The sequence below is a fragment of the Biomphalaria glabrata genome, chromosome 10 (assembly GCF_947242115.1).
Source record: "Biomphalaria glabrata chromosome 10, xgBioGlab47.1, whole genome shotgun sequence".
NCBI lineage: Eukaryota > Metazoa > Mollusca > Gastropoda > Planorbidae > Biomphalaria > Biomphalaria glabrata.
This window is the reverse complement of record NC_074720.1, coordinates 1,488,463-1,560,551: the sequence shown is the minus strand read 5'-3', so window position 1 is coordinate 1,560,551 and position 72,089 is coordinate 1,488,463. Positions and strand designations below refer to the sequence as shown.

The 72,089-nt window shown below is 36.6% G+C and overlaps 3 protein-coding genes across 3 annotated transcripts in view; 1 reads left to right on the top strand and 2 right to left on the bottom strand.

The window, feature by feature from the left end:
* LOC106062283 (uncharacterized) overlaps positions 1-22,858 on the bottom strand; it is a 28,195-nt gene extending 5,337 nt beyond the window's left edge. The window contains exons 1-7 of the mRNA XM_056044454.1: positions 22,569-22,858; positions 8,876-8,928; positions 6,174-6,291; positions 4,107-5,131; positions 3,104-3,257; positions 971-1,084; positions 1-64 (exon numbers count right to left, since the gene is read on the bottom strand). The exon at positions 1-64 is cut by the window's left edge and continues 77 nt beyond it. Coding sequence (XP_055900429.1) covers positions 1-64; positions 971-1,084; positions 3,104-3,257; positions 4,107-5,131; positions 6,174-6,291; positions 8,876-8,928; positions 22,569-22,641 — 1,601 coding nt within the window. The 5' untranslated portion in view covers positions 22,642-22,858. The remainder of the gene's footprint in view (positions 65-970; positions 1,085-3,103; positions 3,258-4,106; positions 5,132-6,173; positions 6,292-8,875; positions 8,929-22,568) is intronic.
* Positions 22,859-29,691: 6,833 nt separating this feature from the next.
* On the top strand, positions 29,692-54,198 carry LOC106050264 (activating signal cointegrator 1 complex subunit 2-like). The gene is made up of 17 exons (XM_056044374.1): positions 29,692-29,902; positions 37,211-37,372; positions 37,484-37,542; positions 39,079-39,190; positions 39,570-39,767; positions 42,135-42,361; positions 42,996-43,070; positions 43,745-43,855; positions 44,342-44,488; positions 44,951-45,161; positions 46,854-46,958; positions 48,242-48,345; positions 48,659-48,802; positions 51,448-51,639; positions 52,190-52,289; positions 52,465-52,609; positions 54,027-54,198. The coding sequence occupies exons 1-17, from the start codon at positions 29,840-29,842 to the stop codon at positions 54,134-54,136; spliced, it is 2,265 nt and encodes a 754-aa protein (XP_055900349.1). The 5' UTR covers positions 29,692-29,839; the 3' UTR covers positions 54,137-54,198.
* Positions 54,199-56,325: 2,127 nt separating this feature from the next.
* On the bottom strand, positions 56,326-63,617 carry LOC106079693 (uncharacterized). The gene is made up of 4 exons (XM_056044375.1): positions 63,545-63,617; positions 61,138-61,305; positions 58,071-58,291; positions 56,326-56,572 (listed from the first exon to the last, which is right to left on the bottom strand). The coding sequence occupies exons 2-4, from the start codon at positions 61,297-61,299 to the stop codon at positions 56,530-56,532; spliced, it is 426 nt and encodes a 141-aa protein (XP_055900350.1). The 5' UTR covers positions 61,300-61,305; positions 63,545-63,617; the 3' UTR covers positions 56,326-56,529.
* Between the last annotated feature and the right edge of the window lie 8,472 nt (positions 63,618-72,089).

The following is a 72,089-nucleotide window of genomic DNA, read 5'->3' as shown; positions in this document are numbered from 1 at the left end:
GGATTCTGTCGAACACTGTCACACCGCCCTACTGCATCGCCGTACTCACAACCAGCTGGGGCATCTATCAAACATTAGGCAACTATTTAAACAAAGCAAAAATTTATTCCATACAAACTTAAAAAGACATAGCAAATACAACAACACATGAAATGAAGAGCTATTCAAGTTGGACCTTGTATTAGAACTTCTAAGATGAGATAATTTTATTCGTGCAAATAAACAGAAGTTCGGTTTGATTACAATTGTCCACTTCAGCACTGCTACTATTCAGGGCCGGTTTTAAGTTTTACGAGAGGGCAGGCGGGGCTACTGCCACGGGGCCTGCACAAAAGAGAGGGCATCCAAAAAAGAGATTTTAAAAAAATATCTGAATTTCGACGGGTCAGAAATTTAGATTTTTTTTTAATTTTTTTTTTTCGTATTTTTAGCGCTTACACTTAAAATCTTACATCGGCTGGCGACACTGTCAGGTTGAAGAAGTTTCCTTTTGTAGCATACTCGGAATATGTAAATGCAGCTCCGAATGTACTGCAGTGTGTCTATCAACGGTCTTCCCTCCACAAACTCAAAAATATGCATTTTTTAAAAATCTTAAATATGCATATTAAATATTTTTTTAAAAAGGAAAATGAAATAAAACTTGCTCTTTATTGTAAAATCTGGCATGCTTTTAGCTATAAGTATTATTAATAAGTGTATTTTTATTAAGGTGTTCAAAATATGTGTAGGGGCCTCAACATACTTAAATTCGGCACTGCTACTATAATAATAACAAAATAGATGCAAACACTAACGGTAGTGGCCAAAGTATTTGTTTACATTACAACACATAATAGTAAAACAAGCAATCAATTTAAGGTTATTAAATAGAAAAACGTTATAGGGCCGATCTTTCAAATGATTAATAACTGATCTTAAGAGCGCTTAGGTGTGGACAGACGTTGAGACAGGTAGAAAAAAAACTCACTTTGTTTCTTGAAGCGTTCGCATGTCGCACAACAAGAATGTCTGTTTCTCAAATCGTAACAGTCAGATGGCGTTAAGATTTTACAGTTGTCTACATGGTCCCCATATTCACAGCCTGGACAATAAGTACAGACAGTCTTAAGTGTCTCGAGAGCATACAGCAAGACATACAGTATATAGACATGTATATTTTTTTTATTGCAGCCAGTAAGTCTGAGTCTAGAGACTTAGATGTTTATAATTACAGCCAGTTGGTAATCTTAGCCTAAAAGGACTTAAAGACTTAGATGTTGGTAATGGTAGCCAGAAGGGCATGTAAGAATTAAATGTATGTTATGGTAGCCAGTGGCGCAGTAGGGCATATAAGACTTTGGTGATTGTAATACTAGCCAGTACAATATTTAGATTTAGATGTTGGTATGATCCATAAATGTTGTAAAAATAGCAAGACCGGTTTTTTTTTTTACCGTTTTTCTCCATTTCTTTCTGTTTTTTGCCTTGAGCCTCATTCAATTATAGGTTCGTCCATTCTGTAATTTGAATTGCTATCTATGTCTGCCTCTTTTTCTTTTTCCTGGTACTGTTTCATGAAGAAAGGTCTTTGCGATAAGGTCAAACAGTTTTAGTTTGCGTTTTTGTTTTGGACAATGGTCAGCAGGTCATAGTGTGTCCCCAATGCCATTGTGATCCTGTTTCGAATTTACTCATTGATGTTGAGGACATCTCTTCATAACTCAACAATGAATAAGTTACACAAGTCTGTTTTCGTTTAGTGAATTACGTGTGTTTCGCAACATGACGGAATCAAAAGTATAAAATAATTCCCCAAATTTATTCTTGTGAGTGTTATTTTAAAAGTTTAGATTATTGAATACAAGAGTTTAAAATGTTGCCATTAATTGGCAAATCTGATAACATTATATTATTATATTTTATTTATAACATTGTGTCCTGGCTCGGTTTTTGTGTGTTGTCTGGTAATAGTAAATACTTCACTTATTCTAACGCGAGTCCGAACTTATCCAAGGGGCACAACAATGGACCTCATTCACCAATCGTAAACAAACAACATTTAGTCACGTGATCTTATTGATAAAACAGTGGGAAAAAAAACTGTCACGTGACAACCATCATGAATTAAACATGAGATCGTAAATTATATAGAAGTGATAAAGCACCACGTGGCTAAATGTTGTTTGTTTACGATTGGTGAATGAGGTCCATTAACTATCATATACTTGATAAAACTTGTGAAGACTTTCACCTGATGTTTATTTACAGATGGGGATGATCGTCTTGTCTCTCTATCCGTCGTTTTATTTAGCAGTCTATTTAATATCCATCTTTCTACAAGTCCTAGCCATATTCTCCTCCTATCATGTACCCGTATTCTGCAACGTCATTCGACTGTCTGACTACGTCACCACTTTTACCGTCGCTAAAAACAACGCACAATATTGTTGGCCTCCTTCAGTCGTAGAACGACTATGGTTCATCTCGCACACTTCCTCATGTGGCTGTGGAGCTCTATTCTGGAGAGACACTCCCGTCCACAAATATCGCAGGATAATTCGGCTTTTGCTTCGGTGGTAGAGGGGTTGGCCATTTTTCGTATTGTACGTTTTTCTTCCTGAGTTGAGACCCATGACGCGAAAGGACGTAACCATCTTCTTTTTTTTTTTTGTAGTAACGTCTGTATTATATAAGATAAGAAGATGTTCTTTCACTGTCCATAGCTTTCTTGGTCACTGTCTCTCTCCATCTGGTGCTGTCTAGAGCTATGTCCTTCCTAACACAACAAACCTAACATAATCTCTAAACTAGGTCACTACAATTGGCATTACTTTAGTTGGAACACTTTCATAAATAATTCACAACATTCTCTATGATTGAATGTTTTGAAACATCGGCTAGAGCAGGGGTTCTCAACCTGTGGGTCGCGACCCACTTGGGGGTCAATTGACGATTTGCCAGGGGTCGCCTAAGACCATCACAAATAAGGATTGTTACTGTCTATTCTTCTATTGCTGTATGTGTGTGTATGGGGGGGGGGGGTCGCGCAGAGTGAGATATTGTAAAAAAGGGGTCGCCGAGCTTAAAAGGTTGAGAACCGCTGGGCTAGAGAGTCACTTACCTACATTTGAAGGCTGTTTTACTTCTTTGCATGTTTCACAACACAGTTTCGATGTCAACTCGTGACTGTAGCACAAGTAAGTGCCAAAGGTTCGAATGGCATTTCGACAGTCAAGGCCGTTGATACGCATCTCTAGCCCCAGATCTGGACAGTCCTTTAAAAAATATTCTTTAGTCAACATCGACAGTAATTTTGTTCGGAAAAAAAGTTCATTACAATACATGTAACTGAATTTACATCTAACTTCTGACAGAATGGTAAAATAAAAAAAAAATAAAAAAAAAAAATACTTCAAAAAAAAGAAAAAAAAAAGCTTATACGAAGTGTAATTGTATCAATTAGTTTGGTTTGGTCATATAGGCTTAGTTAAATTTGTAATAGATCAAGACCAACATCAATAAATCTGTGCGATTAATAATGTATTTATATTTTTTTTTGTTTATCGCTATTTCATACTTTTAGCTTTCTCAATACGCTACAACCCTATCACTAGTCTGGATCAGTTGGAAAAATGGGAGGGGGGGGGGAGGGGGAATATCTGAGTGGATTTTACCGTAATTATTTTTTTTTAAAGGGGTGGGGTCAGGGACCTGAATTCGAACTCGTGGCTTACAGCTCCTCAGGCCGACGTGCTAACCACTCTGCTATTGAGGTACTTATGGCTAGAGAAGATTGTATAATTATATATTATTTTTTTTTACAATTAAGAGCGGCAACCTATAAAGGGGACTAATTCAGCTTATACCACAACTTCAGTCAAGTAAAACTTCTTTCCCTTGTTCGAGATACCAAACAAAAAAATTAATTAGCAATAGTTAATTTACTAATTGGTTATTTTTTAACTTCATTCTTGTGTACTCGGGTAAAAGAAATAATTGTGCAAAATTACAACATGATCCGATATTGGGTGACGGAGAAATAGCGTGTACAAACTTTTTACCAGACAGACAGACAGAGTGAGTTGAAATAAGCTTTGTAAAAGTATATTTATCTACTGGCTTACCGATGAGTCTTCCTGATCGTAGTTGCTTTGACCGTAGTCATACTGCGTTCTGTATCCAGTGTTGGCGAACCCTTGACCACTCACGACTACTCTTGGATCTCCATAGCGATATCCAGTTTGTTGATCCCAACCTTGCGCTGACCCAGAGGGGTACGTGTATTGATTTCCTGGTAGGTATGTGGTCCTTGAGCCCTGGCTCTGAGTCCACGTGACGGGTGGGCTAGGAGACGTCACGTTGGAGCCTTGCCTCCAGCGCCATTGAAGTCTCCTCTGTTGTTCGTAATCCCTTCTCTTGGACTCTTCTAAATTACGTCTTCTAGCTTCTTCTGCTTCTAAATTGCGTCTTCTAACCTCTTCTGCTTCTAAATTGCGTCTTCTAACCTCTTCTGCTTCCAAATTACGTCTTCTAGCTTCTTCTGCTTCTAAATTGCGTCTTCTAGCCTCCATAGCTCTCCGCAATGAATCTGGGGTCTCAACACCAGGTTCTCTTATTACTCTTTTCTCCTCTTCTCTTCTCCTTTCCTCTTCCCTCCTCCTTTCTTCCTCTCTTCTTCTCACTTCTTCCCTCCGTCTCCTCTCTTGTTCTACTAACCGCCTCTTTCTTTCCTCCTCCTCTGTTAACCTTCGTCGCGTCTCATCCTCAGTTCTCCTCCTTTGCTCCTCCACCTCTCTCCTAATGGCCTCTTCCTCTTCTTTTTGTTTCCTCCTTAAAGTTTCGATCTCCTGACGCTTCCGGAGAAGCTCTTCGCGCTGCCGCCTCAGTTCGTCCTGCCTGCTGGTCTCCTCATCGTTCTCCTGTTGGTCGTACCCCCATCCAGACTGCGTGCTGGGCAGTGGTCTCCTTGCATCAGATTGGCTTGATGGACTGTCCACCACCACGACTGTCTGTCCTCTCCTGGAGTTTCTTCTCCCGCTGACCGATCCTTCGTCTGAATTCCTGCTTTTATTCTGAGGATTAACATAGACATACTTTGTTCTTTCTTTTCCAAAGGGATAATTGTAAGTCTTGCTTGGACGGCTTGGACCTACGTTCAGAAAAAAAAATACATTCACTTCTCTTATTTGGATCTTACCTTTAAGCTTATCTTATAAATTATAGACATTCCTTAAAATACAAACAAATTGATATGTACGTCCTACGCGTATAAGTGAGTTAATTTTAGTCATCCGTGTTACAGTTTTAAACTCTTCTAAGTCATTGTTGTTGTTTTTTATGGCTGACTCAGGCTACTCCTTCCATACTATAATGACACTAGGTTACAAGGAGACATGTACCAATTAGTTCTAGCATCCAAATAAGTAATGCGCACGATCCTATGAATTTTTTGTTTTGGTTGATTCGGGTTAAAGCATGCCATAAGTCAGTGTGACTGTCGTAGTTTTAAATGGGTTAACATTGCTGAAGCATTGGCATATCGGACAAAATATGTATTGGATTTAATCTATTTTAATATAGAAACTTACAGTGGTAGTTGCTAAATTAGTCATTTTTATACTTGTATTGATAACTAATAGTTAATCCTTCCAGAGGTAAAGCGCTTAGCCTTTGTACTGAGAGGTCTCGGGTTTGAATCCCAGTGAAGAGTGTGATTTTGAATTTCGGGATTTTAAGGGCACCTCCGAGTCCACACAACTCTAATTGGTACCTAAGGTGGAAACGTAAAGGCAGTTGATCGTTGTGCTGGCCACATGACACATTTGTTCATCGTGGGCCACAGAAATAGATGACATTTACAGCATCTGCCTTATATATCTTAAAATCTGAAATTTTATAACATTAAGTATTGTTATAGCACTGGCCTGCACACCGCTATCCAAGTTAGTGCATTAGCGTGTGCACTCTTTGAAACCAGACTTATAAAGAATGTTGACATTGGGGAAATAACGGAGTCAATGAGCTTAGAAGAAGGATCTATGTTAGAGTTATTACAGTATATTAAATTCGCATTTAAACAGAATAAAATTATATGTTCTTAAAAATCAATATTATATTTCCTTAATTCAATATACAGTATTTATTATTTATTTGGACTAAGGAAAAAAAATAGCCCAAGATTATATATTTACCCGTATAGTTAGTTATAGTTATTCGGGCTGTTCCTCTTGAACTTTCAGCCCCTGGCTGACTGTAATAGAATTTTTCTTGAAATCCTGGGTTATTAATTTGTTGGTCTATGCCTCTGCTCTGAAGATAGAATAAAACAATAGTGCTTTAAATAAGAGGTGAAGTGAGGGGTGGGATAGCAATATCAACGCAATATTAAGGCAGAAATTGGGTAATACAATGTAGACCAGCGGTTCTCAACCTTTTATGCTCGGCGACCCCTTTTTACAATCCCCCACTCTGCCTCGACCACCCCCCCCCACACACACACAAACATACAGCAATAGAAGAATAGACAATAAAGATCCATATTTTCGATGGTCTTAGGCGACCCCAGGCAAATCGTCTATCGACCCCCAAGGGGGTCGCTGAACCACAGTTTGAGAACCCCTGATGTAGACTATGTGATACCCAGGGGAGGACTGGCTATGTAGGCGTTTGGACACATTTTTAAGGCGTCGTCGAAATGGCCGCCTTGGATTGTATTATGGCTCTAAATAATAATAAGGCTTGTCTTCGAGTCCGAAGATTAGTGAGGAATACAGAATTTCCCGTGGCTGCGCAGCCCCAGCTGTGACCTACATATTTTGCCTCATCCAAGGTAAGCATAACCATTGTCCGCAGGTGGACGATTTAGATTTTCTTTTCGCCATCTGCGTCCGTCCTCGGCAGCGGATTTTCTTATGGTCTTAAATGTGTATCCCGCGGCCTTTGTAAGTGACCTCCAGCTGTCTCGTTCTGAGGCCGCATGCAGCCAGGTGCTCTCTTCTAAGTCAGCTAAGGCAAGTTGGCGCTTAAGCTGATCTTTGGCTTCTACGACTCTAAATAGTAATATATTAAAAGATTTATAAGATGTTCTCTTATAAAATGGGCCCACGGAACATCGCGCCAGTCTCTAGAATAGCGGTTCACAACCTTTTAAGCTCGGCGACCCCTTTTTACAATCCACCACTCTGACGCGACCCCCCTCCCACACACACACACATACAGCAATAGAAGAATAGACAATAATAATCCATATTTTCGATGGTCTTAGGCGACCCCTGGCAAATCGTCAATCGACCCAAGGGGGTCGCGACCCACAGGTTGAGAACCCCTGCTCTAGAATAACGGTATTGCTAGAACTCTATAAACACTGGCCAAAATGAAATAGCTAACTCAAGAAGCTGACAACTCGGGTTCCAATCGGCTAGACACTTTAATGGCTTTACTAAATAAACAATTAAGAAAAATAAAAACTTTACAATTGGTAGCACGAAAGGCCTGACTTATAGCTGTGCTTCACTTGCACTGGAATATCTGTCTCGACTTAAACTCTCGGCTGTCCTCAATTTCCCGGGCCTGACCTGACCCTGACACACTTTCTTTTCTTCCGTCTCCTGGCTTTCTAATGAACACACAAGTCTTTTTTTTATTTTAGATCGACCAGTAACAATATTAAGTTTGATTTACACGAAAAGTGTGTTCACCAGTCCTTTGGAAGTACACTGGCCTGTGTAACAAGTGTCAGCTGATAACCGACAAAGCTACGCAGATCGGCGTCACTAAACGATCCTTTGTAGTCATTATTCATTATTCTGTCATACTTATTACTTTGCACCTAAACAGTACTTATTCCTCAATAATGTAAGCCTATTAGCTTATATCTGTACACCTTGCTTCTTGTAGGCGTAGGCCTACGCTTCATTCCTTTATCGAGAAGAAGTCAAACTCATAAACGCGCTGGTTGTGAATGTGTATCTGTTTCGTGAGTGAATGATGTTCGAATTTTAAAACAAAAATATTGTTTTTTTGTACAGTAGTTTCGCTGAGTTTGTCAATTGAAGTCTAACTGAATTTCCATTAGATTGGATTAATAAAAAAATATCTTATCTTATCTTATCTTTATGCATAGAATATAGTAGCAGCGATGTCTTCGATTCCCAAGTTTAAGGATAAGTGCAATGTTTCAAATAGCTACGTAAGCCCAGTTGTGACCTACATATTTTTCTATACCTGATGCAGAGAAAGCCCTTGTCTGCCGGGGGTCTGTTTTAAGTTTTCTTAACGTATTCTGCCCTGTCTTCTATACGGGCTCTCCTCTTCTGCCATCTACTTTCCTCTGTGCCAGTGAGGGCGAAATGGCGTGGATCTTTACAGAGCTTACCGGAGGGGGGCACTTTTTTTTTAACATAGAATCTATTTGGATTTATCAAGTGATTAAATAATGAAAAAAATATGAAAAATGGGAAGTGGAAGAATAAAACGTGACAAAACCTAATAAGGGGGATAAATCTATATTTGTATCTGCATCTCTCATTAAGTAGCACTTATTCCCCTTAGTTTAATATAAAACAAAATAATTACTAATAGGGGCCTAATAGGCCTATTTATACATTGATTGACTAACTGATTAATTGTTTTAATTGATTGTGTTGTTGATTGAAGTTGCGTTAGCTGCAATGCATAATTCTGAAAGTTTCAACTTGATCCGAGAATGGGAAGTGGGAGAAAAGTCATGTTCAAACTTTTTACCAGACAGAGTGAGTTTATATAAGATTTGTAAATAGCGAGGTACTCATACGAGTGTATATAAAGATGAGGCTAAATAATTGTAGGCCTATAGGCCTTGTGTTAAACTACATTTGACTTATCTTATCTTCTTATCTTATATAAGGTTACTAACCTTACTGTCCTCGTCACGTTTTCTCATCCATCGACGTAAAGAACTCAGTTTATCTGTAATAAAAGAGGTTAGGGAAATGTGTATGTTCATTTTACATAACATAAATGATTTTCGTTTAAATAATGTATTTAACAACAAGGGTGGGTTTTTTTTTCATGTTAAATTGTTGTTTTCTTTTTCCTTAGGATCAGATCATCGTAAATACACCAAGAAACTCTGCAAAGTTATTTACTAGATATAGATCTAGGCTTACTGGATGCAGGGCCGGCCTCAGATGATTGGAGGCCTTAGGCGAAATGAATTAAGCGGCCCCAAATGAAATAGAAAAAATAAATAAATAGTGAAAACAAATGGAATTAATCATTTTTTTAAAACCTATTATATTTCAACAATCGGAGCCTCTTGGGTGTTGCCTAGTTTGCATATGCCTAGGCTCCATGACTACAGGGCCGGCCTCATATGATTGGTGGCCTTAGGCGAAATGAATTTAGTGGCCCCAAATGAAATAGAAAAAAAAATTGTGAAAACAAAATTGAATTAATCTTTTTTTTAAAACCTATTATATTTCAACAATCGGAGCCTCTTGGGTGTTGCCTCGTTTGCATATGCCTAGGTCCGGACCACGTAGATGGCGCTTGATACGCAGCAGTTACAGGATATTGCAGAGTATAGAGATATTGACAGTACAATAAAGCAACAATAGTTTATTTTGTTCAGGGTCAACTTGTCACCGAGAGTGCTAATATCTACGACAGTGGTTCCCAAACCTTTTTCCCTAACGGAACACTTCTTACATTCTGGGTAAATAGCGGAACATTTACTTATTTTTGTAGAGAGATCAATTCAGGTAGTGGTCTACTTGTTAATTATTCCAGTAGTTTATGGAACACCTGTTTAGACCTCGCGGATCACAGTTTGGGAACCACTGAACTACGAGCTCTACTTTCATAGAATGAAAGGCTTTGGATTAGGAATACAATCAGGAGGCTAGTGTTCCAAATGTCAAGATAAGACTTGCTATTTATAACATTTAGGGCTCATCAATTCCAAATTCTCCTTTACATAAATGACCTTCACAAAAGTAATATTCCAAGGCCGTAGAAAAAAAAAAGCAGAAGGCATCCGTTCAGGGGCGGACTGGGAGTCGAAATCGGCCCGGGTATTTCTACACAATCCGGCCCATAACTTGTATATCATATGATGGGCACCCAATTCTAGGTCTACCTGTCCTCAAAGTCAGTATGTTAAGTTTGATAATGTATCGATATGCATACATACAGTGAACTCTTTATAAATCTTTATAGAAATATAGGCCTTATGTTGACTTTTAATCGCTAAATGTGTAGGCCCTAAAAGAATGAAGTCTTACTAGTAGCACTATCTACGGATGTATGCCATCACAATATTAGGAAAATGTGTTACATTAAAATCGTATTACAGTGTAACGTCTGTGAAAGTTTTGTTCTTTTTAAACACAACGCTCACAGGGCCTTTTTATAAGGTTTTTCTAAAAACTTTAACAATTTGATGCGTGGCATCCATGCGGCCCTTTCGTGGCCCTACCAGCCCATTTTGGGTACCGGCCCACCGGGCATTTGCCCGAATGCCCATATAGCCAGTCCGCCCCTGCATCCGTTCATTGTATCTTTAAATTTATTGGAAAGAACTTATTGCTAGTAATAATGGACCTCATTCACCAAACGTAAACAAACAAACATTTTGCCACGTGGTTCTCTATTATTATCTTCTATACAAATTACGCAATCCATAAAGGCTGTCACGTGATGCGTAATTTTCATTGTTTTATCAATATTATCACGTGGCTAAATTTTGTTTGTTTACGACTGGTGAATGAGGTCCATTGAGAAGGAGATTTAGCATATTTGTTGTCACGTGTCAAGGTCAAGGTTGTTATAACATGGATAAACAATATGTTTACATCTAGAAAAACAACAGCATTTTCCAATAGAACTAAATAGAGCAAAGGAGGTTCAATAAAAGAAATGGATTAGTTCATTCAAGAGAGGGTATATATATATATGTATATGAATGAAAGTAAATGGTAGAGTAAAATACTGGGTATCATATTGTTACGAATCTCCACTATTCCAGGCTCTCTTCAAACTGCACCACACGACACAACGAGCTTAATTAACCTCACAACTCAGGGCTCCAAAGTATCAGTCGGTTTAATTTCAAATACATCGCAATGGACCTTCTTATCTTATCTTATATAATACAGACGTTACTTCAAAAAAGAAGATGATTACGTCCTACGCGTCATGCATTTAGTCATGCATATTAACCAATGACCTAAATTCTGCCAAGTCACTGGTTTTCCTGGCTAGCTCAGGCAACCCATTCCATGCTCTAATAGCACTAGGGAAGAAGGAGTATTTGTACAAATTTGTCCTAGCATATGGGATGAGGAATGAGTCAGTGCGGAGCAGAGACGAGGTTTTTGTAATGACAATGTTAATGTTGTTGCCAAAGGACCTCATTCACCAATCGTAAGCAAACAACATTTAGCCACGTGATTCTATATATCTTCTATGCAAATTATGTAATCCTTAGTGGTTGTCACGTGATACGTATTTTTCATTGTTTTATCAATATTATGACGTGGCTAAATGTGTTTATTTACGATTGGTGAATGAGGTCTATTGGCAACAACATTAACATTGTCTTTACAAAAACCTCGTCTCTGCTCCGGCTGACTTCACACACTGTGCTGGTTCTCGCCTCGTACTGTTAACATTGCGAGGTAACGTGAAGTGAAGTCTTGAGTCTTAACACCCTGGCTCTTTTATAGGGTCTCTACTGGCCTTCTAGAAACGCATGGAACGTCGCTTGACCACTCAGCTTGATTACATTCGCCGTGACTTGCGTGCGTGATATTTCCAGCACAGGTCTTTGCCGAACTGGCGTGTACTGTCACTGGTCTCGGTTGACCGCTCGTCCTGCGCTGGACAGTGGCGATTTGGGTAGGCTAAAAACACACAGCACTACCCCCATCTGTGTCACCACCAGGGTTATAACATATATATATGAAAGTAAATGGTACAGTAAAACACTGAGTATCAGATACCAGGGAAAGAAGACAAGCGGATTTGTACTGTTACAAGTCAACACTCCAGCTGGCAAAATGGAATATAATTTTTATACTATGAAGAGACGAAGCCTGAGTTGGTTCGGTCATATTCTAAGAAATGACTCGCTGTCAAATATCATACTTTATGGTACAGTAGAGGAGGCAAACAGAAAGGGTCTTCCAAAGAAAAGCTGGAAAATGTAAAAGAATGTACAGGCATTTGTCATGCTAAGAACAGCTGCTGGCCAGAAAAAGTGAAGGGATTTGTCACTCTCGCCATACCGCCCCCCTGACCAGGGCCGGTCCTAACAGTTGCGGGCCCTATGCGAAACTGATTGCGCGGGGCCTAGTCTGGGTGGGAATAAGGGTAATACGTGAAAATGAATATTTTGTATTAGAAAAAAAAATCGACTTTGAATTTTATTTATTCTTTACAAAGTACAAAATTGCGATCAAATTAACTTTAATTTACGAACCTTGCACCTATGGCATATTTATATGTCAGTGACTATAAAAGTAAATAAAGAATTGTAACTTCCGATTAAGGTGAAAATTCGCCCGATTATTACATTTTATTACATGAAATCTGACAATGTCTTTTTTTCTTTTATCGTGAGTAGGATTGGCGTTGTACGCAATGAATGACACCCACAAATGACAATTTTGACTATTTTTCAGGAGAGTTTTATGAGTTTTCAGAAGATTTTAATAAATTCAAGAGATTTCCATGACTTTTTTCGTATACATTCTGCAATCTAATAATTACATCTAGAATTAGAGCGGGCCTGACAAGCACCTCTACAACAAAAGTCAAGGACAGATCTGATGAGCTATTGATTGTATTTTAAAGTCCTATTTTTTAAATACACTCCTTGCTTAAAAAACTGTGTTGATTCTTCTCACATATTATAAGAGAGTGAAAACCCCGTTTTACACCTTGTCGGTGAGCCAAATGGAACCAAAAAATAAATAAATTGCTTGCACTGAGTCCTCCGTCTATCTCGCCTTCCCATCTCGCTGAAATTTCCACCGTTACAAATTGAGAATATATCTAGGTCAGTGTCTTGCAGTACAAACCATAGGTTACACTACATCTCACACTGCTAATATCGATGTCAAATTAACTTATCACTTATCGGGATTGGCAGACGACTTCGACATGGGTCAGGCAGAATATTGGGTAAGACCCAATGGACCCCATTCAACAATCGTAAACAAACAACATTTTCCCACGTGGTTCTCTATCTCTTCTATACATAAAACTTTTTCTTTTTAACAGGAAAGTCTGTCATTTCTAAGAAAGCGCTTCTAGTGTTTTAGGTCGACATGTGAGGGACAGAAGTAAACATGGTGTCCATACGTCAGTCTATTTCTAAGACATTTTTCTAAGTTTAAGTCTTTATAAAAAAAGTTGTTCAAAAATATATTCAGATGCAAACATTCTTTGAGAATGAAATATTAGATCTCTAATTTTAGAAAATTTAAAATAATTATCTTATCAATTACCGACGTTCATTCAATAGAGAAGATAATTACGTCCAACATATATCCATCGTGCATGTTAACCAGAGACTAAAACTCTGCCAAGTCGCTGGTTTTTCAGGCTGATTCACGCAGCCCATTCCATGCTCAAATATTACTAGGGAAAAAGCAGTACTTGTGCACATTTCTCCTAGCATATGAATTAAATAATGTGCTTTCATCTTTGAGTATTTCTAAGTATTATAATAGGTTGTGTTTGTATTTGTAAGTTGTGTTTCAGTGTTTTATGTAGTATTGTTACTTCACTCTTTAAGTCCACTGTTCTGGTGTGTCTTTAAATGTGAATATTGATGAAACTACAAAAAAATCAAACAAAGCATTAGGATTTATTAAAAGAAATTTCTATAAATTAAATAAGAACATAAAACTAAAATGTTATTTAACCTTGGTTAGGCCAATAATAGAATATGCATCCTCCGTTCGGGACCCCTTAACTCAAGAAAACATTAAGAAACTGGAACAGACACAAAATAGAGCAGTGAGATTCATAACAAACGAATATTCACATTTGACTAGAGTAACACCTTTAGTAAAATCACTAAATTTAGAAAGCCTTCAGGACAGAAGACTCAAAAGTAAAGTAGCAATTATACATAAAACACTGTACCATAATCTTCAAATACAAAAACAAAATTTAATAAAATACTCTGAAAGACACAAAGATAAAGGCACATTCCTCGTCCCATATGCTAGGACAAATTTGTACAAATACTCCTTCTTCCCTAGCGCTATTAGAGCATGGAATGGGTTGCCTGAGCTAGCCAGGAAAACCAGTGACTTGGCAGAATTTAAGTCATTGGTTAATATACATGACTAAATGCATGACGCGTAGGACGTAATCATCTTCTTTTTTGAAGTAACGTCTGTATTATATAAGATAAGATAGTCACGACCCTATTTGGCATGTGTTCTACTTCTTTTTGTTGCCTTCAGGCAGTGTTTCCCAAACTTTTGACTCAAGTGTACCCTTTTAGAATTGTTGTAACTCTGAGTACCCCTCGCCTTGCATCTATAAGAAGAATGAACATTATAAATGGGTATTTAAAAGTAAAATCAGCATAGTTAACTGAGGTGCAACGCGTACCCACTCCAAAGTCTTCTCGTACCCCTAAGGGTACGCGTACCCCACTTTGGGAAACACTGCCTTAAGAGATCAAAAAAAAAAAAAAAGACACATATTCTACTATTGTTTTACCCAGGGAATTGAACCTATTCGTTCTACATTTAAATTAATTCTTCATTAAAAAAACAAAACAAAAAAAAACAATATACTAATCCTAACAAAAGATTTTTTTGTTCAAAAACCTAAACTACGGTGTGCTTGTTTGCTTGTTTGTAGGACGTAATCATCTTCTTTTTTTGAAGTAACGTCTGTATTATATAAGATAAGAAGAAGATAAGATTGCCTTGGAGTGTAACTGAGTTGTTTACTGTGTGTCTCCAGCGTGTCAGAAGATTATGTCCAGTGTGTGTGCTCTCAGTACTTAAACAATGTCATGTGAGACGTATTTGTGCTCGTTCAATGTGTACTGTAATCTTGTTGAATAAAACCATGATATTGATATTTTAGTTGACTTATTTCATTACATGTTTATAAAAAAAACAAAACACAACATATAGACCTATCCTGTATCCTGAAAAAAAAAAGTTGCCTAGGGAGTCAATTGGCACTGTGTAATGGAAGTCATCAACCAATCGTAAACAATCCACATTTAGCCACGTGATAATATTGATAAAACAATGAAAATTACGTATCACGTGACAGCCTTTATGGATTGCGTAATTTCTATAGTAGATATAAAGAAGCTTTTATCAACTCACCCATCTGTCTGTCTGTCTGTCTGGTAAAAGAGTTTTCCCACACCCATTCTCAGATCAAGTTGACGCTTTGCACAACTATTCACTGGCATAGACAAGCATCAATCAATAAAAAAAATATATACAAATAGTCAATCTATTACTGTTAATTAATTATCTTTATTGATGCTAACAAGGGAAATTAATCTTCCAGTGTTCACAGATATGTAGGGTATCGTCCCTTAGATAATTGAACATTCTCGGATCAAGTTGAAACTTTCAACATTTTTTTTACCCAACAAAAACATGAATCAATTACAAAATTAACCATTAAGTCAATTAAATTATTGGTAATTAAGTATTTGATATCGAATAAGGGGAACAAATTCTACATTATTGAGAGATATAGTGCGGAGATCGTTTCTTTAGATAAGCTTTGTTTTGTTTTTTCAAAGGATTTTTTTTTTACTTTGCTTGTTTTTAAATTAGATCTAGACTACAATCGTCAACAAAATATCTTTTAATGATTCTGACGTCTGTTAATCTTGCCGTAAACTGAAAGAAAGTTTTAAGGAATTCCCGATTGTGCGGGGGCGTTTAGCTGTCGGTACGAAGATGTCAAGTTAACCTGCTCCATGTTAAGTCGACCAAACGTTTTAATTAGTTTTCAAACTCAAAGCAAAATCTATTTTTCTTTCTACTTAAAGAGAGCAGTGGAGTTTTTGACATTCGGCGCGTGTCTAGGCCAAAACTAATTCAGCTTGACTAGTACACACTTTTATTCATTGTCTGCCTTTTTAACTTGCTATTCACTATTGACTATTCTCGCATCTTGGTGGGAAGCGTGGTCGTGCGCTTGAACTTGGCTTGGCTACCTAGAAGGGGGCTCGAGGTTCGACACCCGACTCGGGCAGAGTTGTGTTTACTGAGCGCCTATAGGCAGCACGGAAAACCAACTCCTAGATACCCCCTCCCCCCCACTGGTCCACAAATGAGATTGGACCGAAAGCGCTCTGAGCATGCTATAAGCATGAAAGTAGCGCTATATAAAAGCTATAATAAAAATCTTCAAAGACTAAATCTATAACGACCAATTCAAAAGTATTGATTTTAAATATATTTTTTTTCAAGAAAGGAGTGCTAAAACCAATGGTACACTTTTAATTTTTCAAACATATGCATGGAACATACAAATGATATACACATATATTGGGAACCTTGTGGACCAAAGTAAAAACACAGAACGGATGGGCCACAACAGTTGCTCCCCCTAGCAGCAGTAAATATCTACACACATGCAGTATGTGTGCCTAAGATTTAACTTACAAATAAAAATCAAAGTAATTACTTTTTGTTTTTGAATGTGATTCCTGAGTGAGGGCCTACCTTTTACAAAGCTTATATCAACTCACATAGTTTGTCTCTCTGGTTAAAGGTTTGTACACGTTTTTTCTCCCCCCACTTTATTTCGGATAAAGCGTAAATTTCGCAAAATATTTCTTTTACCTGACAAAACAAGAATCAATTTAAAGAAAAAAAAAACATTAACTTAATTAACTATTGATAATTAAGTATTTTGTTGGGTATCGAACTACGGAAAGAAATTGTACTTGACAGATGTGGTGGTAAAAGTTAATTAAGTCCCCTTTATACTTTGCTTTAAAGTTTGAAACTAACAATAGATAACTATTAAGCCTTTATATTCATAAGCACGTCACTGGTACAGTGGTTATTGTGTTGGCTTAAGGAGGCTTGAGCCCTCGAGTTTGAACCCTGGTCGCTCAGACTTTTTTTTTTATAAATGCATTTAAAAAGCTATCTCGGTAATATTCATCCAGATACCCACTTCTTTATCCCTTCCCTTTCCCAATTTGTCCAGACATGTGATTGGGTCATGGCGTGTTCAGAAAGCTAAAAGCATGCAATTGCGCTAAACACAAAACTATCGGTAAAATATTTCAGGGTTAGGGTGTAGAACTATTACAAATTTAATTACATGACTGATCCAAATTCATTGATACAATTGCATTTCATATAAGCTTTATTTTTTTAAAGTATTTTATATTATTTTTTTGTGTAGTCTTTGAGTTCACTATCTATGACCCCGTGACTTTGTTATCGGTTCGCTTCCCTCTTATGTTATGCCCAAATGTAACTGTCCAGCGGTCTAATGGGTTAGCGTTAATGTGTCCGTGTATGTCAGGGGTTCTCATCCTGTGGGTCGCGACCCCCTTGGGGGGTCGATTGACGATTTGCCAGGGATCGCCAAAGACCATCGAAAAAATGGATTGTTATTGTCTATGCATCTATTGCTGTATTTGTGTGTGTGGGGGGGGGGGGTCGCGGCAGAGTGGTGGATTGTAAAAAGGGGTCGCCGAGAATAAAAGGTTGAGAACCGCTGGTGTATGTGGAAGGAGGGGTCATGGGGGGATGTCTAAGATTGAGTAAACGCTTCCATCGCAAAACTGAATTTATGGCAAAATAGAGTTGGTAATGGGGAAGTAGACCTGTTTCCCTCTCTACGTGAGTTTGTCGCATTCAAACAAGAGCATGACGCGTAGGACGTAATCATCTTCTTTTTTGAAGTAACGTCTCTATTATATAAGATGAGATAGTACACGATTATTTTGGCTAGAAATGTGGATAGGCAAATATGGCCTGTGTTGGGTTATCTTGGGTGAGCGATTCGCTTTTTTAAAACTCTCATTTAGGGTGAGGGCAGGCCGAAAGAGAGGCCTGACAACCCACTCCAGCAAGTCAGCTACGCCGCCCACAAGGTCGCCGCCCACAAGGTCGCCGTCCATATGATCGCCGTCATCAAAGACCTGTGACTGGAGTGGCGGCCCTTACACGGCTTCGTGGCAGTTACTGAATAGGACTATGAAGAAATTACCCGTGGTTAGCGCGGTCTTCGGCCGCTTGTAGCAAGTGGGCCCAAGACCGAAGTTTGCACGCTACGTATGTGACAAGACCCAATTGTAATAATGGTCGCTGTCATTGTGGAACCTTAAGACAGGACTTGACGTGAAGAGATGCGGATCCACGCCTGACCTTAGGAGAAATCTTTTCTAACGATCAAATGAATAATGGACCGTATTGAAAGCTCTCCTATGCGGTTTTAACAGAAAAAGTTCTGAAATACATTTAGCCTTTTCCAACTTCATATTATTTATGTGAAGTTGGTTTTTTCAGCATATGTGAAGTTGGTTTTTCAGCATATGTGAAGTTGGTTTTTCAGCATATGTGAAGTTGGTTTTTCAGCATATGTGAAGTTGGTTTTTCAGCATATGTGAAGTTGGTTTTTCAGCATATGTGAAGTTGGTTTTTCAGCATATGTGAAGTTGGTTTTTCAGTATATGTGAAGTTGGTTTTTCAGCATATGTGAAGTTGGTTTTTCAGCATATGTGAAGTTGGTTTTTCAGCATATGTGAAGTTGGTTTTTCAGCATATGTGAAGTTGGTTTTCAGCATGTGGGAAGTTGGTTTTTCAGCATGTGGGAAGTTGGTTTTTCAGCATATGTGAAGTTGGTTTTTCAGCATATGTGAAGTTGTTTTTTTAGCATATGTGAAGTTGGTTTTTCAGCATATGTGAAGTTGGTTTTTTAGCATATGTGAAGTTGGTTTTTCAGCATATGTGAAGTTGGTTTTCAGCATGTGGGAAGTTGGTTTTTCAGCATGTGGGAAGTTGGTTTTTCAGCATATGTGAAGTTGGTTTTTCAGCATATGTGAAGTTGTTTTTTTAGCATATGTGAAGTTGGTTTTTCAGCATATGTGAAGTTGGTTTTTTAGCATATGTGAAGTTGGTTTTTCAGCATATGTGAAGTTGGTTTTTCAGCATATGTGAAGTTGGTTTTTCAGCATGTGGGAAGTTGTTTTTTTAGCATATGTGAAGTTGGTTTTTCAGCATATGTGAAGTTGGTTTTTTAGCATATGTGAAGTTGGTTTTTCAGCATATGTGAAGTTGGTTTTTTAGCATATGTGAAGTTGGTTTTTCAGCATATGTGAAGTTGGTTTTTTAGCATATGTGAAGTTGGTTTTTTAGCATATGTGAAGTTGGTTTTTCAGCATGTGGGAAGTTGGTTTTTCAGCATATGGGAAGTTGTTTTTTTCAGCATGTGTAGGGGCCTAGACATTAAGTCGAAGAAATAGGAAATCGACAACCATGGAAACAAATTAGGATGATCTGTCATTTCAACACTATCGTTTTATCCTTTCCTTTGATCCAAAAGCTATCGTATTCACAATATTTATTTATATTTTTGTAAACAATTTGTGTTTTTCGTGAATTATTTTTGGTTTATTATCCTTTTAACCTCAGAGAAACGAAAGTTATTGAAGGGATACGCCTATGTTGAGAGTTTGGAAAAACACTGGACTAAGAAATAGATAACGGTGAATGTGATAATAAGTAAACATATTATTAACTTAGTAGTAATACTGTTATAAACCTGGTGGTAGCAAAGATGGGGGTAGTGGTGTGAGTGTAGTCAGCCGACGCAAATCGCCCCACGCCAGCGCTAGACGAGCGGTCAACCGTGACGATTTACCACGGTCAGCCGAGACGAGTGTCAACACGGCGGTTCGGGAAGGATCAACGGCGGTCCGGGAAGGATCGACGTCGTGAACAGAGAGAGTTGTAGTCATCTGACCACTTAGAAACGTCGAGCGGCGTTCTGTCCGATTCGAGAAGGCCAGTAGGGACCCTATATAAGAGCGGAGGTGTCGCAGTCAAGACGGTTCACGGCAGGGGTTCAGAGCCCGGTTTACTACAGTCCGGTCGACTACAGCACAGTTCAGCGGTGTGGTTCTGTACGGAGCATTACGACGGTTCAGTGCGGAGTACTGTAAAGTACAGTTGAGACGACTGGCGTCTTGATCTTGGTCTGTGATCGAGTCCGACACAACGAGCCTAGTGTGTGAAGTCAGTCCTGAACTGTTGAACCCAGTGCAAGCCCGGAACGAGACGGAGAGGCCAGTGCAAGAGTTGATACTGCGGAACGGTGTTATCGGAGAGATATTTGTACAGTGTACGTGTTGCCAATTGTACAGTATTGGCTGTTATTTATTCAACTATTTAAGTGCTACGTTACTTCGGAGCCCTGAGTTGTCAAGTTCTTTAAGTTGGTGGTGTATGGTGCAGTTTGCAGAGAGCCTGGATAGTGAGATTCGTAACAATACTATTAACTCTTTCTCTCCTAATTGATGATACCATCGTTGATTTGATGTCATTAAATTTAATTAATGTTTCATTTTATAAACCTTACGTTGTTATATATATAAATATAATATATATGCATGCAGTTCCCTTTCATTCTATACCAAATAAAACATTTTTGACAGAATATAAATACTTTATTGAGGCTTAAAAAATAGCAGGGTATCGAAATACAAATGAGCAAAATGAAAAATTACGGAGAAATTGAATTTGCCATGTGATGCTATATTTGTATAATTGCAAAAAAAAAAAATACATATTTGTATTATATGACTTATATGATATTAACATAGTTTTTGAAAATCTGAATATGATATTAATATAAGGAATGACTGAAGCAAGATCTGTATATGCTGGTGACTAATGACATCTTTTGAATTACTTCCCTTTAAACTCATTTCCTCATAAATAAATTAACCTATAATGTAAAGAGCTCAATACTTTAATACTTTGTAATATATTTTATTGACAAATTCAGTGGCAAACTTGTAAAGCTATGTGCGGAACAACTGGCTTATATCTTTTGTGCTATATTCAACAAGTCATGGCAAACGCACAAAATAGCTTCCATTTGGAAGACATCTGAAATAATTCCAGTACCCAAAAAGAAGTTCATTGCTTCCAACAACGACCTACGTCCCGTAGCGCCTGGAGAAAATAATTTTAAAACATCTACTGAAAGAAGTCGAAACACGTCTTGACCCGCACCAGTTCGCTTACAAACCGTCAAGAAGTACAGAAGATGCAATACTATCCATGCTGAATTGTCTATACCATCATCTTGATACTCAGAGACACTACGCCAGAGTATTATTCATAGATTTTTCATCTGCATTCAACACCATCCAATCACATCGATTGATACAAAAACTATCTGAATTGAACGTACAAGCTTGGATTCTAAACTTTCTTATCAAACGCCCACAATATGTAAAAGTGAACGGGCATGTGTCCGGCACGAGAGAGCTTAGCACTGGAGCGCCGCAGGGGTGCGTCCTGTCACCAGTATTGTATACCATATACACAAATGACATTCAGAGCCTATCAGATGACACTCCCGTCATAAAATTTGCTGACGACACAGCAATCATTGGCCTTATTGCAGGTGACGAAAATCTGTACCATTCATCAATTAACACCTTTTACCAATGGTGTATAGATAACTTTCTAATTTTAAATGTTCAGAAAACTAAAGAAATGAATATTGATTTTAGGAAACATAAAGGCCATATTGCAGAAATTTAGATAACAATCAAACTATAGAACAAGTACAAGTACTGTCAAAACCTCTCACAAAAATTCACCAGCGACTTTTCTATCTCAGAAAGCTAAGAAAATTTAACATCGACAAAACAATAATTAAACTTTTTTTTTACAGCAACCATCAGCAGTCTAATTAACTTTACCATCAGCTGCTGGTATGGTAATACTTCACTGGCACAAAGACTTAGACTAAATAGACTAATTAAAAAAGCATCGCATATCACTCGAACACAGCTACCATCTCTTGAAGAGCTTTTCATGAAAGATGCCTTTCCAAAACACTCTCGATTCTTAAGGACAACCTGCACCCATTAAACCATTGTTACATAAGATCTGAATGAAGTGGTCGTCTCCTTTCCATTAGAACTAAAACAGAAAGATTTAAAAACTCCTTCATCCCACTTTCGGTCACAGTGTTACAAGATCAGCTGTCGTCATCAAGAAGTACATAGAAGTCAAACTCATAAAGTGCTGGTTGTGAATGTGTATGTGTTTCGTGTGTGAATGTTGTTCGAATTTTTCATCTATACTGTTATTGTACAGTAGTTACGCTGAGGTTGTCAATTGTAGTCAAACTGAATTTCCATTTAATTGGATCAATGCAATTATCTTATCTTATTTTATTTCGTCACTAATATTTAACAGTTTCAACAGTTGCCAACCGCATGCAGTCATAAAGTACTAGCTCTATAACTCAACACTTGCGTAGTTTAGTCGCCTACTTTTCTTAACACTAGTTATCTAAAAATAGAAGTAACTGCTTCTGAAAGTTAATAAATCACCAACCTTTCGTTTTTGAGGTTAGTCCAAGATCTATGTAGACCGCTAACAGAAGGGTGATAATCACCACTGAATTCATTTTCTATATATTACACAGTCTGTTATTTTCTTACAGAGCTTATTGTTTCCGAACTCCTCAAACTGATTTTTAACAAAAATTGAAAATAAGTTCTGAATTATAACGCAAACAAAAACTAGAGAAATGTCAAGTCTGTACTACATCCTCTACACATCACCATGGAAACTACAGACTCACGTGAACAACAATTTAAAAATATTGGATGTTTCTTCGCTCTCTCTCTCTCTCTCTCTCTCTCTCTCTGTCTCTCTTTTCGTTTCCTTCGTTCACGCCCGTACTTTTCTTTTCTACAACTGTTTTTTTTTTTTTTTGCTTGCTTGTACCTTTTTTTTCTTGTTTTTTTTTCCCTTCTTTTCCTTGATGCCATTTTCTTTGGCAGACGATTTCAAGTCGTAATTAACTTATTTCACAGGAGAGTTTCAAGATCACAGATTACACTTAAAGTTTAAAACTGCAACTTTAAAAAGTTTTTTTTTGTTTTAAAGTTAACAAAACAAATTGATTCAACGTGTTCCAAATTCCAATGATTGGATACCATATGAAAACCTAGACTTTATGTTATTTTACAGATTAAAAATCCTAGGTTAAAGAGTTACACCGGCACCTAGTTTGCATTAAATACAGGATTGGATTTTTTTTTTATTGTAAAATTAGTTTACTCATATGAAAAGATGCTTAAAGTCTGTTAGAGCCTAGAGGAGGTATAGATGAAGACATGATAGCCTGGTAATCCTTCTTAAAATAATGAAAATATGATAAATAACATTATTTAATTTCTTCATATATGTATTCCATTCCAATATAAGGCATATCAAAAGAAAAACCCACACCTACAACTAATAACTATAACGATTTCTTACAAATGCAAATACATTACCTAATAAAATACTCAGAATGACACAAAGATAAAGGCGCCTTCTTATTCCATATGCTAGGACAGATTCTTACAAGTGCTCCCTCTTCCCTAGTGCCATTAGAGTATGATTGGAACATAGAATGGGCTGTCTGAATCAGTTTATGTCTCTTTAATACGTGGGTACGTGTATGACGCAACTATCTTCAATTTAGAACTTCCGTAATTTATAAGATAAGATTGCTATTGTTAGATTGTAATGATTTGCCATAGTTATTTTATTCAAATAGAAACTAAAAAGTGAAAATGTCAGTCTCGGATTATATACATTATAAACAATATGCAGAAAAACATTTACATATTTAACTTACAATGAAATCAATCAAATGATTTCTCTCTCTCTCTCTCTCTCTCTCTCTCTCACTCCCTCTTTCTCTCTCTTTCCCTATCTCTCTCTTTCCCTATCTCTTTCTCTCTCCCTCTCTTTCTCTCTTTCCCTATCTCTCTATCTTTCCCTATCTCTCTCTCTCGCCTATCTATCTCTCTCTCTCTCTCTCCTCTCATTTCTATTGATTCAACTCTTTAAAAAAAAACATTTATAAGTCTTTTCTTTTCAGTTACCTCTCATAAATGCTAGTTAATGCGAATCGAAATATTTAGTTGCCTAAAGAAGAGTCACACACACACACACACACGCACGATTGCACACCCACACCTACTCATGCACACCTATCCATTCTAAAAGTGTGTTTTAGTTACCATGGTCTTAGATCATCCTCCCACACACCTGTTAGGTGAGTAGATCTTTCATTAACAAAATCTCAAATACACCATCTGGGGCACAAACGTCAGAAGTCTTCCCAAAGGTAAAATGTTTATTAGTAAACTCCATCATTAGCTCAGCTAATTTAACGTCATTTCATTATCGTCTAGTAGTAAAAGTAAAGCTTCCCATTTCAGACTTTGCTCTGATGTAAAGGGCATCTGTTTCTGTTATCCAAGAATAACGAAAGTGTCATGTTATCCAACCGCCTTCACTTTTCCTCAACTAATGCCAGGTATCCATTAGAGTTGGGTGGACTCGGAGTCGAACTTTAAAAAAATCCCAATCTTCACCCAGGACTTGAACCCAGGACCCTTCGGTTCTGAAGCCTAATGCTTTACCACTGAGCCACCAGAACAACTTTGGTTCATCCGTTTGAACACTTTGTCGTGTGACTGTAGAGACGCTAGAGTCCTGTTCTAGAGAAACAATTTCCTTTCACATATGACGCAGATAAAGGCGGCATTTGCTTTTAATGGTGAAGGAACTAGCCATTTTTTGTCTGAGAGTATTATTTAAAGTTGTCAATACCCTATTAAAGATTTTCAGTATAAAAGCTAATCAAGGTCAAGGACGCAAACTTGCCCTCCATTGTTGCCTGCTATGTAAAAAAAAAAAATGAGCTGAAATTCTAAGTGTACTTTTGCTACGAAATGCACTAGCCTATATTTTAAAATGCACAGATATATCCAGCTGTTGCCCATTTGTTTTAAAATACGTTTTACGTTGCGCCGCTGACATAGGTGAAAGTCGAATGCTTCCTTCATAATTAAATTATTTTGTGCTAAAAACAGAAGTAGAATAGGCCTATATGATTTTGTAGTGCTAAAAAATGCAAAACAAATGTATCATGCATCTTTAAAAAAAAAAAAAATAAGCCTATCAACACGACCTCTATTTTGGACGCCGGATACACCAAAGAGCGAGCTATAGGCCTAGAGTTATTCCGCCATGTATGAACATTTTCAATACATTTAGTTTAACACTCGAGGTCAACAAAGTTACTAAAATATAACTAAATACAAAGTAGATTTATACAAGTGTCTTTCCTGCAATGTAGGCAAAATGGAACAAATTTAGAAAGGAATGTAAAAGGAGTTTAATTGCTGAAACTGAATGGAGAAACAAGAGAAATTAGATATAAGCTTTCTATATATATATTTTTTCCATCTATCACAACTTTTTTTTTTACAAGCTCCCGTGCGCAACGGACCTAATGGTCACTGTCCTCTCAAGTAGATCTATGGTACATTGAGGAATTATTGCAAATTTCTCTAAAATATTGCTGAAAAATGTTGAATAGTCCTTTTATGAAAATATGTGTGAATTATTAGTATTACAAGAACATAAAAAACAACAGAACAATCTGATAGAATTGCTATTAGAGCATGGAATGGGTTGCCTGAGCCAGCCAGGAAAACCTGTGACTTGGCAGAATTTAAGTCATTGGTTAACATGCATGACTAAATGCATGACGCGAAGAACGTAATCATCTTCTTGTTTGAAGTAACGTCTGTATTATATAAGATAAGATAAAAATGTAGATGAGTATGTCTACTTCATATATTTGACTGCAGCACGACTAAACAGGGGCGTAACTAGGGATTTGGGGGCCCGGGGGGATTGACCTCTTTGGGGGCCCCTTGCATTTTGACATTCGACATATGACATGGAATAATGTACGCAAAAATATATAAGCCCCAAATCAAATTGGTTCAGTATATCAGTAAACTTAACAAAAAGTAAGCAAGACTCTTTTAATGAAAAATACCTTTGTTTATTTGTTAAATAATGCACAAGTGACAAATCTCAATTGATATCGCTTCACGTCGTGCATTATGTGCAGCAAAGACATCTATAACATCAACTACATCGATACTTTCTAGTATTTGTGACTTCACTAACATTAAAGCCATGATAAGCCTTTCTTGTGTCATTGTGCTCCTGAGATAGTTTTTGATGAACTTGAGCTTTGAGAATGATCTCTCACATGACGTAATGGAAGTGGCCTGAGTTAGCGGTATTCGGAGGAGGTTGCAAAGTCTGAGCACACGTAATTTTCATATGAAGCCTGTTTCCTCAATATGTCTATTGGTGATTGCATTACTGGTTTGTTGATGAAAAGTGCTCGTGCATCAATGACATCATTGAAAAAGCGATTTTCCATTTATTTCATCATACAAACAGGAAAAGTAGCACAGTTTGTCATAAGCGGGTCTTCATCTAACAGGTGTCTTGGTTCAAGAAGAAACCCAAAGGTATCCATTGCAATCTGCCCTTCATCTCCATATGAAATCTGTCCAGCACTTCTGTCGCAACACGTTTGAATTGCAGTTCTATTGACATTCCAATATTAGAACTCAACTTCCCATCAAGTCTTTTCTTTCTTCTGGTTGTTTTGATTACAGGGAATCCATAGTATTCACTATCTTCTTTTGCTTTTTTGATGGATTGGGTTTTTGTCAGTTTCTCATCATTTTGCAGAAAGCATGAAAGGGTACTAATTTCTTTAGCAGCTTCCAGTATATGCAGTCCAGACTTTTGTAGTTTCTTCTGAACTATATTAATTGTGAGCAAGAGCTTTGACCAGAATTCAAGATAGGCAAAAAATTCTTAATTTTCCACTGCATGAAGAAGATTCTGTCCTAATATTATATGGTATTACGTCATTGTTGGTTGTTTATGTTTTGTGCGCAAGCAAAAGGATTCAGAGCATACAAAAGTGGAAAAGATCCATATCTCGTTATGCTCGAGTATAGAAATACTCCGATAAGCGGATTGCCGTATTCACCATCACAACTGATGACGAGTAGAAGACTCAGGGAATCATTCCAACTGATCCTAAACTATTGAAACCATCGGTAGCTGAAAATGCAGAGACATTACTCAACGAACGACAGATGAAAAGCAAAGTGAAGTACAATGCAAAAGCAAAACTACCTAAAGATTATTCTGTCGGAGAGTTCGTCTAGGTCAAACATGGCAGAAAGCAGTTGTCATAAAAAACATTCAGCACCCAGATCTTACAACATAAAGACAAACGGAAAAACATACAGAAGAAATCAACGCTTTTTGAATAAGAGTTTCGATGAAGACATCTCTGGGTACTATGATACCGATGGAGACAATGAACTGCAAAATGTTGGAACAAACGAAACAAACAGTTATAGACCAACGTCTAGAGAACTTGTTGTGCCAGTCAAGACAACCAGAAGTGGACGAATTGTTAAAGTTCCTAGTAGACAGGGCCGGCCTTAGGCCATTGCAGCCTATGCGGTCGCAGTGGGCCCCGCACTTTCATAGGATGCGCGCTAAGTCTAAGTGTACATTATTAAATTAAACCATTATAACGTATATAAAATAACAGGGTTTTCGCGACCTCCTGATTTTCCAGGGCCTCCAGGAAATCTCATGAAAAGGCAAAATATAAAGTCCTGAACTTTTTTGAATTTATTCAAATCTCCTGAAGAATAGACGAAATTGACATTCTGGGGTGCCTATAAATAAAAAGTGGCATTGCGAGCTTTCATTTGATAAAAATGTATTGCAAAGACGAAAGTAGGCCAATTTCTAATTTTAAAAAAATAATATTGACATTATGCTTATCCCTACCCAGACTAGGCCCCACGCGATCCGTTTCGCATAGAGCCCCGCAAATGCTAGGGCCGGCCCTGCTAGTAGATATCACTCTTAAGAACTTTAAAATGAAGGTTGTGATAATAACTTCAAAAGGAAGGATGTGCTAATATTATATGATATTACGTCATTGTTTTTTGTTTATGTTTTGTGCGAAAGCAAAAGGATTAGATGGAAATAAAAATAGAGTTTCCATTGGATTGAGGAAAGATGAATAGAGGGGTAATAACTCGAGAGTGAAGTTTAATTCTGAAATTATAGACGCCAAACCCGAATAATGGACTATTCTAGCATTATTAAGAATAACTTTTGGATCTGTTATACTCGATTCAGTAAATTTTGCTTCAAGGTTAATTAGTGTAGCCATAAAATACTCGCCATTTAGATCTATTATTAGTAAAGGTAACAAGATACCTGGAATTCGCTGTATATCGTGCAGTTTTATTCGTGGCAACAAAGTTTAAAATGTAAAACTAACTTTAAAAAAAACTTTGATCTCTGTGGGAAAAAATATTTTTAAAATGTCAACAAAGTCAACGTACTGATAGACCTAGATTTAGGTTTAGTCTTTGTGATAAATTTTTAATCCGTAAATGTTGAAAAAAAAAAAGACACCCGTTGACACTATTTGTCAATCAAATATATTAATTTATATATTTACAAATAAATTTCGGACACCCATTTGGGGGCCCCCCCTGGGTGGGGGCCCGGGGGGATTTTAAATTTCTCCCCCCCCTCCCCCCCTTAGTTACGCCACTGCCGACTAAATAAAGGGCCTAGGCCTACTAATTGAATTACGCCTACTAAAACATTGACCATATAAAGATCTAGATCTATGCGGAGAGAATCACTGGCACATATATATCTTAGCTAGCCTTAACTTGGTTCGTTCCTTCTTTTTTTTTCAGGATCTTAATTTTTAATGCTTAGAGCTGTTTCCATCGTTGGAACGGCTAATCTGGGTTAGGGGTTGGGGGGGGGGGGGTGTCTTTAGAACTAGCATCTAGTCGGTACGTTATGACACCGATCAAGTTCTAATTTTGGAAGGTAGATTTCTCAGGGGAGGCCACTTAGTGTGTGTGAAGGCTAATTACGGTCGAAAGAATTTCACTGAAAAAAATGCTTACAGTGTGATTGTTGTCTACGTTCGAAGAGAGAGAGAGAGAGAGAGAGAGCAAAGAGAATATGAGAGAACATCTGGCAGCAGCTGGAGATTCTTTTAATCACGTGTTGATGAATGTAGGCCTACATGCAGTGTTTAATTTTGTTTAAATGTAGAAGTTTAAGAATCTATATTTAGACCTTAAGAATCAATTTCTCATTAAATGAAAACTGAAATGTGAAGCATTACATTTTCAACAAATTATCCACTTTTCTAGAGCGAAAACAAAATGCAGCTTAAATCAGGCAACCTGATCAAATCTGACCTAAACCCCCTCCCCCTAAACAAAAGAAGCAACGTAAAGCCCACAAGTTTAATAGTAATAATAATCTTTATTATTCGTGAGGAAATTATTTTCTTACAATTGTACATTATACATAATACTACGTGCTGAATGGTATAAGTCGTGTATTTCAATAATATCAATCATGAATTAAAACAAAATAGAGGGTAAAAAAAATAAAAATGTTTGGCTGTTTTATTTTTGTTCATCTGAAATCTGGCATTAAGTTTTAAACTGCACACTGCTAGACTGCTAATATATCTTAAAATTGTCAGTGTTTATCTCTTTAGTCTAGACTAGATTATAAGTATAATATGTCGATCTAGATCATACTAGATGACTAGTGAGTGTCTGAGATCTAGACCTCTATATCTTCTTATCTTATAGAGAAAAACTAGATCTTTAGAATAATAGGTCTAGTTCGAATCTAAACATAAAACTATGCCTTTATCATTAGACAAAAGAAATGAGACGAGTAATAATAAGAATGCTTTGCCTATGCTGGTTAGTTTTTACTCAGAAATGAGAATAATATAATATTATAATCAAATAATAATCAAATCATCATTATCATGAGAATGTACTTTACTTGAATAATTATAATGAAGTTAAAAATGACTTAAAATAAAACTTATTAGTCCTATTACTATTACTGATATTGACATTGGACTTTTTTTTTCACTTGAACTTGCCTTAAAATTTAAATACAAGTTTTTGTCTACTACTAGGACCTAAGTTAGTAACTAAGTACTAGACTCTAGTACTAGCTTTTGTCAGCTTTTGAGCAACTAAAATTTATTATTAAAAGTCAAATTTAGAAAAAGACAGGAAGTTTCTTAAATTTAAATTTAGGGGCATGGGCTAGATTAATTCCTGTACTTTCACTTTTTGTCCAAAACGTAAACAAAACAATCATAATCATAATAAGTTTGATCTGCTGTCACACAACTAAGAAATTTTTTTTTTCAGTCTGTATATAAATTTTTCTTTAATAAAAATGGAAACCAGAACTAGATCTAGATATCTAGTCAATCTAGATCTATTTCTAGATTTTACATCTAGATCTAGAACTAGTCTTGTTCATCATGGTACCAAACATTTTATCTGTCTTGTTCAGCATGGTACTGATCATTTCATCTGTCTTGCTCATCATGATATTGATTATGTCATGTTCAGCATCATGCTGGTACCTATCTATTGATGTATTTAACCCATTAATCCCCAAAGCTTTATTACTGCATTAAATATATTTATTATATTAAATATATCAATTTCTATCGGTCAAACTAAGACTTTGCAAAAATATTTTTTTGAAAAATTCCATAGTAAAGATTCTGTGAGATGTACACTGGTAGTGTACGCTAGCAGGAAGTAGCCTCTTGAGGAAAACTATAGATATAATGACATTGAAAAACACACAATTAAGCATTTAAATGCTAAATAGTATTTGTTTGGTTTTTTCTTACTACAAAATCATACCAATATAATAAAAGAAAAACATGAAAAGTACAACATTATGTGGTACTACCCTGTACTAACCAGGTATATCTTTTCAACAACAAATAATAATAGGGTAGTGAGGTATTCATACATCAATGACATTATAATTTGCTAATGCAACAAATATTATTCTAAGCAATCAGTTAAAATACTATAGCCTGAGATAACTACATAAAGTAAAACAAAAAAACAAAACAATAATTCTAGATCAAGTATTATATATTTTTGTTTATATTTTTTCAAATAATAACCTTATCATCATCATCATCACTCCTCATGGAACATATGGCCTCGACAAAAACACGCCACTCTCCACGGTCTCTTGCTAGCTTTTTGATGGTGTCCCAGCTCTTCCCGGTCTTCTCTGCTTCTTCAAGTACACTGCGTCGCCATGTTCTTTTTGGTCTTCCTCTGCGTCTTGTTCCCTGGGGGTTCCACTCTAAGGCCTGCCTAGCTCTGTTTCTGGTATCTTTTCTAAGGGTGTGACCAATCCATCTCCACTTCCTCTCTAAGATCTGCATTTCTATATTTTTCTGTCCCTAACCCTATCATCATAATTAGTTCTATAATTTGCAATTATACGGTAATAAATGTATATAGCAATAATAAATGATAATATTGATTAAAACAAACAAATCTATGTTCTAAATCAAGTCTTTATTTCTGTTGATTCATATATCAGTAACTGATTCCTACAGTGGCATATCCTGCTATATACACTGGGATTGTACGTAACAAAAAAATAAAAATTAAAAAGAACAAGCTACAAGTGTTAAATCTATTAGTTAATTATAAATTATAATACTAGGATACTTTGTTTCTAAATCGATTAGTTTTATTAGAAAATAAGTTATATAAATGTGTTATTACTTACATTTTCTGAACTGGTTTTATTTTTTTCAATTTTTGACAATGTTGTCACTTTCAAGCTAAATAAAATAATAAAACGCAACTGTACAAAGTATTGTCAGTGGCAAAATGTAGAAAAACATGTTCTTAAATAAAAACATTTTTTATTAGAAACGTACACTGCCAGTGTGCAAAGTGGGATATGGGTTAATCATGGTAGAAAACTGTTCGTTTACCTCTTCTAGCTTCGTACCCCACAGTACTTGAAACCAGTATATAATCTGTTCTTTCATGGTGCTCATGAGCTCTCAGATATCTGGTTGTACTTTGAACATGTACTTGTCCAGAACTTCATCTTCCTCCACTAGGGCTTGTCAGAGACATTATTACAAAGCATTTCAGTCCATGACATCAAAGCTCTTGTTTCAATTCTTTTAGTAAAGTTCGAGTTCATCCAGCAGATTTACCAAAGCCATAAGAAATCCATTCTCTCTAACATGCCTTCTTTAAACACTGCTCAATGCAACACATCTAACTCAAGAACTTGACAACAAGAGCTCCAAATAATAATGTGTTAGTTTACTAAATTAACTAAATACACCAACAGCCAATACAACACAACTGGCTACACTAACTATGAATGCTTTTTTATACTTAACTCTCTGTCTACTCCTGGACTAGTACAGCTACATTCTTGAGAACTCCCATTGTTATTTGCACTGTCCTTACTGTCCTGGACCAAGCTCCCCTTTCTTACACAGTCTCTGGTCCATGAAGGCTTTTGATCACATGGCCATAACATGGGTCATATTTGTACTTGTAGTACTGTTCCTGTCCATTGACAGCCGTTGACCTGTGTCTTTTGCAGGAGTCACATGTCAAACCCCCCCCCCCCCTTTGCAGGCAAAATGGGGCTTTGTTACTTGCATCCATAAATAATAATAGCATGTCTAGGAGATCTACTATAGCAATGGTCTTCAACGGAGGTGATTTAGTTAAATTGTGGGGCACTGGGAGCCGAAGGGGCAGGTAGTGGGGCGCTGGGCACAATGAGGGGTGTTAAGATGGGCACTGGGCATAAAAAAAAAAATCTTCAAAATTAATGCTGGCAAACTATATAGAGACAAATTATAGTTTGCTTGCTTCTAATTTAAGAACAGTGTTAGAAATTAAATTTGGGAATAGATTGTTTTTAGTTCTTTCACATGTAAAGTTTTTGATTTGATGAACAAACTTAATAATACAATTTTTAGCTTATAGTTTATCTACATATGTTAATTTAAAAAGCTATTAAAGCTAACATTCAAATATAATAATTTAACACATTTAAAAAAAAATAATGAAAACATTGACAAAGTTGGTCGTGAGAAAAACTTACTAGTGCACACAGAGCAGGCAGGGTTTGAACCAAGGACCATCGATAAATCCAAACGACTGTCCAGCGCGCAAACCGCACCACCCGGCAGCCATCCTTAATTAATTATAAAATGAGCAATCTGTTATTGACAGTGTGAAAATTATTAAATGAAATTTTATTCAAATTTGCCTTTTTTGCGCTTCCTTATTAGAATGTTTCTTATAAGGGGGCTTTTAAAGACAAAATACGAAAGGCCAAAAAAAGGTTGAAGACCACTGTACTATAGTTAAATATAGATTTATATATTTTATATTATAATAAAGATTAAAAAGAAAATGTCTATTCTATCTCTAGTCTGCATCTATACTAATCTTTAAACTATATATCTATTAGAAATACATATAATTATCTATAGGTGATCTACTTATTTAGATTATTCTAGAGTCTAGGCCAGGGATGGGCAACCTTTTTATATCGAGGGCCGCATTAAAAAAAGTTTGGGAATGGCGGGCCGCATATATATATATATATAAGCTTGCTGTGTAGAATGTCTTTTAATTCATATATACACTCTATTATATTCACGTTTCTTTCCCTTTTTTTCACACCCCGCGTTGAAATACAACAAGAGTTAGCAATTTTTTAAACCAATTTTACATATTTTTTTTTAAATTGCTGTTGTCTTTTTATATCACAATATCCCCACATATATTCATTTGTACTTAATGTGCAGTATTTTACTTCTTACACTCGTACATAATGTTTCTTAACTGTGAAACTATCTTACTAGTTGTTACATCTGTGCGTGACTGCTGTCAAATTATATTCAGTCAACATTGACAAGTGATTATACTTGTTTAGTTTCCACAAAAAAGATGCTTGCTCACTGAATGAGACAACATAAGTTCCGGAAGTTAAATGTCTGGACGAGCGAAACCTTCCCTTGTGGAGCATAACCAGAGAATGCTGACCATGTTTTTAAATCAAGAGACCCGAACAAGACTGGAAACCACTATGCAGTTCATATCTTATTACTGATCTGAACCCTCCAACATGTAAAATGAGAACGAAGAAGAAGAGCTGATGTATGTGTACCCAAATAGTGTGAACAGCAGCAAGGCTTTTTAAAGTGTGGAAATACAGCTTCTGCACCCATAAGGTCTCCCGTGATAGTACAGACTGGAGCTTCTCTTTGCTTTGAGTTATGTCCTTTGGATCGGCTTCTGTGCTAAATGATGAGCTGATGGTATTGAAAACTGGTTCTTGAAACGTCTTAAAATTTGCTTTTATAAATTGCACAATAAAGGAATCTTTATAAGTGTTGTACTTTTAATCATTTCATTAATAATAGTTTCACCTTTCAGCAAAGGAAAATGACAAAAACTATTTTCTTTTACTTGCTTGTAGAAATGGGAAAGCCTTGTTTGAAAAGATTTAACATGTATTTACATTTCATATGCTAACAATCAATTGCAACTATAGCTAAAATAAAACATGAAATTTGTCTTCCACTCTTCGTTAGAAATATTGGTAACAAAGTCACAGACAATGTCCTTCAAGGAACAAAACACTTTCTTCCTTGAGATTTTATATTTTTCTCATTTGCCTTGACTATGCTAAGATAGCGGATATATTCGATTATTTATTAAAAATCAGACTACCCGTGGTTAAAACTACTAACTCTATTTCATAATTTTGTGCATTAGACTATTCAATGTTGATATTACACGCAGCTTTGTGCAAACTTTCCTGTTTCGAGTTTATGGTTCTCAGTCAAAGATTGCGCTCCATCAGTTGTTACACTTGCCATCTTGTTCCAAGCCTACCCAACACTCAGACATTATGTCTTCAATTGTGTGTATCGATGTATAGCCAATAATCATTAGTCTTCGTTTACTTAAAACTTTTTATAATGAGACAGTTTCAATAATTTATATAAATGTTATTTATAATATTTGCATTTTTCTATCTTTATACTGTGGGCAAACCTGATTTCTGTAGGTGTCGGCGGGCCGCATAAAACACCTCGGCGGGCTGCATGTGGCCCGCGGGCCGTAATTTGCCCACCCCTGGTCTAGGCTATATATGATTAGATAAAAGTGATTAACTGGGACTCCACTTTCAGCAGAAGTGTTTCCAGCTGTTTTAATGGCTCTATAGACTACGTCGCACATAATATTCATAGTGGAGCGACCTTGGTTAGTAGATGATGTGATCACATAGAACTGGGCAATGCTTCTGAGCCTCAACATGGTTAACATGCTCTGTTAACATCGGTCACTAGAGGTGGCAATTTGGCTGATAGGGAAGCAAAGCAGAACCCTTGTTAGTGTGCTTGAGGTTGGGAGTATGAATGAAAGCTCTAACAAACATGTCACAATCCACACACCGTTTCTCAAGGGGCCATTTTAACGACAGAGAAAGAAGATGGGGAAGTTTCCCCTGCATGAGCCTTCTAAATGAAGGATTTTGGTATAGGAGCCATCGGTAATAGGTACAGGTGCTTGAATCTTTCTCATAGTTTGTTCAGACAGGCAAATAATGTAAGCTTCCATGGGCCTAGAGTTCCAAGAGTCTTAGACTCAACTCCTAGGACAATTATGAAGAAGAAGATTACATATGATATCAACATGATTAACATCAATAAGTGTTTCATTTCAAAGAGGAGGCTGCATTTTTTACAATAGTTTGGTTTTTATTTGGACTATTTTGGATCTAAAACATAGATCAGTAAACAAATCTATAATAGGTCAAAAATTTTAGTGAATCACTGCAACATCATCTGAGAAGTCCTTAATAACACGTTTTTTAGCATTTAAAATCACTTCTATGATATTCAAAAGCATGGCTAGGGGTTTAATTAAAAGGTCACCTATGAAACCAAAATACTAAGAGAATAGAAATGCTTCTAATATTGTTAATAAAATTGAAGTTTACTGAACAAAATGTTAAGCTATTCCTTTGATTTTCAACCTTTTCTTTTTTGACTCCCTTCCCATCACTAAAATTTAATCTTTTTTTAAAATAACATTGCTATAGACAGCTACAAAGAAAAGCCTCTAATGTTGTTGTAAAATGTTTTACATGTTTCGAATGTTCCTTTAGAGTTGAAGATTCATCACACACCGGAGAGTATATTAATAATTTGATAATTCACTGAAGAAACATCTGTATTCTCTCAAAACTTCTTTAATAAACTTCTCAGATTACATATACAATTAACTTCACAATTCAGTAACAACTTGACTCAATTCTTAAAAAAAAAAAAAATTAAAGATACAACAACAACTTCAACTAGTATAACTTAAACTACTGTAACTTCAATTAATGAACCCACAAATATTTAAACTCATACTAACACAAGCAGCGGAGGTTTGGATTCAGAGTTTTCCTTCTCCTAGATGGGTAGCCAACCAAGGCTAATGAGCCCCTCCTGCCTGAAGCTTAGTGGTTTTGGCACCAGTTGCTCGCCTTTGCCCCTTCTCCTGTCTGTGGTAACGGTTCCGCCAGGCTCAGTAACTGAGCCACACATGAAGTCCAGGAGTTGGACTGGTTGTCAGAGGCTATTTGAGACGCAATCCATTGGAAGCACTTTATAGGTAATGATGGGCTTAAGACCATTACCACTTCCGGCGTTAACAACCTTGCGGAACAGTTACCAAGCAAAGACTGTTATAATGTGAGGACCTATTACTCTACAAGAACCATTACTATGCGAGGACCCCGACTAACTAACTTTCCCCTAATTTATACTTTTCTCAATCATATTTTCCAGAATCATGGAATCTTCTCCCCTAATTATTTTATTAACTTTGACCTTCTAGAAGCTGACATATGCTTTCCCCTAACCTCTTACTTTGATTGGATAACTAAAATTAACTTGTTTACTCTGGTCAGCACTGTCTTGACCTTAGCTTTTAGAAACTGGTCGAAATAGGTCATAGTCTCGACTTGTGACAAACATCTCATGTCTGCCCCTGTTGGTTTTCTAAGTCTGAAATAACATTGATTGTTAATTTTGTTTCAACATTTTTTGTGATCACCCCCACAACACACACAAAGAATTGCTTTTTTTTTTAAAGAAATATCAACTTCTCTTTGTCCAGCACCCAAGTCGTGTTGAGGAAATGGTGTTTGTTAGGTACACACCTCCGCCATCCAGTGTCGAGGACAGTGCTGACTATGATGCCTGGTTAGAGAGAATCAATTATTTGTGCGATGATCTCCATTGGCTGTTGCAGCTGCCACATGATAAATTTTGGTGTCAGGTCAGTTTAATTCTTGAAATTGTAATTATATATATATATATTGGCATTTAATAATACTACTTGATGAATCATGGACTGATAGTTGTAAAATAAATGTTTGTTTATATGTAGGTTATATTTGATGAAAGTCTACATAAAGCTCTGGATTCTTTTCTTAAATATTGTCCAAGGTAATCAGATCTATCCATCCATTATTTTAAAAACATTTAAATTATGTAATTGTATATTTTTTTCTTGACCAATATTCAACTAATACAATAAATACTGCACACAGTTTTGTTTCTTCAAATTTACATTGTTTTTAAAAGCAACATTGTTGATAAAAAAGAAGTCTAGTACTGATAAAAAAGTATATCCCTAATCGGAAAGAAAAGTCTGAGAAATTTAAGAATGGTAATAATATGACTTGGGGCTCTATGGCTGATTTGTTAAGCGCTTGGCTTCCTAACCTGGGGTCCTGGGTTTAAATCTCAGTGAAAAGTGGGATTTTTAGGACGCCTCTGAGTCCACCCAGCTCTAATGGGTACCTGACTTAAGTTGGGGAAAGTATAGGTCGTTGGTTGTTGTGCTGGCCACATGACACCCTACTCGTTAACCATTGGCCAAAGAAACAGATGACCTTACTATCATCTGCCACATAGATCGCGAGGTCTTAAGGCAGAACTTTTTAATATGACTTAGATATTCTTACTTTCTTAGTGTAATATCAACTACCAAAAGAATAGTGTAAACTTGACAACATACCTTAAACTTTTGTAGTGAAAAGTGAAGTTTGAAGTTCTCATATTTACAAAGGACGTGCATTCATTTAAAGTAAACATTAAATGATTTAAAAGCCGACAGAGAAATCACACAATTTAAATACCTCACATAATAATGGAGATGCCGTGGCTGAGTGGTAAAGCGCTTGGTTTCTGAACCAGGGTTCGAATCCTGGTGAGGACTGGGATTTTTATTTTCGGGATCTTCGGGCGTCCCTGAGTCCACCCAGCTCTAATGGGTACCTGACATAAGTTGGGAAAAGTGAAGTCGATCATTGTGCTATCCACATGACTCCCTCATTAACCGTAGGCCACTGAAACAGATGACCTTTACATCATCTGCCCTGGTTTGTGATGGGAGATATTTTCACCCTCTTTAAGACACCCCCCCTCTCTTATTTTCACATCCACCCACGTACCTACACATAGTATATTTATAACACCATCCATTCATTTTACAAACTATCACGATATGGCCTAAGTTGTGCATATGCACCAAAATATCAAATATCATAGCACAATATCTAACCAAATTTAAAGTGGAATGCTGGATATTAAAGATTATTATTATTATTATTATTATTATATTACAAAATTCATGTGGCATAAAAATAATATTTATAATCATTATGAAGAGGATTTTCATTGTATTTATTTTGGCTTTTGTATATAATCCTACTTTTGTAGAGTCTTGGTTACAAATATTATAGTAATGTTAATTCTACAAATAAACCTTACCTTGTCTCTATGCTCTTAAAACCTTTCTAATTTTACTTTTACAAATTTTATGATTAGGTGATAGATCTAACTCTTCCCTTATTTATATAAAAAAAAATTATATGCCTAAGGGACACATGTTAACACAATCTATGTCTGTTAACTGCTACATATCTATTGAAAACATGTCTATTTTCTTTTAAAATCTGTCAATATTTAATTTTACAGATATTATGACAGTGTTATAGATTTACCAGAAGTGGGACAACACAGCCAGCAGGAACTTTGTCGACTTGTTTACCTGACTTATCTTCGAATGGCAACACACAAAGAATCAAAAGTAATTTTGTTTCCACAATATAAGTGTTTGCTTATGCCGAATGAGGGTAATTTCTAATATATTGCTTAAAAGATAGTCACTAGATGTAACATTTATTTTTGGCCACTGGGTATGACAGACTGATTGTTGGCCACTGGGTATGACAGATCTTTTTGTTGGACGCTAGATAAGATATTTATTGTTAGACACTGGTTATGGCAGACTTATTATTGAATACTGGGTGTAACATGTCTATTGCAGAATGACTTTAAAATCCTTAAAACCAAATTACTGCTCTGGTTTCACAGATTTTTTTATTGAATGAAAACCACAAAAGTTTTGTACATTAATCTTACCTTATTTTGTTCTTGATATATTTTTTTTGTCACTTTTGTTCCAGGAACATTTCATAACCCCAGAAGTATTTGGTGACATAATCTACGAAAACTTCCTCTTTGATATACCAAAAATTCTAGACATCTGCTCTCTGTTTGGAAAGGGTAATGGCCCTTTGTTGACAAAAATGATCTCCAATATATTTACCCAGCAGCCAAAGTATACAGATGATCTGAGAGAAACTGTTCCAACAATGCTTCATGTAATTTATCTTTCTATTTTAATGTAATTTTCATGGAATGGTCTCTCTAATTAAATATAACATTTAACCCTGCCAGTCCTTAGTCCCCTTAGTCCAGCGGTTCTCAACCTTTTAGGCTCGGCGACCCCTTTTTACAATCCGCCACTCTGCCGCGACCCCCCCCCCCCCCCCGCGCACATATACAGCAATAGAAGATTGGACAAAAACAATCCATTTTTTCGATGGTCTTAGGCGACCCCTGGCAAATCGTCAATCGACCCCCAAAGGGGTCGCGATCCACAGGCTGAGAACCCCTGTCTTAGTCCCTACACCTATCTCTTCCCCTTGCCAGAGATTCTGAGGGTTACCCCCCCCCCCCCTCCCTCTTACAATCTTTCAAGCTCTAAATTTAATTAAAATCACAACTTTTCTTATTAATCAAGCTCTCTTTGTCTTTTTTAGTTGATTTAAAAAACCTTCTTAATAAAATTCTGACTCCCAGGAGTCTAAAACAGTCTTTTTCAAACTTTTATTGATGTCCGCCCTCCCCTGATTTTGTTCTAACCCCCCCTCCCATAGCAGCTGGGGGCCTGCAGGAGTGCTTTCAGCTCCCACATTTGGATCTTGGGAGAATTTTCATGAAAAAGAAAAGAAACTTAACTCTTTCTCTCCTAACTGACAATACCAGCGTTAATTCCACCAGAATGTGGTAAATAATTACGGAGAGAAAGAGTATAAGACGTTAAAGTCATATAATTATAACACAAGTTTCTGGGTTTTTTTTTACATTTATATTAACGCCATGTTAGCGCTCCAAATTTACGTAATTAATGTTCACTATAACTAGATTGTGAAATGTTTTGTATACTAGAAAAAGTTCTTCCTGGAGATAGAATTAGAAATGCATCAGGTTTCCCTTCCATGCAGCGGGGGTCTGAGGGGCTGCTTCAAACATTTTCCAGTGTTCTGAACTTCAAAAAGAATTTTAAAAAATCAAATAGAGAATTTTTTATTTTTATCAGAGCGCACTATTCATCTTCGTCAAATAAAAGTCTCAGGTCAATTTAAGTCTAATAAACAAGAGCACTGGCCAATAATATTATGCAAAGGACATTTGTCAAAAATGGACATGATTATCATAAGATCATCTTTTTTTGGCACATAAAAGATGTCAACATAATGAGGTACAACAGTCGGAATAATCTCAACCGTTCTAACACACACAAAAATTGGAAGTCACACTAGCAGAGACATTTTGAAATGTTTTCTTCAAAATGTTTTTGAGTTGTTACAACTTTTAAAACATTGGTAATTAAGTCATTTTACAAATATTCAAACATGATGTGATAACTAAAGGGAAAATACAACTCTTTTCTTTCACTCCCCCACCCCGTTCCAAATTTTTGTCAGTATTTGTCACGCTGGCCTTGTGAAGCACTGGTATTAATCAACCAAAATATGGATTAACTTTAGGTTAATTACAAGCTTTAATGTTCCACTTATGTTTATTGCTAATTTAAAAAAAAAATTCACGTAACTCCACGCTAATTCAATATAAACATATGGGACAGACATTTGAATTGTCTAAACATGGATAGATACAGTGGCATATTATAGCTATGGTCAGAATGATGACCCCCCCCCCACACACACACACACACAGCAGTTCCCCCACATCTCCACACAGCAGATCCATCCAAAAGAACGGCGAGTGATGATACTGGTTTGGGATCAGCCGCATCACAGGCTCTGCCAGGTTGTAGCAATCTGAGCTGAGGGTTGTCTAAGATCCTAACTTTTTGTCAGTATGAATCCCGAAAAGCCATGCTCAGGTATAACTGCAAATTATTATTATTATTATATTATTATAGCTTTTATATAGCGCTACTTTCATGCTTATAGCATGCTCAGAGCGCTTTTGGTCCAATCTCATTTGTGGACCGGTGGGGGTGGGGGGGGGGGGGAGGGGTATCTAGGAGTTTGTTTTCCGTGCTGCCTTTAGGCGCTCAGTAAACACAACTCTGCCCGAGTCGGGTGTCGAACCTCGAGCCGCCTTCTAGGTAGCCAAGTTCAAGCGCACTTGGCCTCTCGACCACGCTTTCCACATTGACAGACTTAAGGTTTTCCTTCTCTTAGGTGGGTAGCCAGCCAAAGTTGACGAGCCCCTCCTGTCTGAGGCTTTCTCACCTTTGCCCCTTCTCCTGTCATGAACTGGTTCCAAAAAAAAGCGAACTAGTGTTCTCCAAAATGAACTAAATTATTTTATAATGTATAGACAAACTGGAGGGTAAAGTTTCTATGATGCAAAATTATTTGTATTGAAACTTTTTGTATTTTTGTTTAAGTAAAATTATATTTACAGGTGTCTTCATTTTATGTATTGTTTAGGTGTTGACCACTATCGCCACTCAGTGTGGTGTCCAGCTAGAAATAAGTGGCCAGAGCCCACAGAAACTGGACAAGGCAGCAGCAGGATCCAATATGTCTTCAATGCCTACACCAGTCTTGCAAGATATACTCTTGTATCTTAATGACATAGCCTTGACCCTGCACAGGTTCCTTGAGCTTTACCCTCCAGCGTGTAATGTGCTTCATGAGTTCAACTTTTGTTCAGTGTGAGTGAAACAGTTTATAGATGTGTTATATTAGAGTCACTAGTATTCTAAGATATTTCAATGATATTATATTGTAGAATGCCGTATGTCATTAGTTGAAGCAATCAAATACATCAGCATTTTAACTGTTAAGACCTCTGCGCGGTGTTGCTTCTTGACAATCTGTCTAGTGTAGATCTGACTGTAGGTAACGCTGAACTCAACACTTCAGTAACACCGGCGAAAGGCCGAAACAATCAAATAGGTAGTCGACGCTGATATGTTGTTCTACAAATATGTTTAATACTCAAAAGGGAATCGTTCGATGTCAATAATGTCGTACTCAAGTCTACTACTCTACAACAAGCGTCCTCCTTCTAGCGTCGTTTAGAGCGTTCTTATTTTTTAAAAGATCTGTCACGTCACTTGTCGCTAATTAAAACTTTACCCTATTCCCGAAACAAATAACTAATTCCTAACTACTTCCTAATCATGTCAAAACAACTAGCTTTATTTCCTTTTACAACCAAACCTTTTTTGAATAGCGTAACGTGTGGAGAAAGAGAAAAAGGAGTTTTAAAATTTCAGTTGACTTGTATTTAGACACATCTAGACACATATAGCGTTTCTTTAATGAGTATTTCTTTAATTTCAGTATAGCTCATTTCTATGAGCAGGTAATTCCAGAACTGACTTTAACTATAAAACAAAAAGATTTCCAATCACAGAGGTAGGTTTACAAATTATTATTTTATCTCGATGTTGTTGTTGTTTTTTTTTGTGAGCTAAAAGGTGGTCGACATAACAGAGGTGCCCCACGGAAACACTTTAAAGACCAGCTTAGGTGCCAACTTGCCTTAGCTGACAAAGAAGAGAGCACCTGGTTGCATGCGGCCTCAGAACGAGACATCTGGAGGTCACTCACAAAAGCCACGGTATACACATTTGAGACATAAAGGAAATCCGCTGCCGAGTACAGACGCAGATGGCGAAAAGAAAATCTTAATTGACCACCAGCAGACAATGGTTATGCTTGCCATGGATGTGGCAAATTATGTAGGTTACAGCTGGGGCTGCATAGCCATTGAAAATACTGCATTCCTCATTAATCTTTGGACTCGAAGACAAGCCTTATTATTATTATTTTATCTAACTTTGGCAAGATTGCTGAACATTATATACATTTTTTCATGTAAAAAAAATTACTGTATGTAAAAAAAATATGATATTTAGGCCTTGTTATATTAGAAATAATGCAAAACTATCAGTAAAATCTTTAGCCTTTCTCTCAATAGTTGGCTTGTCCAATTAGATTACCGAGTTAAGCCTTAGTGTAGTAGCTATGGTTAAAGTTTGTTTATTGTATTGTTAATGCAATCTAAATCTCCAATCTGATTGATTTAGTCTTCAAAAGCAGCTTCAAAAGAAACTCCACAGAGCAAAGAAATGTTTAGTGCACATCTTCAGGTCTCTCATTCAGTACAACTGCCTACAGCCATTGTTAGACAATGGAAGGTAATATAAATCTTTTTTTTTTTACCATTGACAAAAAAAATAATTTTTTTTAGTACATTAATTGTTTTAAAAAATTACAATGAAAAACAGCTTAATTTTTTTTTTTTTACATTGGAATAGAAATTCTTCAGTACTGGTATTATCTAAAAAAAAAGATATGAAGTCATATTGTTTTGTTTCCCCATTTTACAAAGATCAAGTTTTTCTTTTTGCATCTTTCTATAATTTACTGAATTTCCTTTTTCTTATTATGGTGTTGTTATTACATTTAGTTTAATGATTGGTGGGGGAATACTTACTAGTAGGTGTGTTTAAAGTTTAGGACTATGCCATCAATAAATTGTTGATGAATGATATAACGATATCAGTATTTGCTATTATATCATGGCAGAGGATTTATCACTACCCTCTCATCAAAGAATTATAGCAGTTATTATACCAATGTAGACACCACTAACTTTTTTCTTTGTCTTCTTCAAAAATCAGCGATGAACAGATTGTGGCCACTTGTATGGAAGGATTAATTCATACGATGACTTCAGTCCTGAATGAAAGAAAGTTCTTGGCATCCTATGAGAGTATGTTCAGCTTTCAAGATGATGTAGACATGTTGATGCAGACCTCAACTTCTATGTATCCTTGTAACTGTCATGCCAAACAAAAAAAAAGTGAACTCTATATACAGTGAAGGGCTATTTACCATTTGAAGCACTAGCCGTCTACAATCTTCTTCTATTTTTTTTTTGTTCTCGTTAAGACCTTCTCTTGTCTCTTTTGGACTATGGGGGCATCACACATGATCTGTTGACTCTCTCTATTCCTGTCTGTCTTTTGCCTGGATTAGAATCTCTTTCATTTATCTATTCTTTGATATTGTCTTCACATCGCTTTTTTGTCATTACGACACAAATCAATGTTTAGGCTCAAAATGTTTTTATTTCTAGTTTAGCTTATCTTTATTTTGTAATTTTATTTAATTTTTTATTCGAGAACTTTATTATGGCGTCAATAAATCACTAGAAGTAAACATTTATTCCTTTATGGCTACACAAGCACAATATGTCTAGTTTATCTGTCCTTGACCTTGCCCTCTAGAGATCCTCATCAGCTAGAGTACATTCAGTCAGCAATAAATGCAGCCTTCGCAACATTTGGCCACAGAAAGTCACCCAGGGGAGACACCAACACCGGGGGCAGGACCAGCCCCGATGGAGCTGCAGACTCTCTGACTGTCTTGTCTGTTCAAGACAAGAACAAACAAAATGAAGATGACAGCCTGCCTGATGAGTTCCAGACGGAGGATTATGTAAGATAGGACCTTTTATTTAGTTCTATGGTGTTTGGTATTATTTGGTATTGTTATAAACCTGGTGGTGGCACAAACAGGAGTAGTGGTGTGTGTGTGTAGTCAGCCGACGCAAATCGCCCCAGGCCAGCGCTAGACGAGTGGTCAACCGTGACGAGTTACCATGGTCAGCCGAGTTGAGTGTCAACAGGACGGTTCAGGAAGGGTCGCCGTCGTGAACAGAGCTCACGAGAGTTGTAGTCATCTGACCACCTAGAAACGTCGAGCGGCGTTCTGTCCTGTTCGAGAAGGCCAGTAGGGACCCTATATAAGAGCGGAGGTGTCGCAGTCAAGACGGTTCAGAAAAGGGGTTCAGGACAGAAGGTTCACTACAGCACAGTTCAACGGTGTGGTTCTGTACGGAGCATTACGACGGTTCAGTGCGGAGTACTGTCAAGTACAGTTGAGGCGACTGGTGTCTTGATCATGGTCTGTGATCGAGTCCGACACAACGAGCCTAGTGTGTGAAGTCAGTCCTGAACTGTTGAACCCAGTGCAAAGCCGGGACGAGACAGAGAGGCCAGTGCAAGAGTTGATACGGCGGTACGGTGTTATCGGAGAGATATTTGTACAGTCTTGTGTTACGTGCTGCCAATTGTACAGTATTGGCTGTTATTTATTCAACTATTAAAGTGTTACGTTACTTTGAAGCCCTGAGTTGTCAAGTTCTTTAAGTTGGTGGTGTATGGTGCAGTTTGCAGAGAGTCTGGATAGTGAGATTCGTAACAGTATTTACTGTAGGCATAATGCCATTTCAGGCTAAAAACGTTCTTTGATACATGTCAGTTTTATTTATTACTTGATTAAAATATTATGATCTAGACATTGAAATATAAAGGCTCGCCAGAAAGACAATTTTTATTGACTCTTTTTAATGCAGTGTCTTAATTGATAGCAATGGCTGTTAAAGAGTTCTGTAAATGCGCTCTTTACCCAATTGACAACTTGTAATCTTCTGTTTAAAGAGTTTAAAAACAACACAGTTCCCATATTTCAAATCTGCTCATCAAAATGAGGAACTATAAATTCTTTGCGTTTATTCTATTATTGTTTATTAATCTTGGGGAAAAATGTCTCGCATCTCAGCATCACCTCTGATTGTTAGATGTAAATCCTGGTTGAAAATTCTTAGAGGAATGATCATAGTCATGTCATGTGTCACAAATAAAAAATCAAGTGATAACTTTTATTATATTATTTTTTTTTTAAAATAAAGACTAGAAATATAGATCTGGTCAAAACATTTTTTAATTATAGGCTATATGTGAAAAAAAGTATAAATGTTTCCTTTGAATGGAAACAAATATTGAATATAAGGTATTATATATAGTATATATAGGAGTTCAGACATTTATCAGATGAAAAAAATCTCAATAAATATAATAGTAAACAACAACAACAAAAAATCTGCAAATTACAAAGGAAGAATTTGTATCAATGTCTTCAGGAAAAACAATATTTATTAGCCATTGTTGTAATGTTTAAAGTTTTATACACATGTTAGTTTATTATGTAAAGGTTCCAGCTCCATTAAAAAAAATTATGGCACCAACTGAATCCCACTTGAAAATTATTTTTTTTAAACTTGCAGTTATAATACTTTATAAACCACTACTTCTACCAACTAACCATAAAACATGTTTAACTTGTTAGTCTGAAGGTGCTGTCTCATGTCCTACTCCTGGTCAGGCTGAAATAGAATCTCTGATAGCCAGTGTGAAAGATCTGTTCCCACACATAGGCGAAGGATTTATAGAGGTCAGTGATTTATTCTTGTTTGAGCAATAATATTCTTTTAATGAATCTTTGTGGTGGCTGCCACCAATTAGAAAAAGAATAAGTTACACATTAACTCGTAGGTGGCCCTGCAGGTCATTTGTCCTCACACATCACATTTCTCAAATATACAACTGCCAGAAGGTTCCTGATTAGCATCCAGTACCTTTTTTAAACATTTGTATACTTGTATGTGTATAATTGACATACTTAGTTTTTACAATGAAAAAAAAAAATTTGATGAAATCAGAAAGTCTATAGCATGGTTCAAATCCTGAAAGACGGACAGCACTTATATTTGAATAGTGGCTTTCCTCTGAAATTATAAAGCTATAAAGATCAACTCAGGCACCATTTTGCCATCACATAAGGAAAGTAGCTGGCAGCAGATGACATCTGAAATAAATAAATGCTGGTTTAATAATAGATTAGTAAACAGAAGGAAAATCTATATAGAAAATTTAAAGAAACTAAGGCAGAAAGAGTTTATAAAAATTATATTAAAATTAAACACCTGACCCAAAAAGTAAGCAGACAGCTGCAGAATGAACATAAACAATGTAATATCTAAGGATAACAACAAAAACCTATGTTCATACATTGAGTCTAAGAATATGGAAACAACAGGCATAACGCCATTAAAAGGAAAAGATAACTAAACACATAATGATAATGAAAGTAAAGCTAACATCCTAAACAAATACGGTGCATCAGCATTCTCAGCCCCAGGATTTTACATGTGATGCTGGTTAGTGATACTGTTCTGTAGTTTCCTGGGTCAGATTTTTCTCCCTTTTTAAATAGGGGGGTGACATTAGCTTCTTTTCAGTCCCTTGGTACTCTGCCCTGGTTAAGTGATGCCTGAAAGAGTATTTTGAACACTGGTGCTAGCTCATCGCTTAGTTCTTTGAGTAATCTAGCTGGAATACCATCAGGTCCAGATGCTTTATTCAGTTTAATGTTCGCTAGTAGTTTTTGGATTTTCTTTTCTTGTACATCTATATCTCCTATGATGTCTACTTGGTTCAAATTAAGTAATATGTCTTTGTCTCTTGGGGCTGAGAATGCTGATGCAAAGTATTTATTTAGGAGAGGTTAGCTTTAGTTTCATTATGATCCCTAATCTTCAGAAATGAAGAAATTGACATAATTATTAGACTTCAGAAAACTGTGGTTCTAAAAAAAATCTATAAAAAAAAATTGTTTTTGAGTTTGCAAATTAATGTAAAAACATGTTTCATTTTTTTTTGTTACTTATCCCACAGTTGGCATTGGAAGAATTAGACTGGAATCATGAAAAGGTTGTGTCTGCAATATTGGAAGACAAACTTCCAGCATCACTTCAGGGCATCAGTTTTGATGTTGCAAGGTTAGTAAAAATTATAAATAATTCTTATTTACCAAATCCAAGTCATGGTTTAAATGAGATCTAAAAAGAAATATTTGTTCCATTACAATGTGCTCTTAGAGCTTTAAATAGTTGTATCATTTTATTGCCTTGAAACAAAATGAACTAAATTACATTTTTTAAATTGTATCTTATAGAGCTTAACATCATCTGTCCTCTAGATCACTTTCTGAAATGGGAACTTTACTTTACTTTATAGAATATGAAATATCTATTTGGTCGTAATCAAAGTAAATGTATTTCTAATTTAATGTACAATCTGTTTCATTTCAAGGCAAGAAAGAGCGGTCAACCAAGGTGATGGTCATGCAGAGCTTCCTGATGTGTTGGCCACTCGTAGAAATATTTTTGATAATGATGAATTTGATCTTTTTCATAACAAAAAAGTGGATATGAAAAAAATTCATTTGGGCAAAAAGTAAGTGTTTGGTGTGTAGTTTTTTTCTTAAATTAAGGAAATTTTTCAAATTAATATTTTTAAACAAAACAAACTTTCATTTAACTTTGCTAGAAATTTTAAAATATTGTTTGATATTTATATGTCAAGAGTTAGTGATGGAGAGATCATTATGTTCTTTTATTTCATACATTGCATTTAAAAAATATGATTTTATATTTGTGTACCAGTAACAAAAACTATTTCTTTGACTTGTCAAAAGCTCATAACTTGAAATTCACATGCACAAATGCAGCATCATTTTGTCTATAACTATTTTTATTATTACATTATTTCTTTTATTAAATTTAGCCATTGAGCCTACATACTTTTACAGGGAGTATACTTGTATAGCATAAATATTTAATTTCAATTAATTTTGCTTTGGTTATACATTGACTAGCATACATTCATTGAAGTCATATTGGAAGTGTGGATAAAAAAAAAGAGAAACATTATACCTTTTGTGTTAGCCACCAAATTATGAGAACCTGCCATAACATACTCTCCATAAAAAATTTTGTGTCAAGTTTTTTTGGCCAGTTTACTTTATAAACTACTGACATTTCTTCACATCTTCACATTCAGTTCAGCATCATCTAGGATGGTGCTTTCTAGATAGTTAAAGCTGTGAACAATGGCTAGACAAGATTTCTGTCTCAACGCTTGTGTCTTGATAGGCTGTATACAACTACTGTCTTTTTAGTGAGACCTAAATTTTCTGCATGCTTTTGCCAAAAAACATTAATACTATTTTCTAAGTCTTATGGGGAGCTAGTCATTAGCAAATAATACATTTCTGATGCATTTGGAGTAGCCATAGCTTTATCTTAAGTCTCCAATTACAGAAAAAATGACCTGGATCTACTATCATTCAGATGACTGCCTGGTATGGTGGTATCTACTATCATTCAGATGACTGCCTGGTATGGTGGTATCTACTATCATTCAGATGACTGCCTGGTATTGTGGTATCTACTATCATTCAGACGACTGCCTGGTATGGTGGTATCTACTACCATTCAGATGACTGCCTGGTATGGTGGTATCTACTATCATTCAGATGACTTCCTCGTATGGTGTCTACTGTCATTCAGATGACTGCCTGGTATGGTGTTGTCTACTATCATTCAGATGACTGTCTGGTATGGTGGTATCAGCTTTGGGCTGTCATTATGTAGTCCTCATTTCAAACTCCTGCCTGCTCATATCCCCTGCCATCCTGCAAGGGATTTGATCTGAAAAGGGAAGGGGGGCTGTAAGGTTCTTCACTTCATATTCACAATTTATAAAACAAAACTGAATTTTTTATTTGCTCTTTGATGTTGCCATGCTTTTTACTATTATTAATATCACCGCAACTCATTGATCAGGGAACATGAAATGCACCAAGATACCTGTGTGTAGTCGCTGAATGAACTCTTTATGTTGTCTGTTGTATTTATGTGTATTTTTCTGTTGTGTTGTCTTTATATGAGAAAAGAGTCCTTGTAATCACAACAAATTTCCGTAAGGATCAATAAAGCAGTCTTAGTCTTAGTCTTAGCTAAAACATTTTAGTAGTCAACATTGTCTTGAACACTGTCATACAGCTGTCACTAAATTGCTATCAACTTTAATGCTTCTGTCAAATCTATGAAAATGTAGGGTAGAGATCTACTTTATGTTATCTGCCTTTATTTTGTGCATTTGATAAACTGCTAATATCACCCTATCATTTCTTTACCATAATCTGAGCTGACCTTCCTGAAGTTGACCATGTTTTTAGTGTTTAGTAACAGTAGAGTATAGTATATCCTTCTTGGTCATCGAAGATCAGTACATTTTTCATATTCTATGAACTCAAAGATGACTGCAAAGTCTAAACTTTGCTTAAAAAGCTGGCCGTGAACGAGGCATGGGTAGGTTTGGTCAGTTGCGGATAGGCCTGCTTTTTCTCTCAGCTTTTTGATGGTTCAGCGTTCTTTCATGCTGGCCACTCTTCTTGCTTCATGCCTCATGATGGACCTTGTTGTTTGAAATAAAGTTTTAAAAATATTTATTTTCTTAGTATGAGACATTTTAGGACATGTATGGTGGTGGATCTCCAGGGTGTAGTTGAGTTTTAGTTATCCAAACTTTCAGGTTATCAAGTGTAGAGTTTACTGGTTGTTTCCCCTCCTCTCCTAGAAATATATAATGGAAGGTTCCGAGGTTGTTATTTCTTAGGTCTCTATATATATTTGACAGATTTCACTGAGCTTCACCTAGACCTTAGTCTGTTGGACCATTGGGGCACCACACAAGAATTGTCTTTTGCCTTGGATTGAACCTCTTTTAATAGAAGGCCCTTTCATTCTTTTATGTTGTCTTCACATCGCCATCTCTGTCTGCCTCATCTTTTTTCTGGTACAGTTCCATGAAGAAAGCAAGCCCCAAAAACTTTTTAATATGGCCATAAAGAGTATTAGTTTCCTTTTTTTTTTCAATAGTTAGCAGGTCATCGTTGAGTCCAATCGCTGCAGTAACCCTGTCTCGGATCTCTTCGTTTGTGATGCAGTCTTTAAATATCAGTGTGCTTAGCAGTTTATAAACTGTTACTTAACTCAATTTGTAAGAAATTTTGTTTGGTTTTAACTTTTTATCAGAAAAGAGAAGATTGACTTGGAAGACAAGAGTGTCATCAGAGCAGTGCAGGCCACATACGATGCTTATGGAAGCATTGATCAAGACAGTATGTATGAGGCTGCACAGATGTATGAGGATGAATATGATGACACATACGACTCTAATATTGCTGCTGATGATGCTGACTCAGCGGATGAATTGACCAATAAAAAGTGAGTGATTACTAGACCTCTCTTGGTAACTGAATGCATCATTTGAAATCTTTATAGAAGCATATTCTAAAAATATTCTTCTTACCAACAAATTCTTGTTTAAATCTAGCCATATTTCTAGAGTAGATTTAAAAATAAAATGTGTCATTGATTATTTTTTTAGCTAATTCAGACAAATTATTTTTAGTTTTTAAATGTTGGTTAGTATTAATCTTGTAAGTTATGATTTCTAATGGAATTGAGTTTAAATATCATTTCAGTTTTATATTTTAATTTTTTTCTTTTTCAGCAGCAAGGGTTAATCTTGCAGTTAGTCATTTATTCTACCCTATAATGTAGAATTTCTTTCCATTAACTTGCTAAAATTTTGTGTGTGTTTATTTAGCTATTAATGTTGCTGAATAAAACACTATTTATGTTTCTTTTTATTTGGTCCAGTAAAGCTCACCATTCCTCTATTTTTAGTTGCTCATTAATAAGTATTTCAAATTCGTTTCAATTTCAAACTTCTGCATCTTTGTATGTTAATAAATTCTTGGTATTTTCCCAGAGTGCTTCCTAGAGTTTTGTTGGAACTGGAAAGAAAGAAAGAGAAAGAAGAAGCGAGTGACAGCAGAAGTGAAGAGAGTGAAGAAGAGGAAGAAAATGAGGTTCAGTAAACAATTTTTTTTTTCTTTTCGCAAATTGTGATATTGAGATAAAAAGAAAAATGGGTTTTTTTTTGTGTTCTTTTTAATTTTGGGAGTTACATATCTGTAGCCACTGTTACTGCTACATCTTTTGATTGTTGCTCTCTATAAAATATTCAATAAATGTTGTCGCCAGGTGAGCAGAGATCTATTTCTAACTGACCCGGCCAAACTTCGTGAGATGGCAGAACAGAAAAGACTCTCCCAGGCCAGCAGGGGGAGAAAAGGAAGAGGCGGAGCAGGACCTCCTCGAGTCAGAGACGTTGTGGGCAGTGCTAAAGGTAAATATTGTTTTTGTAGGTGTTTTTTTTTTTGTTTACAGCTGAACTGAACAAATGCAGGTTCACATTCTCTCTTTCTAGTTGCATTCTACTTTTCTAAATTTTAAAGCTTTTTATTTTTCATCTTCACGTTGGCACATGATTACCCCACAGAATGGGCAAGCAACAATGGGCTGATTATTTTGAAGTCTCAGGATACGACTTACATTCTTTCCTATTGTTCTTGCGTAGCTCGTTGATTGTCATCTTTAATGATTTAGCATGCTTAGTGCATTCTGGTCTAATCTCTTTTATGGACACGGGGTGGGGGGGGGGGGGGAATGGGTATCAGGGAGAAGAGTTCCGTGCTGCATTTAAACTCGATAGAAGAGTTTACAAACTGGTGCACCGACAACTTTCTAGAACTGAATGTCACAAAAAAACTAAAGAACTTATAATAGATTTTAGAAAGAAAAAAAACAAACTATACGTGAACTGCAAATAAACACTACATCTATAGAAAGGCATATAAATATCTAGGCATTATCATCAACAACAAGCTTTCATGGGAAGACCACCTCGGAACTCTGACAAAGAAAACAGTCCAGCGACTCCCTTTTCTATACAAACTCAATAGCTTTAAACTAAACAAGAAGATCCTTGAGACCTTTTAGGGCGCGACTATACAAAATCTGCTAACATACGGAATAACTTGAGGCAATGCCTCATCTAAACTGTTGCGACGTCTAGAAAACATCATAAAAAAAGCATCAAAAATTACACTCACAACATGACCACATTTAAAGGAGCCTTTTGAACAAAAGTGTCTAAGAAAAGTCGAAAAAATCTTTGGAAGATAACGGCCACCCGCTCCATCAGAACTACGTCAGGTCGTCGCAAAGTGGGCAACTGCTGTCAATCAAAACAAGAATGGAGCGGTACAAAAACTCGTTCGTACCTCACTCGGTCCGACTCTATCACTGCCACTCATTGATCAGGAAACATGAAATGCACCAAGATACCTGTGTGTAGTCGCTGAATGAACTCTTTATGTTGTTTGTATTATTTATGTGTATTTTTCTGTTGTGTTGTCTTTATATGAGAAAAGAGTCCTTGTAATCACAACAAATTTACGTAATGATCAATAAAGCAGTCTTAGTCTTAGTCTTAAGACTAATGATTTTTTTCCCATGGGGAATTTAAGACACAATTCTGCTTCAGTTGAAATTCAAATTTAAACCTCTTGGTGGCTAGCCGACTGGTTTGTAAGAAATGACAGTTTTATGTTTTGAAATCGAAGGTGTGTTTCAGATCCAGTAATATTCGTTTTCCAGTAATATTCGTTTTAATAACAAAAAAAAACATTTGTGCTATTTGAAGCATAACTGTATAGTTCATTCATTAGCTTATTGAACTGTTGTATCCTATTTTTGTTTAGGTCAAGGTCAGAGTGATGAGGTCAAACGCAACAGAAGAATGAAAGAAAAGTTCAAAGGTCAAAGGAACAAGGCGAACTCAGAGAAAAAAATGAGTAAAGGAATGTTTTAAATTGAATGGCGAATGTTGACGTTGATCTGTGATAAGTTGAAATAAAAATGTAATGTTTAAAATAGATGACTTACAAATGATTCATTTACTAGATGACCTCCACATCAATTAACTCAGGGTTTCTCAAAGGCATGACATCCTGACAATTTACTTTTCAAGGGACAAAGATTGCTGTATTTTCATTTGTATTTTTCAGGTTGAATATCAGCCTGGTAAAATGACAACGTTTCAAAACAAAAATATTTTCTAAGTAGGACATTTAAAAAGTTTATTGTTTTTGCACTAGGCATCTGAAACAATTCTTTTTAAATAAGACTTTTCTGAAACAGTTGAATTTTTCCAAACTCTTGTATATTGTTTTGTTGGCCATTCGCTAAAGAAAACAAAAAGTCCTTAATACGATTACTTAACCCTTTACACGCGTGTGGTACTTTAGCCTCTAAACACAAGCATTGTAAATCCATGTTTTTTATACTCATTGTAAAAAAGTTCAGCACTTTAAGGGTTAAATATGAAGATGATAATCATGCCCAATAACTGACTTAATTGTGCTATATTTAACTGAAATGTCTCTTGAATAATAGTAGCCAGTGCTGAGTGTCTTCATTATAAGATGAACCTGACACACATCAACCTTGTCTTCTTTTCAATACAACCTTCTTTCACATGAGAAAAGTGTTTTGTAGATGCCAATCACCCTAAGGTCAATGTTAGTCAACAATCACAAAGAGGAGTGGCTCAACCAATGGGCATCAGGAAACACAGGCAGAGCCATGTACAGAGAAATGACTACGCCTAACAAACTGGACAGTATTAACTTCCTCCCCCGCAAAGAACAATCTACAATCTTCCAACTAAGAACAGGACACACACCACTATTAAATTACCACCTGAACAAAATAAACTCCACACAACTACCCCTTTGCAGACACTGCGCCCACCCCTTTGAAACCGTAAACCATATCCTCTTTGAATGCCCCTCCCTAATCCACCTTAGGCAGACCCTACTTCCACTACAGCCCAACATAACCAACACCCTGCACGGCAGTGCTGAACAGCTGAAGAAAACAGCACACTTTTTTTCCTTGGCACAGTCTGCAAAAGAGCTCACAGCTCAGCAGCAATACAGCTGGCTAGAAGAAGAAGAAGTAGATGCCAATTAGGAGGATACATTTCTGATGTTCAGCACACCCTGGAAGCGTCCCTATACCTCAGCAGGATAAAAGGGGCCGCAAATGATTTTTTTTCCCTTAGTGTGGGGGAGGGAGAATCACATTTGAAAGTTTTAGAGACACTGAATAAATTAGATTTAGATGTCACGATTTTAGTAAGTGACCTACGCAGCTTGTACTAGTTTTAACCTTACTTTTGATAACAGGGTATGTTTGTAAATTTTATATCATTAATGTTACTACGTTCATACTACAAACATAGTACAAGGATATGTCTTTAATCGAATGTTGATGTGCTTTCTGTTATTTGGCTCGAAAAATATATTAGGCAACTTAATGAAATCCATATATATATATATATATATATAAGATAAGATAAGATAATTTTATTGATCCAATCAAATGGAAATTCAGTTTGACTACAATTGACAACATCAGCGTAACTACTGGAATAACAGTATAGATGAAAAATTCGAACAACATTCACACACAGAACACATACACATTCACAACCAGCTTCACAACCAGTGCTTTATGAATTTGACTTCTATATGGATTTAACATTGCTGCATAATAAAAAAGGATTTATTTATAAATGTTTTTTTTTCCCTTTGAAATGTTCAGAAAAAAGTCTACCTTCATTTTTTTTAAATTTACTGTACCAGTGACTAACATAGCAATGGACTAGGCCGTCGCCAAGCCTAAAGGTCACTGTAAGAATAAAGCGATATGATTTCAGTATTTTTGAGGGAAGTGACATATGCCGAGCCCAAAAAACAAAATTTCTAAGAACCCCGTTTTTGGGGGTTTTTTTTGACATGTCAAGAATTTACAGTCTAATTTATTAAATATAAATGTTTCTAAGCATTTAAATAAAACATGTTTACTATTACTTTTACGCAGAATTTTAATATGTCAATATCTCAAATTTGAAAAACCATCAGAGTATCTCTTTAATGTTATTAATACCTCTATTTAACTGAGCTCCAAATTTAATAAGAAGGTATCACACAATAAGACACTGAAAAATAGTTTAATGTACACACCAATGTGCGGATCAATGCTGATTGAAATGGATCAACTAACAAGTGGATTAATTACAATTGACAAGATTATATTTGAACATGAGTTTGTCAAACCGGATACAACAATGGTAAGAAATGAGACTTTGGTTTCATCAGTTGTTTGGTTCCTCTCTACTGAATGTTCCAAATTGCTCTGTTATACAGATTCGTCAATTGATTCCAAAACAATGGACATGTATCTGGAACATAAAATAAAATAATAATATGACATCATGCTTGGGAAACAGTGTTATTAATAGAAAATTACAAATGGCATCAAGAGATGACCAGTTCAATACACTGTGATATCAAGAGATGACCAGTTCAATACACTGTGATATCAAGAGATGACCAGTTCAATACACTGTGATATCAAGAAATGACCAGTTCAATACACTGTGATATCAAGAGATGACCATTCAATACACTGTGATATCAATAGATGACCAGTTCAATACACTGTGATATCAAGAGATGACCAGTTAAATATACAATGACATCAATCTAGGGACCATCGAGATGACTGAACGTGACCGCCCCGGGCATGCTACCCTCCCTCATAGTGCCGCCCGGGTGGAAACGATCGTAGGATGAAACGATTAGGCTAAAGGGTAGCAAAACAAGACTCCTGCAGGACTGCCTAAGGGGGTGCGAGAGCATCCTCATTGCACTGTGCGGAGTTGTGAAAAAGCTCCCACAACCTTGTCACAATCCAGGCGCTGTTCCTCAAGGGGCCGTTACATAAATGGAGTGTCCTGCACGTTTAGCCTGGTATAGAAAAGGAAAATGGCAGGGATCCCTGTGCACGCGGTCTCTGGCCACGAGTCTGACACCCACCAGACAGAACAGTGTACACTGTTCTCATTCATGCCGTGAAAGGGAGCTCTTGTTCACTTTTGCTGGCTTAGAGTTCCAAGAGCCGAAGGCTCAACTCTACCTGACAGTTTCAAGAACGTGACCGCAGGACCCGGCTGCCATCACGATAGTCTCAAGTCTCTTCCAATATGGGATTGCAAAATAGCCACAATGTGAGGTATTACTTCTAACTCTAGCGATTAGATTGACGAATAAAGCTGATGCCTCTTTGAGGGTTATATTATCTATCTACTACATACATCTATCTACTACATACAAACTACACATCGTGACAATTAAAGAGCTCTATATTATCACAGACCATAGAGATTAGAGACAGGGTTACTGTAGCGATGGACCCCACGATGACCCGCTAAGTATCGTAAAAAAACGCAGGTTAAAAATCTATGGCCATATTACAAGGTCTTCGGGCTCGCAAAGACCTTCCTTCAGGGAACAGTACCAGGAAAAAAGAAGACGAGGCATACAGAGAACGCGATGGGAAGACAACATAAAAGAATGGACGGGCCTGCCATTGAAAGAGGGTCTAAGGCAAAAGTCAGAGAGGAGTGGAGAAAGACGGTCGACCAATCTTGCATGGTGCCCCAACGGGATTGGTAAAGGTAAAAATGTGATCTACCTGATTGATTGCCTAACTTTTAACTACTAAATAATTAATAATATACGTTAAAATACAAGAAAAGTAATACTTTTTTCCCCACATTCGAATAAAGTGCCGGTGCGTACCCTCACAAAAAAAGCCCTTTATATATGTGTGTGTATGTGAGTGTGTGTGTAAAAGTGGACGCCTCTGTGAGGCCTATATTCTCATTCCACTGTTACCTGATAAACTCCGCACGGTCCACACGGCCGTCGTTGTTGTAATCGGACAAGGCGAAGATGATGTCAAAGTCTAAATGGTCTACGTTGTTGTCCTTATTCTCGTCATAGGCGCGATATAACGCATGGAGTAGATGGGTCGTGTGAGGGTCGTGGCCTTGCGCCTGCACAAAGGTCGTGAACTCATGGTAAGTAACTCTGCCATCTAGATTGGCATCATAATGCTGCAACATTAAAAAAAAACAAAAAAACTGAGTATCACATACATAGGTCTATATAGTAAACAAAATAAAACAATTTACACACTTGGCAATCATAGTTAGCAAAATTATACTATCGTAGCGTAGGTATTTTAAGACCCCACTCATATAATTGAAGTTAATTTTTTTTTAAATTAGCTATATATAGCGTCTGGTTCTTAATCCCCCCTCCCTTTTTTTTTTTTTGTTGCAACAAATTATTCAAAAGAAAATGAATAAAAAGTTTCATATTTTGTCAAATAAATAGCCTGTTTTAATAAAGTAATTCACAAGTAATTGTAAAAGATCGTAGATCTATTTCTGACTCTCATTTACAGCAATTCTACATTATTCCAATAATATAAAGCTCCAGTCATGTACAGCAATCCTTCATTACTCCAATTATAAAGCTCGTATCATATTTAGCAATCCTACATTACTCCAATGACATAAAGCTCCAGTCATGTACAGCAATCCTATATTACTCCAATGACATAAAGCTCGTATCATGTACAGCAATCCTACATTACTCCAATTATAGGCCTAAAGCTCCAGTCATGTACAGCAATCCTACATTACTCCAATTATAGGCCTAAAGCTCCAGTCATGTACAGCAATCCTACATTATTCCAATGACATAAAGCTCCAGTCATGTACAGCAATCCTATATTACTCCAATGACATAAAGCTCCAGTCATGTACAGCAATCCTACATTACTCCAATGACATAAAGCTCCAGTCATGTACAGCAATCCTACATTACTCCAATTATAGGCCTAAAGCTCCAGTCATGTACAGCAATCCTACATTATTCCAATGATATAAAGCTCCAGTCATGTACAGCAATCCTACATTATTCCAATGACATAAAGCTCCAGTCATGTACAGCAATCCTACATTATTCCAATGATATAAAGCTCCAGTCATGTACAGCAATCCTACATTATTCCAATGACATAAAGCTCCAGTCATGTACAGCAATCCTATATTACTCCAATGACATAAAGCTCCAGTCATGTACAGCAATCCTACATTACTCCAATGACATAAAGCTCCAGTCATGTACAGCAATCCTACATTACTCCAATTATAGGCCTAAAGCTCCAGTCATGTACAGCAATCCTACATTATTCCAATGATATAAAGCTCCAGTCATGTACAGCAATCCTACATTATTCCAATGACATAAAGCTCCAGTCATGTACAGCAATCCTACATTATTCCAATGATATAAAGCTCCAGTCATGTACAGCAATCCTATATTACTCCAATGACATAAAGCTCCAGTCATGTACAGCAATCCTACATTACTCCAATGACATAAAGCTCGTATCATGTACAGCAATCCTACATTACTCCAATGACATAAAGCTCCAGTCATGTACAGCAATCCTACATTACTCCAATTATAGGCCTAAAGCTCCAGTCATGTACAGCAATCCTACATTATTCCAATGATATAAAGCTCCAGTCATGTACAGCAATCCTACATTATTCCAATGACATAAAGCTCCAGTCATGTACAGCAATCCTACATTATTCCAATGATATAAAGCTCCAGTCATGTACAGCAATCCTACATTATTCCAATGACATAAAGCTACTCCTACTCCTTCTTCCCTAGTGCTATTAGAGCATGGAATGGGTTGCCTGAGCTAGCCAGGAAAACCAGTGACTTGGCAGAATTTAAGTTATTGGTTAATATGCATGACTAAATGCATGACGCGTAGGACGTAATCATCTTCTTTTTTGAAGTAACGTCTGTATTATATAAGATAAGAAGATAAGAAGCTCCAGTCATGTACAGCAATCCTACATTACTCCAATTAGAAGATCCAGTCATGTACAGCAATCCTACATTACTCCAATTAGAAGATCCAGTCATGTACAGCAATCCTACATTATTCCAATGATATAAAGCTCCAGTCATGTACAGCAATACTACATTACTCCAATTATAAAGCTCCAGTCATGTACAGCAATCCTACATTATTCCAATGATATAAAGCTCCAGTCATGTACAGCAATCCTACATTATTCCAATGACATAAAGCTCTAGTCATGTACAGCAATCCTACATTATTCCAATGACATAAAGCTCCAGTCATGTACAGCAATCCTACATTACTCCAATTATAAAGCTCCAGTCATGTACAGCAATCCTACATTACTCCAATTATAAAGCTCCAGTCATGTACAGCAATCCTACATTACTCCAATTATAAAGCTCCAGTCATGTACAGCAATCCTACATTACTCCAATTATAAAGCTCCAGTCATGTACAGCAATCCTACATTACTCCAATTATAAAGCTCCAGTCATGTACAGCAATCCTACATTACTCCAATTATAAAGCTCCAGTCATGTACAGCAATCCTACATTACTCCAATTATAAAGCTCCAGTCATGTACAGCAATCCTACATTATTCCAATGACATAAATCTCCAGTCATGTACAGCAATCCTACATTATTCCAATGATATAAAGCTCCAGTCTCTTAACTCTCTTTAAAGAGGGGCGCGGTGAGGAGAAATTTTGTCACCGTTAGCATATCGTAGGCCTACCAATATTTTTTGCCGTGATATGACACTCGCCCAGAGCCCCGCGCACTTCTTAGACCGCCCCTGCACATTGCACATAGTTTATTTGCAACGTTAATTTCCTCACCTTCCATAAACAAAACAGATTCGCCTCTGCCTCCAAATTTAAGAATTACAAAAGCTAAGTGAGCGACATTTTTGACCGCACTGTTCACTTACCCTAATTCCCAGGTCTGACCGCACTGTCCACTTACCCTAAATCCCAGGTCTGACCGCACTGTCCACTTACCCTAAATCCCAGGTCCAACTCGTTTCTATCCATTATTCCGTCATGATTAACATCAGTATGTGCAAATATAAAAGCCGCAGTCTCATTGTAAGGCTTGATTGAGAAAGTCTGGGCCAGACTCAAAGCTGGGAGACTCAAAGCTAGGAGGAACCAAGTGAGCATGGCGAGCTGAAAGTAGTTGTACATTAGCAAGTCAAGATATTTTTCAGAGGCGTTGTCAATCAAGTTTGAGCATTAAGGTAACATCTCAGGATTGAACCCAGTTTCTGCAATGGACATCATTTACCAATCGTAAACAAACATTTAGTCACGTGATAAAACAACGAAAAAAAAACTGTCACGCGAAAACCAATGTGTATTAAAAATTAGATCGTAATTTGTATAGATGAGATAGAGAATCACGTGGCTAAATGTTGTTTGTTTACCATTGGTGAATGAGGCCCATTGTCACAACTTGTTAGGTAACCTTCGTATATTACGTAACGCCAAAAAAATCCCCTTTTTAAACCACCTCTTTCCTTGTAATAAATCGCAACAAGACTCAACAGCCCTCCCTCCTCCCTTTTTTTTAGTGGAGTAACATAACAAGAAAGTTTTAATTTTACAAAAGATTTTTTTTATCAATTATCATTTTCCCAACTCTAAATTTTTATCATGGTATCGATAGAAATGATGGTAAAAGTGGGCCCTGTCGATTAATTCATATTTTGCTAGGTACCGGTACAATAGATAGTTGTGTAAGGTTTCAACTTGATCCGAGAATGGGTGTGGGAGAAATAACGTGTACAAACATTGTACAAAACAGAGTGAATTGATATAAGCTTTGTAAATTTTAAATTTTACAAAATATTTTTTTTATCAATTATCATTTTCCCAACTCTAAATTTGTATCATGGTACCGATAGAAATGATGGTAATAGTGGGCCCTGTCGACTTCTTTCGGAGCTTCGGTGTCATATTCAGTTGTTTTTTTTCTCAATACCGTATATATACCTCAGCCCCCTGGATGACAAAGTGGTCATCATCGAACCACGATGGGCGAACTATATATAGGCCTATAGGGTGCGTCGAAAAAAAATTATACACACTTTGAACTGTCATAGATAATTTATTTCCCGTTCTACAATGCTAAATTTCAGCACATGGAAAGCTTAATGTCGGACGTCCACAAGTAAAGCCAAGCGTTGAAGAGACTAGTTTGCGAAAGCAATGAATTTATATTGTTACAAATGACACGATGGGCGAACTATATATAGGCCTATAGGGTGCGTCGAAAAAAAATTATACACACTTTGAACTGTCATAGATAATTTATTTCCCGTTCTACAATGCTAAATTTCAGCACATGGAAAGCTTAATGTCGGACGTCCACAAGTAAAGCCAAGCGTTGAAGAGACTAGTTTGCGAAAGCAATGAATTTATATTGTTACAAATGACAGTGATAGGTAGAGGTCAACGTATGACCCCGGCGAGATAACACAGCAGTGGGTGTTCTCTGGAATGTACATGTATAAACAAAGGATGTGACGTGTCCTTACGTGTTATTCCAGAAGGTACTAGCAATGTCCAGTGACAGATAGAGGTCACAACTTGTGACCCCGGCAAGATGACACTACAGCCGATGTTTTCTGGAATCTACATGTATAAACAAAGACAGGATGTGACGTTTCCTCACGTGTTATTCCAGAGGATACTAGCCGTGTTTGTGCAACTTTGGACAAGCGATTAGGGACTCTATATAAGCTAAAGAGTTAATGTGAAAGTCAGTCGTGAGTAAGTCGTGACAGTCGATACAGACAATGTAAGACGTGTGCGGCTCTAGTGGAAGTGAAATGTGTACGACTCGATGCAAGTTAACTAGGGTAGAGTTAACTGGAGTGGACTACTGTCGTTAAAGTCTATACAGCGAACTACAGTGGACTTGAGCCGTTACAGTCGATACAGTCGATGTAAGACGTGTGCGGCTCTGATTCGGTAGACTTGAGTACGACTTGGTTCAGCTTTGGGAGACCTGGAGCGACACTGGGAAGTGTGTCGTTTGTCTGTTCTGTGGAATACGGCTCGATGCAAGTTGAGAAATGAATTGCAACGAAGTGAAGAGATGAATTGCAACGAAGTATAGCTAACTGTAAACTGACAGATATTGTACAGTCTTCTACGCTACATGTTACAGTAATGTTAGTTAATAGTCATTAAAGTTATATGAAGCTGAAAGTTGAGTCGTCAAGTTCTTTGCAGTGTTTTTATTTGTGTGTCTACTAGTACATTTAGCCAGAAGATCCAGAAATACGTAACAATATTTAAAAAAGAGGAGATGAGAAAGCTTTAAAGAAAGAAACACAAGGGGTAGAGAGAGAAAGGAGAGGAAGAGCGATAAAAAACAAAAGAATAAAAAAAAAAAGCTTACGGTATCTAAGGGCCATATCACAAGGTCATCAGGGATCGCAAGAGACCTTTCATCAGGAAACTGTACCAGGAAAAAAAAAGAGGGGCAGAAAGTGAAAGCGATGGGAAGACAAAATCCAAGAGTAAGCAGGTCTGTCGTTGAACGCAATTTTATCCAAGGCAAAGACAGGAATGGAGAAAGTTGGTCCACGGATACTGTGTGGTGCCCCAACGGCTCAACAGACTATGGGATAGGTGATGGTAAAGGTTAAGAGAAAGAAACGCAAAATCACTGCAATATATATATTTTTTTTCCTTTTGCGTGTTTCAAATGTTCCTTCAGAGTTGAAGATTAACTTAACGGTGTTGGTAAAGGTTAAGAGAAAGAAACGCAAAATCACTGCAATATATTTTTTTTTTCCTTTTGCGTGTTTCAAATGTTCCTTCAGAGTTGAAGATTAACTTAACGGTGTTGGTAAAGGTTAAGAGAAAGAAACGCAAAATCACTGCAATATATATATATTTTTTCCTTTTGCGTGTTTCAAATGTTCCTTCAGAGTTGAAGATTAACTTAACGGTGTTGGTAAAGGTTAAGAGAAAGAAACGCAAAATCACTGCAATATATATATTTTTTTTCCTTATGCGTGTTTCAAATGTTCCTTCAGAGTTGAAGATTAACTTAACGGTGTTGGTAAAGGTTAAGAGAAAGAAACGCAAAATCACTGCAATATATATATTTTTTTTCCTCTTGCATGTTTCAAATGTTCCTTCAGAGTTGAAGATTAACTTAACGGTGTTGGTAAAGGTTAAGAGAAAGAAACGCAAAATCACTGCAATATATATATTTTTTTTCCTTATGCGTGTTTCAAATGTTCCTTCAGAGTTGAAGATTAACTTAACGGTGTTGGTAAAGGTTAAGAGAAAGAAACGCAAAATCACTGCAATATATATATTTTTTTTCCTCTTGCATGTTTCAAATGTTCCTTCAGAGTTGAAGATTAACTTAACTCCAAATCTCCCTCATGACGGCGGGGGATAGCAGCGAGCAGGGTATGAACGCTGGACCATCGAGACAACCGAACAACAGTCCAGTGCTCATGCCGCAAGACCATGCATGACCTCCTATGTCGAAGGTGCCGGACCAGGCAGCCATGAATAAGCTCCCTTTTTTTTTTTTTTTACACAGAATTGATTAGCATTTATTTCCCCATTTCGATACCAAACAATATAAATTATTAGGTCTACCAATAATTAATGAAGAAATTGGTTAAGTTTCGATTAATTCATGTTTTGCTAGGTACCGGTACAATAGATAGTTGTGTAAGGTTTCAACTTTATCCGAGAATGGGTGTGGGAGAAATAACGTGTACAAACCTTGTACCAGACAGAGTGAATTGATATAAGCTTTGTAAAATATAGTATGACTGTCACTATGACTTAATGTGTTCATCATTTGTCCCACCCTTTCTTCTCTCTCTCTCTCTCTCTCTCTCTCTTTCTACCTTTGTTACTGTACTATAGCATTTTCAAATAATTTCTGTATAAATAAACATTTTAATTATTGAGCGAAATAGTGGAGTCAAACTACAGACTAAATTTTCTTAACAGGACCTATTACTTATAGATCTATGATCTAACGACTGGTTTTTCCTTTTTTTTTAAACTCCTAATAAAGGCTTATTGTTTCGCATAATGTCAAAACATACAACAATAAAAGTAAAGTCTAGTTAGTCTACTCACGTCAAGTTCGATATTAATATGTGGAGAAATATACAAATTTTAATTCACTGCTATAAAACTGAAGAGTGATTTTATTTTATCGGGAACTGGACAATGTCGTCATCAAAATTGTGAGAAAGTGCAGCGTGTTGTTTTACGCTGTTTCATAACTGAACTCTGAGCTTATCAGATCACGTGGACGCATCTGATTTATTCCACGTACTAAAAGACTTTTTCAATACAGACGTGGTTGTTTCGTTGTCTTTCCTGATGAGAAATTTTCGATACATTTGAACACATGTAGGCCTAATCTTTTCTTCATAGAGTACATGGTAACATAAAAAAGAAGAAGCAATATGAAAAAAAATGTTTAGGCGATATAAGAACTTAAAAAGAGCATGAATATAGGATAGTAGAACAAGTGCAAGAACATAAATAGCTAGGTACAACCATCAACAACAAACTGAAATGGAGTGAACACTGTCAAAACCTTTACACCAAAATTCACCATCATGAAAGATACCTCTCTAAAGCACTCACTATTCTTAGAAAGCTAAGGAAATTTAACATCGACAAAACAACCATTAAACTTTTTTATACAGCAACCATCAGCAGTCTAATTAACTTTGACATCACCTCAGTGGCGTAACTAAGGGGGGGGGGGGATGGGGGGGGGGAGAATTTTAAAATCCCCCCGGGCCCCCACCTGGGGGGGGCCCCAAATGGGTGTCCGAAATTTATTTGTAAATACATAAATTAATATGTTTGATTGACAAATAGTGTCAACGGGTGTCTTTTTTTTCAACATTTATGGATTAAATTTATCACATAGACTAAACCTAGATCTAGGTCTATCAGTAAGTTGACTTTGTTGACATTTTAAAAATATTTTTTCCCACAGAGATCAAATTAAAAAAAAAAAATTAGTCTTACATTTTAAACTTTGTTGCCACGAATAAAACTGCATGATATACAGCGAATTCCAGGTATCTTGTTACCTTTACTAATAATAGATCTAAATGGCGAGTATTATATGGCTACACTAATTAACCTTGAAGCAAAATTTACAGAATCCAGTATAACAGATCTAAAAGTTATTCTTAATAATGCTAGAATAGTCCATTATTTGGGTGTGGCGTCTATAATTTCAGAATTAAACTTCACACTCGAATTACCCCTTTATTCATCTTTCCTCATTCCAATGGAAATTCTCTTTTTGTTTACATCTAATCCTTTTGATTTCGCACAAATTATAAACAAAAAATAACGACGTAATATCATATACTATTAGCACATCCTTCCTTTTGAAGTTATTATCACACCCTTCCTTTTAAAGTTCTTAAGAGTAATATCTACTAGCAGGGCCGGCCCTAGCATTTTCGGGGCCCTATGAGAAACGGATCGAGCGGGGCCTAGTCTGGGTAGGGATAAGCATAATGTCAAAATATTTTTTTTTTGAATTAGAAAATAGGCCTACTTTCGTCTTTGCAATAAATTTTTTATCAAATGAAAGCTCGCAATGCCACTTTTATTGTCACCCCAAAATGTCAATTTCGTCTATTCTTTAGGAGCTTTGAATAAATTCAAAAAAAGTTGAGGACTTTATCGTATATTTTGCCTTTTCATGAGATTTCCCGGAGGCCCTGGAAAATCAGGAGGTCGCGAAAACCCTGTTATTTTTTATACGTTATAATGGTTTAATTTAATAATGTACACTTGGAATTAGCGCGGGGCCTATGAAAGCGCGGCGCCCACTGCGACCGCATAGGCTGCAGTGGCCTAAGGCCGGTCCTGTCTACTAGGAACTTTAACAATTCGTCCATTTCTGGTTGTCTTGACTGACACAACAAGTTCTCTAGACGTTGGTCTATAACTGTCTGTTTCGTTTGTTCCAACAGTTTGCAGTTCATTGTCTCCATCGGTATCATAGTACCCAGAGATGTCTTCATCGAAACTCTTATTAAAAAAGCGTTGATTTCTTCTGTATGTTTTTCCACCGTTTGTCTTTACGATGTAAGATCTGGGTGCTGAATGTTTTTTTTTTATGACAACTGCTTTCTGCCATGTTTGTCCTAGACGAACTCTCCTCCGACAGAATAATCTTTAGGTAGTCTTGCTTTTGCATCGTATTTCACTTTGCTTTTCATCTGTCATTCGTAGAGTAATGTCTCTGCATTTTCAGCTACCGATGGTTTCAATAGTTTGTGATCAGTTGAAATCATTCCCTGAGTCTTCTACTCGTCAGCAGTTGTGATGGTGAATACAGCAGTCTACTTATCGGAGTATTCCTATACTCGAGCATAACGAGATATGGATCTTTCCCACTTTTGTATGCTCTGAATCCTTTTGCTTTCGCATAAAACATAAACAACCAACAATGACGTAATACCATATAATATTAGCACAGAATCTTCTTCATGCAGTGGAAAATAGTGGAAAATTAAGAATTTTTTGCCTATCTTGAATTCTGGTCAAAGCTCCTGCGCCCAATTAATATAGTTCGGAAGAAGCTACAAAAGTCTGGACTGCATATACGGGAAGCTGCTAAAGAAATTAGTACCCTTTCATGCTTTCTGCAAAATGATGACAAACTGATAAAAACCCAATCCATCGAAAAAGCAAAAGAAGGTAGTGAATACTATGGATTCCCTGTAATCAAAACAACCAGAAGAAAGAAAAGACTTGATGGGAAGTTGAGTTCTAATGTAGGACTGTCAATAGAACTGCAATTCAAACGTAATACAACAGAAGTGCTGGACAGATTTCATATGGAGATGAAGGGCAGATTCCAAATACTGGAAAGAAAATGAATACCTTTAGGTTTCTTCTTGAACCAAGACACCTGTTAGATGAAGACACGCTTATGACAAACTGTGCTACTTTTCCTGTTTGTATGATGAAATAAATGGAAAATCGCTTTTTCAATGATGTCATTGATGCACGAGCACTTTTCATTAACAAACCAGTAATACAATTACCAATAGACATATTGAGGAAGCAGGCTTCATATGGGAATTTAGTGTGCTCAAACTTTGCAACCTCCTCCGAATACCGCTAACTAAGGCCACTTCCATTACGTCATGTGAGAGATCATTTCTCAAAGCTCAAGCTCATAAAAAAGTATCTCAGGAGCACAATGACACAAGAAAGGCTTATCATGGTTTTAATGTCAGTGAAGTCACAAATACTAGAAAGTATCGATGTAGATGTTTTAGATGTCTTTGCTGCACAGAATGCACAACGTGAAGCGATATCAATTTAGATTTGTCACTTGTGCATTATTTAACTAATAAACAACGGTATTATTCATTAAAATAGTCTTGATGATTACTTTTTGTTAAGTTTACTGATATACTGAACCAATTTGATTTGGGGCTTATTTATTTTTGCGTACATTATCTCATGTCATATGTCGAATGTCAAAATGCAAGGGGCCCCCAAACAGGTCAATCACCCCGGGCCCCCAAATCCCTAGTTACGCCCCTGCATCACCTGCTGGTATGGTAATACTTCACTGGCACAAAGACTTTGACTAAATAGACTAATTAAAAAAGCATCGTATGTCAATCGCACAGCTACCATCTCTTGAAGAACTTTCCCAAGAAAGATGCCTTTCCAAAACACTCTCGATTCTTAAGGACAACCTGCACCCATTAAACCACTGCTACATCAGATCTGAACGAAGTGGTCGTCTCTTTTCCATTCGGACTAAAACAGAAAGATTTAAAAACTCCTTCATCCCACTTTCGGTCAGAGTGTTACAAGATCATCTGTCGTCATCGAGAAGTACATAGAAGTCTAATTCATAAAGCGCTGGATGTGAGTGTGTATGTGTTTCATGTGTGAATGTTGTTCGTATTTGCATCTATATTGTTATTGTACAGTAGTTACGCTGATGTTGTCAATTGTAGTTAAACTGAATTTCCATTTGATTGGATAAATAAAAAAATATCCTATCTTATCTTATCTTGGAATAGATTTTAAAATAATTAGATAAACTAAACAATGTCAAGGGCGCTAGGTGGAGCTACATTAACTACTGCCAACTAAAGAATACGAATGAGTTTTTTGCAGCAAGCAAAATAGCTTAGAAATTTGATTTTCATCTGTCCCTTGACTTTCGTCGTAGGGGGCGCTGTGACAGTTCGCGTAACAAAATCCCTCCACTCTTCCAGCCCAGCAGCTGTTCTTAGCAGGACATCAAGAGAGAGGCCGGTACATTCTGTTATAACGTCCAGCCAGCTTTTCGTTGGACAACCCTTTCTTCATGCTTCCATCCACTGTACATTAATGGATAACTTTCCACAGATTCTAGTATGCTAAATAGTGCACAAAGATGTTTCATATTTCTTGTAAAAGTCATAGCTCATCAACATCAGACTGATACATACAATGCTTAGGACCTAATTATCTTCTTTTTTTAAATAACGTCAGTAATCTATAATTAGAAAAAAAATCGAGTATTTGTACACCAGAAATACCAAGATAGATAGCTATTTATAGATATTCGCCACAAATGAACATCTCTATAAAAATCTCTATAAAGTTTAGCAAATGGAGTATAGACTTTGCCACCAATTTGTTATAATAACAGTCTTGTTTACAATCGTAAAGGACACTATCTGGTTACTAGTGGTCATCATTAACCATGTCTGAAAACAAGGGCGAAGTTGACCATAGCCCGCGGACATACTTATTTCAACTGATTGGAAGAGTCAGATATTGTGTACTTCAATGTAAAAGAACTTGTTTAACACGCAACGCCTCCTGCTGTGTAGGCGCGTAGCAGGGGGCGCGTCGTTGAAATTTAAAAAGCATGCGACAGTCGAGTCTACAAGGTCATACTCAGTGCTTTTTTTTGTAAAGAAATAGCTGCCGGTACTCTGTGATGGATTGCCTAACTTTTAACTACTAATAAATTAATAATAAACGTTAAAATACAAGAAAAGTAATAATTTTTCCCCCACATTGAATAAAGACTAAGACTAAGACTGCTATATTGATCCTTACGGAAATCTGTTGTGATTACAAGGACTCTGTTCTCATATAAAGACAACACAACAGAAAAATGCACATAAATACAACAGACACAACATAAAGAGTTCATTCAGCGACTACACACAGGTATCTTGGTGCATTTCATGTTCCCTGATCAATGGGTGGCGGTGATAGAGTCTGACCGAGTGAGGTACGAACGAGTTTTTGTACCGCTCCGTTCTTGTTTTGTTTGTTTTACATGTTTCGGATGTTCCTTCAGAGTTGAAGATAGTTTACTTCCTAGTCCAAACCTCCCGCAGGACGACGGGGGATGGGAGCGGGCAGGGTTTGAACCCTGGACCATCGATAAATCTGAACGACAGTCCAGCGCACAAACCGCACGGTTCGAGATGAACCATAGTTGCTCTTTAACTGAAGGAGGCTAACACAGTGTGTAGCTAAGTAAAAACAAGATATGTTGAAAATATATGGGGAAAAAACTTCTACACTATTCAACCAAACACCACTGTTGTCACAAACTGGCACCGAACGTATAAAACATGTATAATGTCTTGTCTATATATATGTCTATGGACTTGTCAAACACAAATTCGTATCAACAAAGATAAAAAAAAATAATACTTATGATTTTTTTTTACTTAGTCACGTGGAGTAAACGCGGGATAGATTTTAATATAAAAATAAATAGGCTAAACACTTTTCAACATCATTGAGGCATCCACGAGTCTATGAGATTGGCTACGAATCTTAGGAATCGGACTTGACAAATTTTTAATATGAATCTGCACTCCATTATGCATCCCATTTTCTGTTAAAAGCATGCATTTTTTAAAATTACTTTTAATATAAACCTGCTCAGTACGTTATTGTCCGATTTTCTTTTTTTTTTTTTGTGGACCAGTGGAGGGAGGGGTATCTGGGAGACTGTTACCGTGCTGCCTTTCGGCGCTCAGCAAACACAACTCTGCTCGAGAAGGGATTCAAACCCAAACCTACTTGATAGGCTGCCAAACGTTTTTTTTTGCCACCACACACAGCCTAATCATCATAATGGATTCGAGTAGGTCGTAATTTTATTCTCTTTGCAAGGAACGTACCTAATTTATAAGATAAGATAAATATTTTTAGCACACGATCAAAGTGCAGACAATTGTATTACCAACAGTGATTCTCTCACTTTAAACCATTGACTGAAGAGAAACATCATTAACCTTTGACTTAACATTATATCTTAAAAAAAACGGATTGTGCCGCAGTGCATAGGCTACTCATGCGTCAGTACCCTGTAAGGTGTATTACAGATGCGAGTTCTAACATACTCGGTCACAAAACAGTATACCAAACAAACAGGATCAAAGGCTCAATGACTAAGTTCACTCCAGATGAAAATATAACAATCTTTAATACAGAATGGGCCACAGCCGAGTCAGTCACTACAACATTGTTATCCCTTTGAGAGCCTAGCAATAACGGATCTAAAAGTCTGCACTAATCTCTAACCCCAACGTCTATGACGTCACTATAAAATGTGTGTGCTCAGTCAGTCTACTATAGTGCATTCCTAGCTAAACTAAACTGTGTAACATATAATATTACCATCCCATTAGTCTGTTAAACCATTGGAGACACCGCACATGATCTGTCGACCGTCTTGAATAGAATCGCATTCAATAACAGGCCGGTACATTCTTTAATGTTTTTTTTTTTCCTTGTTAGGCCTATTGTTCCCTGAAGGAAAGTCTTTGTGAGCCCTGACGACCTTGTGATTTGGCTCTAATGTTATAGTTTGTTTTGTTTTTTTTAGAGTGGTGAGCAGGTCGTAGTGAGGCCCGATGACCATTTTTTTTTGT

Bases quoted from the DNA above. Each gene is read 5' to 3' on its own strand.
- LOC106050264 (XM_056044374.1), top strand. From the start codon at position 29,840: ATGCCTTTATCATTAGACAAAAGAAATGAGACGAGTAATAATAAGAAT. The intron at 29,903-37,210 runs GTTAGTTTTTAC...CTCTTTGTCCAG, and splicing joins AGAATGCTTTGCCTATGCTG to CACCCAAGTCGTGTTGAGGA. The intron at 45,162-46,853 runs GTAAGATAGGAC...TTAACTTGTTAG, and splicing joins AGTTCCAGACGGAGGATTAT to TCTGAAGGTGCTGTCTCATG.
- LOC106079693 (XM_056044375.1), bottom strand. From the start codon at position 61,299: ATGCTCACTTGGTTCCTCCTAGCTTTGAGTCTCCCAGCTTTGAGTCTG. The intron at 58,292-61,137 runs GTAAGTGGACAG...TTAATGTTGCAG, and splicing joins AGTTGGACCTGGGATTTAGG to CATTATGATGCCAATCTAGA. The intron at 56,573-58,070 runs GTAACAGTGGAA...TTTATGTTCCAG, and splicing joins GACCGTGCGGAGTTTATCAG to ATACATGTCCATTGTTTTGG.